The sequence below is a fragment of the Ascidiella aspersa genome, chromosome 3, assembly GCF_963924565.1.
Source record: "Ascidiella aspersa chromosome 3, kaAscAspe10.2, whole genome shotgun sequence".
Taxonomy (NCBI): domain Eukaryota; kingdom Metazoa; phylum Chordata; class Ascidiacea; order Phlebobranchia; family Ascidiidae; genus Ascidiella; species Ascidiella aspersa.
This window is the reverse complement of record NC_139449.1, coordinates 33,516,759-33,588,665: the sequence shown is the minus strand read 5'-3', so window position 1 is coordinate 33,588,665 and position 71,907 is coordinate 33,516,759. Positions and strand designations below refer to the sequence as shown.

Below are 71,907 nucleotides of genomic sequence, written 5' to 3'. Positions count from 1 at the left end.
CTCGCTATTAAATCGGCTTGCTGACGTTAAATATTTTCGGTCGGTTGGCACAAGCCTCCTAGGCCTACACCAGGTCTGCGGAGTCTGTTAAAAATAACCCGAGTCCGACTTCGACTATACAGCTTGTATTTTACCCATTTACCCAACTAACTTAGGGTAGATAATCTACAATCCACTCATATGGGTGTCATAATTGATTCACAAACAATACAAGGTTTACAAATATTTCTCGATTTTGTTTTACACTTTTACAATTAACATTTTGCCGCCTTTGGACTCGGGTAGTTTTAAGTTGTCTTACTCGAGTCCCGAATTCGACTACAGCAAAACAAACTAACTTCGTCTAGTTCGACTCCGCAGCCCTGGCTTACTCACACTTATAACGTTGTAAGCGCGCCCCTCGAATTTTGTTATCGTCATATGGAATGACAGAATTTAAAAATCAAAAAAATTCATAATGGCGCAGCATCTAGCTGAAAAGCGACATTAAGCGACTCTGCTTGTTAATAGGTTCTTATCATCAAGAACTTTAAATTGTTATCGAGCATAACGCAGGCTTAACATCAAAAATGCATCAGATCTAATTTTGCCTTCGCAAAAATACCACATCAGGGTTTGTATTATGCAGGCCAATGATACCATGTAAAATTGCGATTTTGGTTTTCAAAATATGTTCTTCACTGTTTGAATACAAAATTTTTGTCAGCTCGGGGTCTATGCTGCATTAATTGTCTTCCGTTAAATTAGCGCTAAATTTTGGCAAAAATAATATATCACGATCAGAGACTGTATTCAATAGAGCGATTTAAAGAGAGCAGCAGTTTACCAAATGAAGTTTTTAAACTACGACGAACCAAGCAGAAGAACAATAGTTGCTAGGTCCTCCGAGCCAAGACGAGCCAGGCGAAGGAATAAAAGTTGCTCGGAGCTGCTTCGCAGCTATATCTCTATAGCGGAAGCGATCCTGTCCTCCGAATCTCTTCCTTCGCTTGACGGGCTCCTCCCTGGCACATCCTCGTCTTCCTCCAGGAAGAGCACGACCCTCATGCATCCTCTGGTCGCCCACCTCTGCAAGATGAATCGGGAGAACAGGAGCAGACAAGTAGAGGAGGTGGTGTTGTGCGATTTAAATTGCGGAATGTTAGTGTATTTTGGTGCAAGTTGAATTTTAAAGTTTGTAAATCAAATTGATGTTTTATGTTTTTTTTACCTTTTTCTGTAGAAACAAATTTCCCCCAATACCAACTTGCCTTTCTCAGGAATATATTTTGCATTTAATTATAGGATGCAACAGTTTGTGGAAGCCAGAAGCAAGATCCGTTAAAATGAACGCCAGGGCATTGCATCAGTTCTAAACAATCATAAAAATGATTAAAACGATTTAACATTATATACAATACATTTAACCTCTAAATTACTCTATTAGTCTGAATATTTTATTGTAAATTTAATTCCAAAAAGCATAACAAGAGTGTTTAAGCCTACGTTTACACCTTTCCGTTTAAACAATTTTCACATAAGAATCTAACCTTTAATTTCCAAGTCGATTTTTTCATCGACTTGAAAAAAAAATGTTTAAAACTAAGCAAGTTTATAGACAATACATTTAACAAATTATTATTTAATAATTAATATTTTATTACAAATTTAAATCATTTTACATTCCAAAGCACTACATGGGTTTTTGAGTTTAGATCTGGCCGTTTAAGCAATTTTTACACAAGAATTTAACCTTTAATTTTGGAGTCAATTTTGTGCTCAATTTTTTCCAATCCATGGGACTGATCGGCCCCGAAATTCCTGGAAAGCCCCTCGGGCTTCTCCGCCCTGGACGTCCTTGAGCACCCCTCATGGGTTGTTGAGTTTCCCCCGCACCGCCTCCGGTGCTGGATCGGCCCAGAAATTCCGAAATTCCATATTCGGGTTCATGTTCTTTCGTTAAAATTATTCGGTTCAGTTCCAGTTGGGCTCCTTAAAATCTTACAAAAAACGGTTCAGGTTTGGTTACGGTTCGGTTACGGTTCTGTTTCGGTTCGACTCCCTGAAAAAAAGCCAAAATAATGGGAAAAGGCCTCGTTCCTATAGATATGCTTACAATTATTTAAAAAAATATATAGTGGCTCACTCATGGGCCATGGACCAAGCTTGTGAACCACGGTACTAAACCATCCCGAGAATGATGTGGTGCTAAGAAGACGTACTTGTTAGGGCCGACTGTCGCCTTCACTAAATTGCAATGGTGTTGCAACTATACAGCACTGATCCTTAAAACGTTTTATTTTAAATGTGTATTCCGACGACCTAGTTAAACGGAAACATTACCTTTCGATGATATGCTAAATTGATATACGTAATTATTAAATCATTAGTTATAAAGCGAGTTATGAGCACACTGACACGTTATGGGTCAACATAATATGTAATTAACAGGAAACAACTTGATGACCACCCAAGAACGATTTGGCATTGGGATTACATATTTGTATTAAATATGACGCTAATCGCCATTTAATCAAGGTCATTTTAAAGGTCAGGCTACGTATGGGTATTTTACAAATGCGACTTATAAATTTCTGGGTAGACTAATTATATCCATTGTAAAGTTAATTTTAATTTAATTTAAAGCGATTGTTTAATTTTCACTTTTTTGTCCTGACTTGCTGACTCAAAATATGTGTTTATTTTTTAATTACTTCGAAATGCGTGTATCAACAACTGAATACAGTTGAAATAGTAATTAGTATTTCTTCTTGTTTGTGCTCCATGAATGTGTGTTTTTGCAGTTTTGTTCGATTATTTTTCTATGCTTGATACAAAAACCTTCCTACATTGAAAAAGGCTTTGGCGATTAGGAGATGTGTAGTTGTTACTGATAAGTAAATCGCTTCAAGAGCTGCATTTCATCGCAAACCGTGGGTAACATACACAAGTTAATTTAGCATTACTACCGCCTTAGTATGAAAAGAATAGTGAACATATCATTTTACATCAGATATCAACTTCGATCCGATAACATCGTACATCACTTGCTTTGGGTATGGGTATAACTAGATTTTAATCTGTACGAATAGCAATCAGTAAACTCCTTGTTGTGCACGGGGCAACAGTGGCGGGCCTCTAATGTGCTGGCAACTAACAGTCGACAGAGGCAACTGGCAATTGTCACAAGTTGGGATTCTTCTTGCAAACCTCACAGCGCCCCTGGCGTATTCACGGTCAAAGGAAAACAGGGATTTCGAATAAAAACGACTTTCCTCGCTCTAGCATTTCACAAAAAGGTCACGAAGAGCTGCGTTGACCTTTAATTAGTGGTATTTTGAGATAGCTCTGTTTAAAAAGCTCAAATATTCGAACAAATTTGTTGAACTACCGTACTGTTGTTAATTCAGTATCAATTGCTTAAGCCTACTTCAATTTGTCGTTCAGTGTTGCCTATTGGGTGTAACATTAATAAATTGCTGCATTTGTCTGAAAAAATCTCTTTGATTTGTGATTTGTCTTATAATTATAACTAACGTAACTAGATCTTGCCAAGTTAACGATAAATAAATTAGCCTACGCAGCAAAGTTTATGGGAAATCCCCATAAAATTGACAATTGCTGCTGAACCAAAATGCTGAGTCACCGATGTACAGCTTGTGGAATTTCTGTTTTGAAAATGTTTTCGTGAACCTTTTATAATTTGTGGAAAGGAAAACTAAGTAAAAGATGAACAAAAACGCAACTTAGAAAAGTGATAGTGATTGCATGACAAACCACTTTATTAAAATTAAAATTGAAAAGAGAATAAATACAATGCTTGGCCCTCCTGTACCCAAACAAACGTGCACACAAATTCCTTTAAGAAAATCATATGCACCTTCCACAGAATATAATTGGCATCCTGAGATGTAGAATGCACCATATTGAAAAGCACTGTTCTACACCAGCACCGTATGTCATTTGTGTAATAACATCAAGACGGTAAGTACAGGTATTACACAAATTTAGAAACACTGTTTTAGGATCAGCGTCATGAATAATATTTAAAAAATAAGATTGTTTTACACTTAAATATGACCAGGATGTTTTTTTCAATCAAATAAGAAAAACATTAAATTGGTAAGAAACAGAAAAAATGTTGCCATGCCTCTACTATAACACGTATATACAATTAACTATATTACATATCGGGGTATTATTGTACTTTTAATACTTTACTATTTTATTATTTTCCAAATTAAAGGTAAAGATATTTTTCATTTAGAAAGATTGCCAATCCTGATCAGGATAACTGATTTCATTGAGCATTTCCGAGGGCAACTTGTGTGCGACATATATGGGTGCTGTTTTCGATGGCCAATACTACTCTAGATGGACTTCACATAGCACACATTGTGTATATGTACGTTTCAGTTTTAAATAGAAGAATGTTAGCTATGTTTGTTTAAAATATTTTTAATGAATTAATAAGTACGCAAATAATTTACACCTTGTCTAAATGTTATCATCTTAAGTACAAACAAATATTCTCAATATTTTCTATAGCCAGTTAAATAGTTTACTTAAATCTATTGGCGCTGGTCTAGAATCCTATCACTTTTTCACAGTAATAAAATGAGATAAATCAATAAATACGAAAGAATAAATATGATAATAAGACTTGACCCACCCAAACGCTAACTTACAACCAATACAAATATTGTTAGCAATATAAACCCCGGAACAAAAGAGTGGTAGGATTCTAGACCAGCACCAATCCATGTTTTACACCAACAATGAAATTTGGCAGATCTTTCATTTAGGTAAAAATTTAAACATTTCATAGTTGCTTGTTTTGATTAAATAGCTTTATTTTCTGGTACACCATTTTTTTTCATACTTACCTGAAGGTGGTCTTTAACCGGATCACTGTGGGGTTTGTGTCCTTGCATTTTTTTTCCTGGGTAATTGGCCAGTAAAATATTAAAATTATTACCAATACTGACACTACAATTTATTACCCTATTACCTACACTAGAAAAGGGGAAAAGTTGACCTTCTGCCAGTGCGCAGTTATAACCTGGGCCCTACCTCCCTGTGGCGGCACCATCTCCCTTTGGGAATGGTTGTCCGTAGGAGGGCCTGAACCATTACTGACATTTCAGACATTTTGGCCAATGGGAAGAAGAAGCCACTACCCCTTTACCTCTTACTTTGCGTTTACTTTCTTTGCTTTCTTTTAGTTAAAAAAAAAAAATTAAAAAAAACAAAAAAAAACAACATTTTTTTTCATTATTTCAAGATGTTTTCTGTTTTGCAGTTTATACAAATTTTCACTACCTAATTCTGGTGGATATTGAAGATCACAATCTTATCTAATTACTTTCTTCCCTTGAGCTTCACCCCTTTTAACAAATGCTAATTTTTAAGCGACATCAAAATGCTTGGTAATGTTATTTACAAAAGCAGCAAAAATAACCATGTTTACCACTGGCAATAACAAATCAACTTTTTATGAAATATTTGCATTTAATAATATTCTTGTTACACTAGTATAATTTTAAACAAAATAAAATATTAAAATTGCAAACTGAATTATTTAAAAGTCATTTTTAACTATAAGTAACACATTCCATGTTAAAGTTCGAATTTTTTTAATATTTGTGCTTTATAAACATTATCAAGGTTATTTTACAGCTGATTGTGTGATTTATTAAAAACATTCTGTAGGAGGTTATTACTCAAATAAATTTTCTTTTAATTTGTTTATAAATTTCACTTCAGTTGTAAACCTGTCTAGGTAGGGTTTTCACATTGGCCCCTAATTTCACGATTGAAAAATATTCCTTATTTGTCTCAGTTCTGATCGATTTATTGTTGATTTTTAAATGCCCGTAGTAACTGGGTACTACTCAAACATGTAACAAGTATAACTCTGTTTTTAAGCTTTTTTCTTAATCTATATTGATTTTATATGTTTTTGATTTTTTTAATAATTATACTACTAATTTTCTTTGTTTATGTATTTTACTTACAGGAACTGACGATGCCAGAAAAGGTTGAAATATACATTCCTTTAACAAATGTCTGATGCTGATTTTACTCTGGTTTTTTAAATTTGAATTTTATTGTTGAAGTATAACTCATTGTTATTAATGTGCAAGTAGTTTTTCTGCACAATTGCCTAATATTTTTTAATGTGTTTTTGTGTTGTAACATTTACCGAAGTACGTAAACGAATTCGCCATATATTTGTAAAGGTCATTAGCCTACGACGTTGGCATGTTTGATTGTACAAATTTTCTCCTATTAAAATTCGTGTACGATTAAACTTGCGCAAAGGTCCGTGAGGCGAAGTTCCGCAAGGGTACGGAACGTATACGCACGTCGCAGACCGTCGACTTCAGCTGCACGTGGAGAGGTGCCGCCTCTCGCTCATCCAGCAAACCTTCAAGAGCTGTAATCAGCACTTTAAGAGGAGATGCGGCTCCACGCAACCAATGGATGTGTTCAGGGTAAGATTCTAACTGCTCTAAGCATGTTTAGGCGGTTGGAACTTTGGTATTACTATAACCTCACTCGGAAGCCATTAATCATTTATTTACGTTGTATAATCGACATAAAAACGCAAAGCACTTTACTGTCCAACATGCGATGAACTAGTGGCTAAAAATGCCACATTTTTTGTGATGTCATATATTACAAGGCATTTTGATCGTCGGTGTTAGTTTGATGTTTTCATACGACAAAGTGGGACGGGCAATTTGTTGTTGAGATTTCCATGATTATACATGCCAATACTAGATCCTCTTGATGGATTTGTTGCAATGATCCAATAGACCGCTTGACCCGATCCTGATGGACGACCCGGATACCAACGCGCGTAAACACTTCCACCAGTTGAACTTCGTAGCTCTCCATTCTGTGCAGATAAAATGTAGAATTCCGATTTTGATAGCTTGTGTCTTTTACATTCAGTGTATTGTAGGGCAGTGGTCTCCAACCTGTTGGGGTCGCCTAAAATTTTTTGTGGGGTCGCCATAACTCACCATATTCGTGCTCTTTTACTATTTACGTATTTCTTTACAATGACGTCACACTGATAAACGTGACTGAGTGCATCTTCTACATAAAAATGATTTTAGGCTCTTAAGAGCTGCTCAATCAGCTAACTTGACATTTAAGAAAAATTAGTTTCTAAGATTTAGCGCAGCGAGTGTCGCACTTTCGCAAATTGTTTTATTGCGACATTCTTTTATTGAGTTTTAAAAGGACTGGATTTTTAAAAAGTCAAATTTTGTTGTTAACCTTAGGCAACGTGGTTTGCATGTATAATAATTAGGTTTATACTCCTAATTATCAAAGTGGATGCAGCAAAACGCATTTCGGTTAACTCGTTTAAAGTAAAATATTCAACGGTTTCAGCGAATATTTACTTTTGGACTTCGATGCAATCAATGCTCCGACTTCAGACTTTATCTAATTAGATTATTAAATGATACTGATCCGTCTGTTTTCAACCACATGGTTTACGAAGTGGGGTTCATTGCAATAAGTATATTAAAAAACGAAACATCGTAATCGCTTGTAAGTAGAGCATGACATGCGGTTATGCTTATACAAAATGAAGCCGCGTTTGCAAAACATCAGTGGATACTGTGCAGGCGCTACCATCACACTGGATTCGATATATTTTTGAACCAAATTTTTCATGTTTTAAAAATAAATTCATTTGTTAAATATAACTTCCTCAAAGCAATCTTTTTTTGCACATGTGTAGCCACAGTTCTCTGGAATTGTGAATAATTGAAGCATATTCGCTCGTGCTACTTTGTTGGAACTATTTAAAATATTTTTATATTAATATCTGAAACAATATGGGGTCGCAATGCAAATTCCGATTTTATTTTTGCTGAGCTTGGATCGCTTTTTAAAAGGTTGGAGACCACTGCTGTAGGGTATTTTAAACTGCTGTTTGCTTTAAAACAAAATGAAAAGCAAATGCATTAAGGATATGTATTTTTGTGCTAGTTAAAATGTAAATTTATGTAATGCCAATAATAAAGTAAAAGCCACCCACCTCGTATCTTGACGCCAACCAAACGTCCACGAAGTTTTGATTTGGTTGGTCCACATACAAGTTCCATGCACGCTGGATGTACGAATACAGCGCCTCGTACATTTGCTCGCTTTTAATATTAACCAGAGTTCCGTTGTGAAACTGACAAAGATTTTCTGCAGCAACTTTGCCTTTGCCGTCCTTGTAAGATGCAACAGTTTGTGGGAGCCAGAAGCAAGATCCGTTGAATACAACGCCAGGACACTGCGACAATTCTAAAACATAAAAGGTATACTTAATAAGGCAAAATTATATGAATATATATTTCAGATTATCCAATTAACTTTGACAAAAAAATCTAACCTTTAATTTTCTTATCAATTTTTTGTTCGATTCTGTTCCAATCAACAGTTGGTTGTGGTCCTGTGGGGCCAATCGGGCCAGCTAATCCTCTCGGGCCTCTCCGGCCTGGAGGTCCTTGAGTTCCCCTGATGGGTGTTGAGTTACTTCCGGTGCTTGATTGTTGCATCTCGAACAAGCTTCCAATTGGTTTGCACACCAAGAAGTCGTTGGACTGAACTTGTCCGTAGGCGACTGAACTGCAGGCTTGCAGCAAAACTAGAAATGCAGCGCAAAATTGAAGCATTCTTTTGTTGTTGTAGTTTCTCCTTGAGATTGCCTTCGAGGTTGTGTGTCGGTGCTCTGATTCGCCGAACTTTTATAGACTTTGGAAAGACGGGTTTCGTTGATATACCCAACCTTATACGGCGAACTCTCTATTTATGGTGCATGCCAGCTGAAGTTGTTTTGCTCGCGTTGTGAAACGGTTTGCACTCATAAGGTTACGGAATGTGCATTTGCATACGTCAGATCGTCGTTTTACACGTGGGGCCTTATTTGTCGAATTCCCAAGTTTGGGTCAAGTTCACCTGAGGCATGTTCTGCAGTTTAATAAAAAGCTGACAAACATTTGATCACATAGCCTATATTGATCACATTCACAGTAAAGACGTTTGCGCATTGTTTGCTTTTAACACGCAGAACCATTTAACAACCAATTGGTCTCGCAAGTAGCGTATATTGTTGGCTTTGTTGTACCGTACAAATGCCATTAAAACTAACCGAACTTTCTATTGTCAGCATTAGGGTTTATCTTTATAGATTTCCATACCATCGGCGGCAGGTTTTAGCCAGTCGATCACTGCTCCAGTGACGCCTATATTAACAAGTAAAACTCCTAGTTAAAAACATGAGAAACAGAATAGAATCTATTCAAATAAGGAACTGACGATGCCACTTGGCGAAATATTTTTTCCTTCTAAACAAAAGTCTAATCCTGTTTTTACTCATGTTTCTAACTATGAGTTTTACTTTTATTGTCAGTGCATTGGCAATTCTTCAACAGAAATTCCATTAATTCAATCGAGTCACGAAGTCCTACTTTGGTCGCCACTGTAAATAAAATGGCATGGATATGTAAATTTGCGATAAATAACACGATATCCCTTTCGCCATTCAAATCCAATATATCATTTTTTATTGTCTCTTGCTAGTCACGATGTATTCGTTAAACCAGCATAATCAATCTTAAGCCATAAGGTACTCACATAATACATTTGGCAGTCAATTGAACGTTACTAATTACTTTTATAGTTTTTAAGCAAGCTGCATGGCCAAGTTTTGTACCGAATGTGTAAATATAATATCAATGCTTTGCATGTTGTGGCCTAAATCACTACTACATACTGTATGTAGGCCTATATTTTTGGTTCTATTGACCTTAAAATTGGCTATTTTTAAGAGGTTTAGTGCTGTTACGTCAAAAGTTTTAGGTTTTTTTTGTGAGCCAATTGAATTGTAAGATTTTCTTGGTACGTTTTTCTCAGCCTCGCTATTAAATCGGCTTGCTGACGTTAAATATTTTCGGTCGGTTGGCACAAGCCTCCTAGGCCTACACCAGGGCTGCGGAGTCTGTTAAAAATAACCCGAGTCCGACTTCGACCATACAGCTTGTATTTTACCCATTTACCCAACTAACTTAGGGTGGATAATCTACAATCCACTCATATGCGTGTCATAATTGATTTACAGACAATACAAGGTTTACAAATATTTCTCGATTTTGTTTTACTCTTTTACAACTAACATTTTGCCGCCTTTGGACTCGGGTAGTTTTAAGTTGTCTTACTCGAGTCCCGAATTCGACTACAGCAAAACAAACTAACTCCGTCTAGTTCGACTCCGCAGCCCTGGCTTACTCACACTTATAACGTTGTAAGCGCGCCCCTCGAATTTTGTTATCGTCATATGGAATGACAGAATTTAAAAATCAAAAAAAGTCATAATGGCGCGGCATCTAGCTGAAAAGCGACATTAAGCGACTCTGCTTGTTAATAGGTTCTTATCATCAAGAACTTTAAATTGTTATCGAGCATAACGCAGGCTTAACATCAAAAATGCATCAGATCTAATTTTGCCTTCGTAAAAATACCACATCAGGGTTTGTATTATGCAGGGCAATGATACCATGTAAGATTGCGATTTTGGTTTTCAAAATATGTTCTTCACTGTTTGAATACATAATTTTTGTCAGCTCGGGGTCTATGCTGCATTAATTGTCTTCCGTTAAATTAGCTCTAAATTTTGGCAAAAATAATATATCACGATCAGAGACTGTATTTAATAGAGCGATTTAAAGAGAGCAGCAGTTTACCACATGAAGTTTTTAAACTACGACGAACCAGGCAGAAGAACAATAGTTGCTAGGTCCTCCGAGCCAAGACGAGCCAGGCGAAGGAATAAAAGTTGTTCGGAGCTGCTTCGCAGCTATATCTCTATAGCGGAAGCGATCCTGTCCTCCGAATCTCTTCCTTCGCTTGACGGGCTCCTCCCTGGCACATCCTCGTCTTCCTCCAGGAAGAGCATGACCCCTATGCATCCTCTGGTCGCCCACCTCTGCAAGAGGAATCGGGAGAACAGGAGCAGACAAGTAGAGGAGGTGGTGTGGTGCGATTTAAATTGCGGAATGTTAGTGTATTTTGGTGCAAGTTGAATTTTAAAGTTTGTAAATCAAATTGATGTTTTATGTTTTTTTTTACCTTTTTCTATAGAAACAAATTTCCCCCAATACCAACTTGCCTTTCTCAGGAATATATTTTGCATTTAATTATAGGATGCAACAGTTTGTGGAAGCCAGAAGCAAGATCCGTTAAAATGAACGCCAGGGCATTGCATCAGTTCTAAACAATCATTAAAATGATTAAAACGATTTAACATTATATACAATACATTTAACCTCTAAATTACTCTATTAGTCTGAATATTTTATTGTAAATTTAATTCCAAAAAGCATAACAAGAGTGTTTAAGCCTACGTTTACACCTTTCCGTTTAAACAATTTTCACATAAGAGTCTAACCTTTAATTTCCAAGTCGATTTTTTCATCGACTTGAAAATAAAATGTTCAAAACTATGCAACTTTATTGACAATACATTAAACAAATTATTATTTAATAACTAATATTTTATTACAAATTGAAAACATTTTACATTCCAAAGCACTACATGGGTTTTTGCGTTTAGATCTTGCCGTATAAGCAATTTTTACACAAGAATTTAATCTTTAATTTTGGAGTCGATTTTTTGCTCAATTCTGTTCCAATCCATGGCACTAATCGGCCCCGAAATTCCATATTCGGGTTCATGTTCTTTCAAGTTATTCCGTTCAGTTCCGGTTCGGCTCATTAAAATCTTACAAAAAAAGGTTCAGGTTCGGTTACGGTTCGGAAAATATTGACCCAAAACCGGTTCATAAAGTTCCGGTTCGGTTTCGGTTCGACTCCCTGAAAAAAAGCCAAAATAATGGGAAAAGGCCTCGTTCCTATAGATATGCTTACAATTATTTAAAAAAATATATAGTGGATCACTCATGGGCCATGGACCAAGCTTGGGAACCACGGTACTAAACCATCCCGAGAATGATGTGGTCCTAAGAAGACGTACTTGTTAGGGCCGACTGTCGCCTTCACTAAATTGCAATGGTGTTGCAACTATACATCACTGATTCTTAAAACGTTTTATTTTAAATGTGTATTCCGACGACCTAGTTAAACGGAAACATTTCCTTTCGATGATATGCTAAATTGATATGGTAATTATTAAATCATTAGTTATAACGCGAGCTATGAGCACACTGGCACGTTATGGGTCAACATAATATGTAATTAACAGGAAACAACTTGATGACCACCCGAAAACGATTTGGCATTGGGATTACATATTTGTATTAAACATGACGCCAATCGCCATTTAATCAAGGTCATTTTAAAGGTCAGGCTACGTATGGGTATTTTACAATTGCGACTTATAAATTTCTGGGTAGACTAATTATATCCATTGTAAAGTTAATTTTAATTTAATTTAAAGCGATTGTTTAATTTTCACTTTTTTATCCTGACTTGCTGACTCAAAATATGTGTTTATTTTTTAAATACTTCGAAATGCGCGTATCAACAACTGAATGTAGTTGAAATAGTAATTAGTATTTCTTCTTGTTTGTGCTCCATGAATGTGTGTTTTTGCAGTTTTGTTCGATTATTTTTCTATGCTTGATACAAAAACTTTCCTACATTGAAAAAGGCTTTGGCGATTAGGAGATGTGTAGTTGTTACTGATAAGTAAATCGCTTCAAGAGCTGCATTTCATCGCAAACCGTGGGTAACATACACAAGTTAATTTGGCATTACTACCGCCTTAGTATGAAAAGAATAGTGAACATATAATTTTACATCAGATATCAACGTCGATCCGATAACATCGTACATCACTTGCTTTGGGTATGGATACAACTAGATTTTAATTTGTACGAATAGCAATCAGTAAACTCCTTGTTGTGCACGGGGCAACAGTGGCGGGCCTCTAATGTGCTGGCAACTAACAGTCGACAGAGGCAACTGGCAATTGTCACAAGTTGGGATTCTTCTTGCAAACCTCACAGCGCCCCTGGCGTATTCACGGACAAAGGAAAACAGGGATTTCGAATAAAAACGACTTTCCTCGCTCTAGCATTTCACAAAAAGGTCACGAAGAGCTGCGTTGACCTTTAATTAGTGGTATTTTGAGGTAGCTCTGTTTAAAAAGCTCAAATATTCGAACGAATTTGTTGAACTACCGTACTGTTGTTAATTCAGTATCAATTGCTTAAGCCTACTTCAATTTGTCGTTCAGTGTTGCCTATTGGGTGTAACATTAATAAAATTGTTGCATTTGTCTGAGAAAATCTCTTTGATTTGTGATTTGTCTCATAATTATAACTAACGTAACTAGATCTTGCCAAGTTAACGATAAATAAATTAGCCTACACAACAAAGTTTATGGGAAATCCCCATAAAATTGACAATTCATGCCGCACCAAAATGCTGAGTCACCGATGTACAGCTTGTGGAGTTTCTGTTTTGAAGATGTTTTCGTGAATCTTTTATAATTTCTGTTAAGGAAAACTAAGTAAAAGATGAACAAAAACACAACTCAGAAAAGTGATAGTGATTGCATGACAAACCACTTTATTAAAATTAAAATTGTAAAGAGAATAAATACAATGCTTGGCCCTCCTGTACCCAAACAAACGTGCACACAAATTCATTTAAGAAAAACATATGCACCTTCCACAGAATGTAATTGGCATCCTGAGATGTAGAATGCACCATATTGAAAAGCACTGTTCTACACCAGCACCGTATGTCATTTGTGTAATAAAATCAAGACGGTAAGTATTACACAAATTTAGAAACACTGTTTTAGGATCAGCGTCATGAATAATATTTAAAAAATAAGGTTGTTTTACACTTAAATATGACCATGATGTTTTTTCAATCAAATAAGAAAAACAATAAATTGGTAAGAAACAGAAATGTTGCCATGCCTCTACTATAACACGTATATATAATTAACTATATTACATATCGGGGTATTATTGTACTTTTAATACTTTACTATTTTATTATTTTCTAAATTAAAGGTAAACATATTTTTAATTTAGAACCATTGCCAATCCTGATCAGGATAACTGAATTCATTGAGCATTTCCGAAGGCATCTTGTGTACTACATATATGGGTGCTGTTTTTGTTGGCCAATACTAATCCAGATGGACTTCACATAATACACATTGTGTATATGTACGTTTTAGTTTCAAACAGATTAAGAATGTTAGCTATGTTTGTTTGAAATATTTTTAATGAATTAATAAGTACGCAAATAATTTACACCTTGTCTAAATGTTATCATCTTAAGTACAAACAAATATTCTCAATATTTTCTATAGCAAGTTAAATAGTTTACTTAAATCTATTAGCTTGGTCTAGAATCCTATCACTTTTTTACAGTAATAAAATAAGTTGTTAAAAGTGGAATTCCAAGAAAGAAAGAAATACGGAAGAATAAATATAAAGCTAATACTTGACCCACCCAAACCCAAACGTTAACTCACACCCTAACCAATACAAATATTGTTAGCAATATAAACCCGCGGACGAAAAAAATGGTAGAATTTTAGACCAGCACCAATCTATGGTTTACACCACAAATGAAGTTTTATTTGGGTTAAAAAACATTTTATAGATGCTTTGTTTCAATTAAGAAACTTTTTCTTAAGCTTTTTGTTATTTTTTTGTTGTTTTAAGATGTTTTTTTCTGTTTTACAGTTTATACAAATTTTCACTACCTGATTCTGATGGATGTCGAAGATCACAATCTTATCTAATTACTTTACTCAGTTGAACTTCATTCATCCGTTTTAACAAATGCGACTTTGTAAGGGAAGTCAAAATGCTTGGTAATGTTATTTGTAAAAGCAGCAAAAATAACCATGTTTACCACTGGCAATAACAAATCAACTATCTATCAAATATTTGCATTTAATAATATTCTTTCTACACTGAGATAATTTAGTGAAAATAAAATATTAAAATTGCAAACTGAATTATTTAAAAGTCATGTTTAACTATAAGTAACATATTCAATGTTAAAGTTCGATTTTTTTAATATTTGTATTTTATAAACATTTATACATGCATAATTAGTATTTAATCAAAACATGTCTAGATGTGGTTTTCACATTGCCCGGAAAAGGGCTTGTAATTTCACGACAATAAAATATTCCTTATTTATCTCAGTTCTAAACGATTTATTGTAGATTTTTAAATGTGCAGATCAGTTGCTGGGTAATAATCGAACATGTAACAAGTATAACTCTGTTTTTAAGCTTTTTACTATATTACTTTTTTTCTTAGTATATCTATTTTGTTAAAGGAACTGACGATTTTATAAAATGTTGAAATATACATTCCTTTATCAAATTCTGATCCTGGTTTTACTCAGGTTTTTAAACTTTGAGTTTTATTGCTGAAGTATAACTCATTGTTATTAATGTGCAAGTATTTTTTCTGCACAATTGCCTCACATTTTTGGTTGTGTTGCAAAATTTACCTAAATGCGAAAAATAATCAGCCATATATTGTGTAAAGGTCATAGCGATTTCGTCAAGTTTAATCATACATTTTTTCTCTTAGTAACATTCTTGTACGATAAAACTTGCGCAAATGTCCGTGAGGCGAAGTTCCGCAAGGGTAAAGAGCGTATATGCACGTCGCAGACCGTCGACCTTCAGCTGCACGTGGAGAGGTGCCGCCTCTCGCTCATCCAGCAAACCTTCAAGAGCTCGAATCAGCACTTTAAGAGAATGTGCGGTTCCACGAAACCGTTGGCTGTGCTTAGGGTAAGATTCCAAACTGCTCTGAGCATGTTTAGGCGGATGGAACTTTGGTATGTAGCAGCTTGCGCTGCTCCATATTATTACCGGCTTAAAACCCCGGCCATCCAGATGAAGCAGGCTGGCCGGTTGTGACGTCGTCACACCAGCCTCTGTGAATTCATCAAATTGACAGCTTATTTGCCTGATCGTGTTTTAGTCGATTGTCCGAGTTTCCTCTTTTTCAAGGCGTCGCCGAATCGAACTGTTATGAATAGTAATTAACGCCATCTGGTATTAAGCATAAAAGGGATTTTGTTTTATGTCAAAAACAGCAGTCTTGCATACTGTTCATTGTGGAGTCCAGATCGCGTACGTTACGGAGGTAATTATTGTACGTATATATCGCAAGTACCTGTAAGTAGGCTACTGTTTGTCGTTTGTTTATTTGCGATAAATATTCTTTCATGGTACTTAAACCCACAGGTATCACTATACAACTTAATCGGAATCCATTAATTGTTTATTTACATTGTATTATCAACATAACAACGCAAACGCTTAAAACGTTCAAAGCACTTCATGCAATAATAAATGCCATATTTTTCTGTGATGTCAGATATTACAAAGCTAAATGTTCTTTGATCGTCGGTGTTAGTTAGCTTTATCAAGGCGACAAAATGGGACGGGCCATTTGTAGTTGAGATCTCCATAATTATACATCCCAATGCGAGATCCTTGTGATGGATTTGTTACAACGTACCAAAAGACCAATTGACCCGAACCTGATGGACGACCCGGATTCCAACGCGCGTAAACACTTCCACCAGTTGAACTTCGTAGCTCTCCATTCTGTGCAGATAAAATGTAGAATTCCGATTTTGATAGCTTGTGTCTTTTACATTCAGTGTATTGTAGGGCAGTGGTCTCCAACCTGTTGGGTTGCTTAAAATTTTTGTGGGGTCGCCATAACTCACCATATTCCTGCTCTTTCTATTTACGTATTTATTTACAATGACGTCACACTAATAAACGTGACTGAGTGCATCTTCTACATAAAAATGATTTTAACAGCTGCTCAATCAGCTAACTTGACATTTAAGAAAAATTAGTTTCTAAGATTTAGCGCAGCAAGTGTCGCACTTTCGCAAATTGTTTTATTGCGACATTATTTTATTGAGTTTTAAAAGTACTGGATTTTCAAAAAGTCAAATCTTGTTATTAACATTAGGCATGGTGGTTTGCATATATAAGAATTAGCCTTTAGATTCCTAAATATGAAAATGGATGCAGCAAAACGCATTTCGTATAACTCGTTTAAGGTAAAATATTCAACGGTTTCAGCGAATATTTACTTTTGGACTTCGATGCAATCAACGCCCCGACTTGAGACTTTGTCGAATTAGATTATTAAAGATACTGATCCGTCTGTTTTCAACCAGATGGTTTGCCAAGTGAGATTCAATGCAATAAGCATGTTAAAAAACGAAACATCGTAATCGCTTGGAAGTAGAGCATGACAAGTGTTTATGCTTATACAAAGTGAAGCCGCGTTTGCAAGACAATAGTGGATAGTGTGCAGGCGCTACCATCACACTGGATGTGATATATTGTTGAACCAAATTTTTTCGTGTGTTAAATACAAATTCATTTGTTAAATATAACTTCCCCAAAGCAATCTTTTTTTGCACATGTGTAGCCACAGTTTTCTGGAATTGTGAATAATTCACGCATATTCGCCCGAGTTACTTTGTTGGAACAATTTAAAATATTTTTATATTAACATCTGAAAACAATATGGGGTCGCAATGTAAACTCTGATTTTATTTTTGGTAAACTTGGATCGCTTGTTTAAAAAAGGTTGGATACCCCTGTTGTAGGGTATTTAAAACTGCTGTTTGCTTTAAAACAAAATGAAAAGCAAAAACATTACGGATATGTATTTTTGTGCTAGTTAAAATGTAAATTTATGTATTGCCGAACAAAGTAAAAAGCCACCCACCTCGTATCTTGAAGCCAACCAAACTTCCACTACGTTTTGATTTGGGTAGTCCACATACAAGTTCCATGCACGCTGTATGTACGAATACAGCGCCTCGTACATTTGCTCACTTTCAATATCAACCAGAGTTCCGTTGTGAAACTGACAAAGATTTTCTGCTGCAGCTTTGCCTTTGCCGTCCTTATAGAATGCAACAGTTTGTGGGAGTCAGAAGCAAGATCCGTTGAATACCACGCCAGGACACAGCGACAATTCTAAAACATAAAAGTTATACTTAACATTATTATATTAATAATTATATTAATATATATTTCAAATTATCCAAATAACTTTGACAAAAAAATCTAACCTTTAATTTTCTTGGCAATTTTTTGTTCGATTCTGTTCCAATGAACAGTTGGTTGTGGTCCTGTGGGGCCCCTCGGGCCTCTCCGGCCTGGAGGTCCTGGACTTCCCCTCAGGGTTGTTGAGTTTCCTCCCGTGCTGGATTGTTGCATCTCGAACAAGCTGCCAATTGGTTTGCACACCAAGAAGTCGTTGGACTGAACTTGTCCGTAGGCGAGTGAACTACAGGCTTGCAGCAAAACTAGAAATGCAGCGCAAAATTGAAGCATTCTTCTGTTGTAGCTTCTCATCTTCCTTGAGATTGCCTTCGAGGTTGTGTGTCGGTGCTGTGATTCGCCGAACTTTTATAGACTTTGGAAAGACAGGTTTCGTTGATATACGCAGCCTTATTAGGCGAACACTCTATTTATGGTTAATGCTAGCTGAAGTTGTTTTGTTCGCATTTTGTTGTGAAGCGGTTTGCTCTTATAAGGTTTCGGAATGTTGTCTGCATACGTCAGAACGTCGTTTGACACATGGAGCCTTATTTGTCGATTTCACAAGGTTCTGTTGAGTCAATTTCCACTGAGGCAAGTTTCTACAGTTTCATGAAATGCTGACAAACATATAAGCACATGCATTGGCATTCACAGCAGGCAAAATTACTGAACTTTATAGTATCAGAGCATTCGTAATTGTTCAAAAGAATTCCATTTATTCAATCACGTCTCGTTCTTTGGTCGCCACTCTTAGTAAAATGGCATGGATATTCTCTTTGCGATAAATAATGCCATACCTCTTCCGCTATATAAATCCAATAGATTAATTGTTGTCTCTTGCTCGTCGCGATGTGTTCGTCAAACCAGCATAATCAATCTTAATCCACGATAGTATTTAGATAATTCGGTGAAATCACATTTCGTAGACAAGTGAAGCCTAAGTTATTGTAACGCTATTTAGTTTACAATTAAGCTGCATGGCAGAGCTTTGTACTTATTGAGTAAATATAATATCAATAGTTTGGCGGTTGACGTTTTTTCACTTCTGTAGTTGATGCAGTCTCTTAACCCAAGTTACGCCTGGATGAGCAATCACGCCAAGTTACGCTTGGATGAGCAATCACTAATCACAATTTTAATTGAATTAAAATAATATACCGTACTTAATTATACGGAAAACAGTTAAAATTTAAGTAGAACAATGTATTTAAAGAATAAGCGTTTTGGTTATACAAACTACACGTATTCCTCACTTAGTCACTGTCAAACATGAATGATTTACAACTATAGATTATTTTTCTTGATTTCACTGTCTCAAACTGATTAATTACGTCATCGAAATCTGTTGTTTCCAATGTTTCTCGTTCAACGCTAAGAATAGCAAGATTACTGATCCTTCCCTTTGATACACGCAGATAAGACAAAAATAAGTTTCAATTTGCTGAACGACCGCTCGCAACTTGCAATTGAAACTGCTATTGTTAACAGAATTTGTAGCGGAATTCGCGGATTCGGAAATACGTCATCTCCATAAAACACAATAAAACCAAGAAACTCCAAAGGAGTGTTTGATAGCGCCTTTGTTCAGTTACTGAGCAGCATTCGGCAATCACCAATTTCAATGAAAACATCGTTGCCAATGTTGTCCGTGTCGTATAAATTTGCAAAATCTGCACAATTACGCATTGCACCCTCATCTGTGTCAGATAAAAGAGTCTTATACGTCCAGCAAATATCCAAATTTATTGTTCAGGTCTTTTAGTCGTGAAAACACGTGTTGACATCTCATGCTGAGGCCGATCAAATACATTCTTCATAACGCGCACAATTTCTTCTTTTGATAAAGCCCACCGCATCTCTTGCCAGTTCTTCAGGCATTCCCTTACGTCGTCTGATTCATTTGTCCAGCTCAATCCCCAGATCAAATGTTTTGTTTTGGCCTGTTATACAGCAGCTTGGCTGATAGCATCACGAAATGAGTCTTGGCTTTTATAGTGATTTTAATGGTTTAGTTTAGTGTTCATTCTGTTTTTTATGATGTCCTATACCAGTGGTTCTAAACCTTTTGTGCTTTGTGGCCCCCTTTGAAAGGCTCTCAACCCTCGTGGCCCCCTGCTTATAAAAATACTAAGTATTTTGTTTAACGTATTTTACTAGTTTTACTTCTTCACGTTAATAACAAATAAAGCCACTAATCAACGAATAAATGCACTTACTAAATATTGTACAAATAAGTCATTTCATTTTGAATTAACTTAGTTAGTTATTACAAATATTGTTCTTCGACGCCGCCAAGGTATTTTTATATTCGACTCTGCTTTTTACTGAACCAACCGATGTCACTACATTCGTCGAGATGATTTCTCAATTTTCGTTTCATTAATGCGTTACTATTAGCGTACTTGACAAATAAGCTGTGCATAAACCGCTGAATGTTGCCCTAAAAATGACCTTGAATATTTTAATAACCCTGTAGCGTACTTTATGCGTTTTACGATGGAATATTTTTTTTGCAACTTAACCCCCCTAAAGAAAATTGCAAAACCGTTGCACCTGGCACTGCGCACTAGTTGCTCGCCTCACAGCATTTCGGACACTTAATGATTAGGCAAGGGTAGAATCAAGTAATAATTGGCCGCCCGAAAAAACGCTGACGCCGCACTGCGTGGCTATTGGCTACGTATGAAGCAGAACAGTAATTGTTTCGCCACAGCGAAAGGCGTTGAATCAAACTTGCCACTGCCGAACGACCAACTAGGCGTAACTTTATAGGAATAAAAACAAAAACGAAAAAAAAAAAAAATAAAAAAAAAAAAAAAAATTAAGAACTAATAAATTTTGAAAATAGTGACGCTTTGGTTTTCGTAATATCTAGCTAGAGAGTTATGTCCGTGGCCCCCCAATGACCGCTCCGTGGCCCCCCAGGGTTCGAGGGCCACGGTTAAGAAACCCTGTGTTATACTTTACATAAAACTACACGTGTATAGGTGACTGAAGACATAGTTCATGGATTTCCGATTTGCGATCTTTGATACTAATTTTTAATACTTTTTCAGTTGCTGGATTATAATTGCTACTTTTACGACCGATATGTTTAGTCGGAACAATTATACGGTATAGTTGTGCATGTGGGTTGGGCACCAATATTACGCCTGTGTAAACTCTGTTTTTTTGCCCAACTTAACGATTGAAACTTCCAAAAAGTTCTCGCTAAATTTCTTGTTGTTTTTCGTGTTTTGTTGACAGTTGTATTTAGCACAAAGTCTCTGTGAGTACCATTGCATGTTTTAACAGAACTTTTTGCGCTACGTGCGACCAACGATACACATTTACTCTTTTTTATGTTGTCCAACTAATATGTAATTCCAAAATACCGAATTGCTTTACGTAGGGGACGCAAAGCGTAGGACAATTACCGAAGGGGGCATGTTCTTAAAAATTAAATATTTTGCTACTTTTATTGTTTTCTAAATTAAAGGTAAACCTTTTTTTTTTCATTTAGAAAGATTGCCAATATTCTAATCAGGCTGACTAATTTCATTAAAGCTATTCCGAATGCGTCTTGTGTATTCCATATATAGGGGTGTCAATATCATTGTCCAGTAATAATCCAGATGGACTTGATCGCAGAATACACATTGTGTATATGTATGTTCCAGTTACTTCTGAACAGATTAAGACTGTTAGCTGTGTTTATTACAGAAGTGCAACACATTTTTAATATATTGATTAGAACGACACATATATTACACATTGTCAAACTTTAATCAAATTGTAAACAAATATTCCCAATACTTTGTATGGCAAGCTTAATAATTTACTTTAATTTATGTTTTACACCACAAAAGCAGTGGTAGGTTTTACATTCATTTTTTCTATTTGGGTTAAAAAACATTTCATAGATGATTATTTATTTTAATTAAAAAACTCTATTTTTTGTTAAAGACATAGCTTTTCTTAGTTTTGTTGTTAGTTTAGCTTTGAAGATCACAATCCTATCTAATTGGTAATTACTTTCTTCAGTTGATCTTCGCCCCTTTCTACAAATGGTACAAATTGTAAAATCAAAATGCTTGGTAATGTTAGTTATAAAAGCAAGTAGCTATATGTACAAGCTTTTATCAAAACTTATTTTTCAAGATGATATCAATCTACTTGACCTTTTGTGGCTTGGCAATTTATTATCAAGCTACATTACAGATCCGTGCAGATGGTACTCAACTTCCTATAAATGTTGGCATTTAATAATTACTGGTACCTGTTTACAACACTAGTATAATTTACAGAAAACAAATTTATGTTTAAATTGCACTAAATTATTTAAGTCATTTTTAACTAAAGTTTTATTTTTCTCAGGAAAGAAACACATGGTTAACACATGCCACACAGTTATATCTGAAGCAACCCTGTCCTCGGAACCTCTTCTTCGATTGCCTACCTGGCATGTCCAGTTCAAGAGGAGATGTGGCTCCACGCAACCAATGTACTAAGAGTGAGATTCTAAACTGCTCTGTATATGTTTTGGCAGACGGAACTTTATTATTAATATTACATTAATCTAAAGTCATGATTATTTATTTACATTGTATAATCCACATAATAACGCAAGCACTTAAAACGATTAAAGAAAGCACTTTGCTGCTTAACATGCGATAAGCAAGTGGTTAATAAATGGCACATTTTTTGTCACGCTACAGTGTAGGCGGTGAAACATCATGCCTCCTGCCAATCATCTGTAAATTTCAATAATGCACAAAAAGAATTTGTTTCTTTGCAAATTGGGCAACAATGCAAAAATCAAGTTTGTTTAGTGTAAAAAAGAAAATTTAGTCTAGATGAAAAGACAGTATACATTGAGGGTTTAATATAATTCAAAATAAAAATTCTTTAGGTGCAGGCCGGTTTATTGCGAAGAAAATCTGCTTGAATTTATTAGTCGTTGAACATTGATATTAGTTTGTTGTTTTAAAACGACAAAACGGAACAGGCCATTGGTAGTTAAAGTTTGCTGTATTAAAAACGCCTTTAGTTTTTCTTGATGGATTTGTTTCAACAGTCCAAATCATTGCTTGGCCTGAACCTTTTGGATATGTTGGTTGCCAACGAACGTAAACACTTCCACCGGTTGGACTTCGCATCTCTCCATTCTGTGCAAATAAGCGGGAATTTATTGTGCCAACCACAATGTAATGATTAGCGCAATTATTCTTTAACTTCTCAAACGAAGTCAAACTTTTGTTAAAATTTACATGTTAGATCAAAAGTCAAAATCGTTAACAAGTGCCCAAAAATCGTTACAAAATGCCGAAAAAACGTCATAAAATTAACAAATACTGCAATATTGATTTGAAATTTGTCGTTTTGTTTTCTCAAAGGTGTTTCACATTTCTCTTTTACAAACCCAAACACTGTCCATTCCTCCTTAGCAAAAATCATTTTTTACTAATAACTTTGATATAAACAAAAAATCTTAACCACAATGACTTTTTAAATTAAGTACGGTACAATGAATGTAGAGTTATTACGGGGAAAACAACTACATAATAACACTGGAATAATAAAAAAGAGCTCCCAGCCCCCCAAAAATTACTTAACATTTGAACAATGGCAACCAGTTTGCCGGCCACTGGCTAGGTATTACTTTTATATCTTTTAGCGTGCAATAGTATGTTTTCTTCTTTCTTTACTGAATATTAGAGGAAGGTTACCAATTTTTGGGGGCGCTTCTAAACATTAGCAAATCAAAACCAGCATTTTTTGTGGTCATGGGAGCATGACGTCACAAAAAATAGGCAGCGTTTTTTTTTTCGGCAAATTGTTTATACATCTTGAATAAATTTACACTGCGCAAAAGGGATACATACCTATAGGCCTACTCTTTTTAGGAAACTGCTCTATCGAAACGCCTTAATAGGACGTAAACAACAATATCTACATCGAAATCATTTTTTATTTTACAAGTAGTATAATATTAAAACTTTGATTTCCTATCGCGAGAGAAATACCACCTACCAGAGACGTAGCTAAGGTATTTGGCGCCCGGGGGCAAACTATAACATTGGCGCCCCCTCATTCATGTTCAGTCAAATTTTCCATGACATTAACATAATATAACTAAGTTTATACGAAAAAACAGTTTAAACTTTAATATGATGTTGTATTTAAAGAAGAGGCAGCCTACTTTTGGCATTTGTAAGCCTCATTATGGCGCCGGGGACATAATACCTTACATATTTTATGCAATAAATTACGCTTGTAAGTGGTTCTAACATCGATCCCTGATTCCCTGTGCTTACTAGCTTGGTAAAATTTGGATATTTACAGCTCTATTTAAAAAAGAATCACACTTTATATATTTTAGTTCATCTTATAACCCGACCCTTCGTGGCATTTTGTGTTTCTCATTCGGTATCCTGAGAAAAATAATCGCCATAGGTGACTCCTTCAACAGACGATAATGGGCCTAACAGAATTTTTACCATATTAGTCGTTTTTAATAATATTTTTTTTATTTGCGTCTAAGGAATTAAATAATTGCTTTTTTGTCCATTTTTTCTCCCCAACTACTTCGGAAAATTGCGGCTACTTGGTTTAAAAGTAAACTTTAGTTTAGATTTACAGGGGGGCGTGACGCTTTGAGCACAGATAAAGTTGTACAACGAAAAACAATTAAAACTTAAGCTTGTTTTTACTAACGTATTTCAAGAAAAATAGGCCGCGAGCCGGATTAAATTGATTGGCAAGCCTAAATTTATCATTTGTTTGGTCAAAATGTAACTCATGATATATTACAATGTTTTCTTGATTGATAAAAGGCATTCCAGAATATTTTAACTACTCCCGAAGATGTTAATATTGTCGTTATTGTCTTTTAAAATTCAGTGCATTTTTTAAAGCTTTTGTGGACAAAGATGTATAACCGTTTGAAGTCGTATTGTTATAACTAAAAAATGAATTTATACGTTAGCATGAACCGCAACATTTCTTAAGTTTTGAGTTATAATCACCCACCTCGTAAGTTGACGCCAACCAAACGTCAACGAAGTTTAGATTTGGGCGGTCCACGTACAAGTTCCACGCACGCTGGATGTACGTTTGCAGCGCCTCGAACATTTGCTCACTTTCAATATCAACCAGAGTTCCGTTGTGAAACTGACAAAGATTTTCTGCTGCAGCTTTGCCCTTTCCGTCCTTTCCGGATGCAACAGTTTGTGGAAGCCAGAAGCAAGATCCGTTAAAAAGAACTCCAGGGCATCGCGTCAATTCTAAACAATCATAAAAAATGATTAAAACGATTTAACATTATCTAAAAATTACTGTATAATACTGGATATTTTATTGTAAATTTAATTTTCAAAAAGCCTACGTTTACGCCTTTCCGTTTAAAAAATTTTCACATAAGAATCTAACCTTTAATTTCCAAGTCGATTTTTTGTCGAATTGAAAAAAAAATGTTAAAACTATGTAACCACAGACAATACATTTAATAAATTATTATTTAATACTTACTGTTTTATTAGAAATTTAAAACATTTTACATTTCAAAGCAATACATGGGTTTTTGCGTTTACATCTGGCAGTTTAAGCAATTTTTACACAAGAATTTAACCTTTAATTTGGGAGTCGATTTTTTGCTCAATTCTGTTCCAATCCATGGGACTGATCGGCCCAGAAATTCCTGGAAAGCCCCTCGGGCCTCTCCGCCCTGGGGGTCCTTGAGGTCCCCTCATGGGTGTTGAGTTTCTTCCGGTGCTGGATTGTTGCATCTCGAACAAGCTGCCAATTGGTTTGCACACCAAGAAGTCGTTGGACTGAACTTGTCCGTAGGCGAGTGAATTGCAAGCTTGCAGCAAAACTAAAATCAAAACGCCAAGTTGAAACATTCTTCTGTTGTTGTAGTTTCTTATCTTCCTTGAGATATCTTGGTTGTGTGTCGGTGCTGTGATTGGTCCTTCTTAAATAGACTTTCAAAACGACTCGTTCCGTTGGTATGCGTAGCCATATATGGCTAAATCTCCATGTATGGTTCTTTAATCTGATATGACTTTGCAAGAATGTTCATCCCATCAGCTGAGTGTTTTTCTTCTGTTAAAATGTGACTCGATATTGTCTTATAAGGTTACGGAATGTTCAATTGCGTAAATCCGAAAGTATTTTTGCATCTAAGAGGCCTTATTTGTCGAATTCTCTAGGTGTTGTGGCTTTAATATAACCTGAGGCATTACCGCATTTTTTAAAGCCGCGCTGTCAGTTTTGATAGCCAGAGGTTGCAAACATTTTTCGCCTTACGACAACCCTTGAAAAAAAGAAAAACAGGATGCGGTACCCTTACTAGTATTCCCGCTTAGTACTTTACAATTATGTCTCAATAAACTGAAGTAAAAATACTTGGTCAGTGTGAAATTTGCACATGGTCGTTTATTACAGGGGAGTCAAACTCAAATCTCAGTAGGCCTACTAAGGGCCACACCAACATGACTTGAAAACTAAAGTATTTTTATAATCAATCAGATATATTTATTGTATTTATGTTGTGCTTTTTGTTAGTGCAGAAATGCATAGCCTACAGAAGTTCAGCCACAATTTAGGAAAACATTTCAAATTTAACAAGTTTAATTTGTGCAAAAAATGCGCCAAAAACTTTTTGTGCAAAAAAATGCACCCCAAAACAAAACAAAATGAAGCCGAGTTGCAGAGCAGCAAATCAATCTATTAGACCGTTTACAAACGCGGCATGCGCTGCAGGCGAAAACAAATCCCTTATAATAATTAATGGCAAAGTTTGCCCGCCGGTCGACGGCATATGTTAGCTAGTCGGTCGCTAGCATGTGATCTTAAAGAGGCAGACAGATCAACGTCATCGTCGCCGAACGAAAGGAGCAGTCAGCGAGAAATAATGAAGAGACGACCAACACATATTCTGTATAACAATTTGGGCTACGTGTTTGCCATGATCGGCGAAATGCAAAACCACACTACATGTTTTAAATGTTGATTTACCGAACGTGTAGCGCCACGTATAGTGCTAAGTTTAGGAATAAGTAAAAAAAAATTTTGTTAGTGATTCCCGATCGATATACATATCACGAAATTTCGTTACGTTGTAGCCGGTTGGGTTAGCGACCATCTACCAAACCAGCGTGGTCCAACTTATTTTCATCGCGGGCCAAAAACAATTTTTTTTTATCTTGCGAGCCAATGTTTTTAAATAGCGATCCTTAGGCTTATTGCTGGCAAAATATATCCTATAGCATATATACTGATTTTATGAAATGTACACCTTTGTTCAGCTACGTTAGTTGTGAAATAATTTCAACACCAAAATTTTGCAAATTCATTATCTTGACCCTTGCGAAACTGGCTATAAGTTTCAGACTAGGCGAGAAAAAGTGGTATTGTTATGCATCACAAGGATCATTCACCAAGTTTTTTTTGTCAATCACAATACCAAAGAAACAAAAATTGAAATGATATTGCTAGATTGAAGAAAAGCTGACTATCATGTTGGGGTACAAAAAAGCGGAACTCGCGGGCCAACTTTGCCCCGGGGGCCTGCAGTTGGACCACACTGTACTAAACCATTTCGAGAATGATGTGGCCCTGGAAAGACGTACTTGTTAGGGCCGACCATCGCCTTGGCTAAACTGCAGTGGTGCCGTAACTACAGCACTGACTGTATCTTTTTTTCAATTGTGTTTTCCGACGACCAAGTTCAACGGAAACATTACCTTTCGATTACATGCTAAATTGCCTCAAGTAGTTTTGAAATCATCGGTTTTAAAGCGAGCTATGAGTGCACTGACATGTCATGGGTTACATAATATGTAATTAACAGGAAACAACTTGATGACAACCCGAGAACGATTTGGCACTGGGATTACATATTTGTATTAATTACGACCCCAATCGATTAATCGCTTTTATACAGGCCGTTTTCATATAAGGTTTTACTGCTGGTAGTGTGGGAAAATAGGTTTTATTTCACACACAATCACCGGCTAAAAGCAAAGGGACGACCAGTCGGCAGTCCTATTACTGATTTTCTTTACAAGCTATCAGATCATTGTGAAATACCAAAAAAAAAAACATAATTAAAACTTCGTTTATCGAACGTGTAGCTCCACGTAGTGCAAAGATTAGGTAAAAGTTTTACCACTTCACATTACTTTTAGTAACATGGTAAATTGGCGGGCCTCTGATGTGCTGGCAACTGACAGTCGACAGTGGCAACTGGCAAACAGGAGCGCATCTAAGAATTTTGTTTGGGGGCTGATAATTTTTTCAGATGACGTCACAAATTTACGCCATGCCCCTACAAAGTGAAATTAAATCGTTAAGTCTTTCTGTGACATTACAAAGTTACATCTCGACGTGACGTCATAAAAAGTATAACCTTATGAACACAACACGGTTCGTTGAATTACGCTAAAACAATTTTCTAAAAGTTGGACATGACATTGTGGAAACATGAATAGAATCGAGCGCACCGTGAAAAAGTTTTAAATTTGTTTAATTGAAATAGGCAAAAAATACAGGTTGGGTTGGGTCGGACCCTACTGGCATATGTCATGAGTTCGTTCTTGTTTTTGCAAACCGCAAAGCACCCCTGGCGTAGAAACGAGTTATATAATCACACGATTTATATATTAAGTGTAAGAATTCAAGTGGGAAGCCATCACAGAAACTAAGTGAAGCTAACACTTTTTTACACTGACTATGGCATAATGTGTTGCTAAAACATTTGTAAACAACGAAATGTTGATTTTTCCCAAGTTTTACTTTTAAAAGACAAATCTATTGCAACAATAACGAGTTTATACCACGCTTGTGAGAATTCTTGTTTCTAATTGATTCCTATAATACGTATGATGGGCGAAAAGCAATTAGGTTGAAGTTGACCTTCAAGTTACGACAACCTCTTGCATTTTACAAAAAGTTCTCGAATATCTACCCTGACTTTAATTTGTGGCGTCTGGAGTTCACTACGGTTGATGCACTTCAATTTGCCTTGGTTTGTAGAGCACTAAAATTTCGAACAAATTTGTTTAATTATATTTTTTATGCATTGTCTACTCTAGGTTGTCGCTCAGTGTTGCCTATTGTGAATAATATTACTAAAATTGCTGTTTTTACCTTATAAATATAATAACTGTTACTAGATCTTGCAATGTTTGGTTTATACGGAAAATTGCATTACTAAACCAGATTAAAATAAAACGACAAATAAATTACACAGCATTGTATATGGGAAATCCTCATAAAATTGACAAGTGTCATAAAAACATGCTGAGTCACCAGATCTAGGTTTAAAAGATCTAAGTCGTTTCAAAGTAAGAAGCAAAGTTTTGGATTAAGTAGCCTTTTTTACACTTGACGGGCTCCTCTCTGGTACATCCTAGTGTTTCTCCAGGAAGAGCACGACCTCCATGCGGTTTCTGGTCGCCCACCTCTGCAAGAGGGAACAATAAGACAGGAGAAAAAATGGATGTATGATTCAAATTGCCAAACTATGTGGTGTGCGATGAAATTGTTTTGATGATTGTAATGACAATGATGCAGAGTTGTAAACAAGTCAGTTTAAAATGACTTAAGTCCCATAGTCTAGTCATATATAAGTTAACTTAAGCCCAAGTCTATTTAAACAAGTCAAGTCCCAGTCCAAGTCATCAGTTGCGCAAGTCGAGTCCCAGTCAAGTCATAATTAGAGAAAGTCAACTTCAAGTCATGTCCTTGCCATAAAAATAAATGTTAAACTATTAGAAGTTTTAAACTAAAACGATTATGGCCAATAGCTCAACTAGAAAATAAGAAAAACGCAACATATAGCAAGCAATTGTTTTTATGTGCAAAACTTTGAATAAATAGTTCAATTTTATAAAAAATACTAAGAAAACACTTTATTTCAACCCAAGTCATTTGTCCAAAGATTTAAGTCAAGTCAAGTCATTTGTCCGAAAGACTTGAGTCAAGTCATTTTGCTAAAATGACTTAAGTCAAGTCAAGTCATTGACTTAAGTCATTACAACACCGCAATGACGTATATAATAAGAGACTTAAAATTCGTTCGAACTTCAAATAAATAGCACTTTAATGGTAAACCTGTCTATGTAACAAGTACAACTGTTGTCATTAATATGCAAGTACTTTTCTGCACAATTGCCTAACATTTTAAATGTGTTGTAACATTTACCGAAGTACGTAAAGTAATTCAAGATATTTTTGTAAATTACGATTTTGTCGAGTTTGATAGTATAAATTTTGACTTTAGGAACATTCATGTACGATAACGTGCGTGAATGTCCGTGGTGCGAAGTTACGCAATGGTACGGAGCGTATGCGCACGTCGCAGACCGTCGACCTTCAGCTGCACGTGGAGAGGTGCCGCCTCTCGCTCATCCAGCAGACTTTCAAGAGCTTGAATCAACACTTTAAGAGGAGATGCGGCTCCTCGCAACCAATGGCTGTACCCGGGGTGAGATTCTAAACAGTGAATAGAGCCGCTTAACTATTTCTGTACAGGTTCGTTTCGGGCCAATTTTTTTTAGAATCCCGTTCAGTTTCGGTTTAAAGATCAAAAGTTGCGGTTTAGCTGCAGTTCGACTAAATTTATTTTTATAAACGGTTTATAAGGTTCCGGTTCGAATAAAAAATGACATACCTCAGACCTAAAACTGTAAGTCAATCAATTTGGAGACGATTATTTAATTGTAAGTCATATTTAATTAAAGTTTCGCGGCATGCTAAGAATCAAGCAGATCCATATAAAAATATCGAAAAAAGAAAAGAAAACTCAACGTTTTATGTAATAAATATTCATTTGTTTTAATAAAATTTCGAACATGGCATAGCTTGACTTTGTAAAATACAAGTTGTGACACAATGCCGGAGTGAACCGCTTTCTTAACAGATTCGGTTAAGGTTCAGGTTCTTGCAAATAATTTGGTTCAATTCCGGTTCGACTTCTTAAAATTAATGCATGGGTTCAGGTTCGGTTACGGTTCGCATAAAGTTGGCCAAAAACCGGTTCAACGAGTTCTGGTTTGGTTCGACTCCCTGATACAAACTGCTATGAGCGTTGTTAGGCGGATGAAACTTTGTACTACTACAATAATCGGAAGCCACTAATCGTTTATTTACATTGTATAATTGACATAACAACGCAAGCACTTGAAGCGATCAAAGCACTGTACTGCTCAACATGCGATAAGCAAGTGGTTAATAAACGCCATATTATTGTCGCGCGACATAATTCCTCCTGTCAATCATCAGTAAAGTACAATAATGCACAAAAGCAATTAGCAATTGCGAAAAAAACGGGGTATTGCAGTAGGGAGATCGAATAAGGACGATTTATCGATTCAATTTTGGAACTGATTTGTTCCTTAAAAATTAAGCAAGGCAAAAATTAACTGCCACAATTTGTTACTGAATGTGTAAAAAAGAAAAATTTAAACTATACGAAAGACGGCATCCTCTGGGGTTTAATATATGTCGAAATTGCATTGGTACAGGCCTATATATTGCCAAGCAAGTCTGCTTGCGTTTATTAGTCGTAGGTCAAAGCTATTAGTTTGATGTTTTGATAAGACAAAGCGGAACAGGCCATTGGTAGTAGAGATCTGCAGTATTCCAAATGCCAATGTGAATTCCTCTTGATGGTTTTGTTGCAATACTCCAAATCAGTTGTTGACCCAAACTTTTTGGATATTGCGCTGGGTGCCAACGCACGTAAACACTTCCACCAGTTGAACTTCGTATCTTGCCATTCTGTGCAAATAAGGGAGAATTTATTGTGCCTACCACAATGTAATGATTAGGGCGATTATTTTTTACTTGTTTTTTTTACAACGAAGTCAAATATTTGTTAAAATTTACATGTTGGGTCAAAATTTGTCAAAATTATTTTAAGTCAATCCTTTACAAAATGCCAAAAAAATCGCTACAAAATTAACAAATACTTCAGGAATTGTTTTGAGATGGTCGTTTGGCGTACAATTTTATCGAAATTTATTTCTAAATTACATCCAACAACATTCTAACTATATTAAATTTGTATTAGGGCATTATCCAATATACGTTTAACGCGTTAGGTTCATCCAACTTGGATTTTGCTTTAGATAGTTGTAAATCTCCGATTTGGACAAATGTATTAGTATTTGACCTGTGTGTTTTTGGTGGTGGTTTGCAAATATCGCGTTGGCAGTTTTTGTAATATGACAGCTCTTTGCTAATTTTGTGAAATTATACAACTAAACTTTACTCAAGAATTTTAAAGATAACCCGCGTCTTGTTTTTTTGGCATTTTTAATTTTTTGTGATATGCCAAATAACGCAACTGAGCATTTTAAAGAGTTTTGCATAAACACGAAAAATAACTGATATTTGTTTTACTAGCCGTCAGTAAAACGCCGAAAACGCCGAAAACGAGTGACTAACGAGGTTTGAAACAAAGTATATCTGACAGGTTAAAATTTTGTCAAAAAAAAAAAGTTTAGGTCAAAATTTGTCGAAATTTCAATTTTATAGGTCAGAATTTCTCATTTTCAGGTTAAAATGTAAGCGCCCTAATGATGATTTATTGATCGGCCAATGTTTTGCTAATTGATGAAAAGCAATGCAGAAAATTTCAACTACTTTCCGATATTGTTAATAATGTCATTATTGTATTTCAATGTTTAGTGGATTTTAAGGTTTTAGTGGATTTTAATTTTACACAAATGATGCATTACCGTTTGAAGTCGTATTGGTAGAACTATAAAACCAATTTATGTATCAGCATGAACAGCAATATTCAATAAGTTTTAAGTTAGAATCACCCACCTCATAAGTTGAAGCCAACCAGACGTCGACGGCGTCTGATAGAGGCTCGTCAACGTACATATTCCAGGCACGCTGAATGTATAAATACAGCGCCTCGTACATTTGCTCGCTTTCAATATCAACCAGATTTCCGTTGTGAAACCTGCACAGTCTTTCTGCTGCAGCTTTGCCTGGTCCGAACTCCTTAGATGCAACAGTGTGTGGAAGCCAGAAGCAAGATCCGTTGAAAACAACGCCAGGGCATTGCGTCAATTCTAAACAATCATAAAAGTAATTGAAACGATTTAACATTATAGACCATACATTTAACAAATTGCTATATCATACTCAATATTTTTTTGTAACTTTAAAACATTTTTCATTTTTGCGCACCACTAGAATTTTTACGTTAACATCTTTTTAAGATCTTGTCGTTTAAACAATTTTTACACAAGAAATTAACCTTTAATTTTTAAGTTCAGGGGTGTTGAGTACCCTCCGGAGCTGGATTGTTGCATCTCGAACAAGCTGCCAATTGGTTTGCACACCAAGAAGTCGTTGGACTGAACTTGTCCGTAGGCGAGCGAATTGCAAGCTTGCAGCAAAACTAAGATTGAAAGGCTAACTTGAAACATTCTTCTGTTGTGGCAGTTTCTCAGCTTCCTTGAAATACCTTGAAGGTTGTGTGTCGCTGCTGTGATATGTCATTCTTTTATAACCTCTGAAAAGATTCCTCTCATTGGTAAATGCAGCCATGTTTGGCCATATCTCCATGTATGGCTCTTCAATTTTAAAGATTGTTCATCTTAGCTGTGTTTGCTTTTCTTATATTTAAATGTGACGCGATTTACGCTGATAAGGTTACGGAATGTTTCATTGCGTAAGTCAGAACCTGTTCTTGAATCATAAAGCGCATCATTTGTCCAACTCTCCAGGTTTTGTGGCTTTAACATAACCTGAGGCATTACACAACAGTTTGAAAGCTGGCAGTTATGTTATCCAGAGGTTGCAAACATTTTTCTCTTTACGACAACCCCTAAATACAAGAAATAAGAACGCCGTACCCTTACTAGTATTATTGCTTAGTAGGCTACTTTACAATTATGTCGCCATAAACTAAATTAAAAAACACGCATCAAAACCACAGTTTTTTGGTCAGTGTAAAATTTGCACATGGTCGGTTCAATTACGCTGGCCGCGTGTGTGTTCGCAAGGGCGTTATGCGGTGCAGAGACAGTAGGCTTGACACACTTGGTTTAGTTTAATATTCTCAATTTTAATCAGACGAATTTGACACTTTATATTAATTGTTTAGGTTTTTGTTGGCAGCTACTGGACAATAGCACATGACAATGGTGTTAAAAAAATGCGGTTATTAGTCGTAGCCACATGTATGACACCCCTGATGTTATATATATCGTACCACCCACGTTTCTTCAATATATAAAAGTAATCTTTCCCTCTTATGAGTTTTACTATTTGTCATACAGCAAATCCCGTTTTTATTGAACCCAAATCGCACGCAAGCAATGTAATCAAGCGGCTTATAAAACGAGCAAAAATAGAACCTCGAAGAATCCAAAATAATCAACGACACCGGCTGAGAAGTTTGAGAACCACTGTTGTCAGCAAATAAATAGTCCTAGACAGTAAGCAAGAAAAGAGAAATACAGCGTTATCCATTTAGCCATTAAAGACCAATATGGCCTATACCTATTTTATCTATACAGGGCACTTTTAAACGGGCAAAATGTATGCTCCATGAAGTGGAAATAAAAAGGAGGGCTAAAAAGAGAAAAATTAAACAAAATAAAACATCAAGTTTTTATGTGTGCTATCACTTGTTAGGCTACGTCATTTTTTCATAGTCATTTAGTTGCAGCAGTTGCGGCTTGCGAAGTGCACCACTTGCCTAGAACAGTTGGTGTGAGTTTTTAATAGCGTACATCTTTATTTATATTGTGTTATTGTTACGTGCTTAATTAGCACTACAAAATTATCACCGGTTGCTAATTACGCCGACTGTAAATTCTAACATTCATTATTAATTTTGCGCCTTTGTTCTTAAATGTAGGGCTAGGAATTAGGTTTTCGCATTTCGAGACATGTATAATTGTATATTAACGTAATATTCTTGTGCGCTGTGGTGTTCGCCGTTAATTGGACTTTGGACATGTTTTTTTCCTGTCTCCAAACATTTCTGCAAATCTCACAATCATTTATCGCTTGTTTTTCGGCGCGGTTTAACTTCTCACTAAAAGGTCCGCCCAATGTTATCTTTCCACGAAACGGCCGCCCTGTAAGGCAGGCCTGGGGTTTCCGGGAGGGCGTCGGTTCTCGTGAAAAGGAGTTTTGTTTTAGCGTATATTACGAGCGGCTTACCGCCTACAGCGGAGAGAGACGTCTGGGTGTAGCCTTGTGAAATTAGCGAGTAAAACTTTAAGTTTCATTATGCTCGGTCTGTCGCTTTTGTAAGTAATTGTGTGTGTCTAAGTGTCATTATTGTTTGTGGTGTGGAAATATTCTACTCTTGCAGCCAATACATCTGTACATTGGGTTTTCTTGTTGTGGTCTTTAATATAAGTTCTCCTTGGTAGGTTATTTATTGCCCGGAAATAAGAACTCACAGCGACTTTATAGGAGGTCCAGGTAATTTTCTAGAATTACTAGTAAAGTCGTAACAGTTATGTTTTTAAACACTGATGATATTTTTAGTCGCGCGTATTGATCATGTATTGATCATGTAGAGAAACGACGCATGTCTGTTTGTGCTTGTAATTATAGCGTGTTCGCCCGGTACATCTAAAGTATACAGGATCGCAAGGATCGCAAGGATCGCAAGGATCGCAAGGATCGCTCGCTAGGATCGCTAGGATCGCTCGCAAGGATCGCTAGGATCGCTCGCAAGGATCGCAAGGATCGCTAGGATCGCTCGCGAGGATCGCAAGGATCGCAAGGATCGCTCGCAAGGATCGCTAGGATCGCTCGCGAGGATCGCAAGGATCGCTAGGATCGCTCGCGAGGATCGCTAGAATCGCTCGCAAGGATCGCAAGGATCGCTCGCAAGGATCACAAGGATCGCTCGCTAGGATTGCTAGGATCGCTCGCAAGGATCGCAAGGATCGCTCGCAAGGATCACAAGGATCGCTCGCTAGGATTGCTAGGATCGCTCGCAAGGATCGCAAGGATCGCTAGAATCACAAGGATCGCAAGGATTGCAAGGATCGCAAGGATCGCTCGCAAGAATCGCAAGGATCGCAAGGATCGCAAGGATCGCAAGGATCGCAAGGATCGCAAGGATCGCCAGGATCGCAAGGATCGCAAGGATTGCAAGGATCGCTAGGATCGCAAGGATCGCTGGTAGGAAGAGGTGTCCACTTTTCTGCCAAGCATCGTTAAAATAGCAGTAACAAACGGGTCTTCTGGCTGGTAACCAACTGTCGAATGCGTATAAAAAGGTTGTTCGGATGGCAAGCCTTCATCGGCAGCAATATTCCTATGACCGTAATTTCCGTTGTGCACCGTCTAAAAACAGACAAAATTATAAATATGTGTAGAAAAGTAAGATGGACACTTCCGGCGCAATTTTTTTTGGTGTTTAAAAGTGGATTGAGTACGTCCCATAACGCAGCAGTTTTCAATACAATCCTATAATTACGTTTTAAAAAACAGAACTTTACTGTAAAGAAAAAAATTGTTCGTTTTTGTATCAATAAATCTCTGGGGATAGTTGTTCTATATTGGCTACATGCTTATAATCGCTCTAACAGCAAGGGGCAATATAATGCTATTCAAAAGTAGGCATAAAATTACAAATTGTGCTTCGTGATGTTTTTTAAGTTTGAACTTTTAGCCGGCAAATTTTACAGAAAACCTTGGCAAGTTGGCAATAATCCAGATGTAAATTTATGAACTTTCCTTCATAGTTAAAACTTTTTTAAAACCTATGTTACGTCCAATCGCCGGAGAGCGAACTTCAAAACATTTTTTTAACTAACATCCCGACGGGTTTAGGACTTATTCTGATTTAGACGTTATTACGATAGGTATTATAGTTCCGAAATTTGTTTTATTCTGACGTTGGTGTTGTTCTAATTTCAGTTCTATGGCTGGTGTTCCTGGCCGTATTAGGATATTTTAGAAAGAGCGTAAAACCACAAAACTTGCAAATAATAGAACGTAAAAAGCCAAATTATAGGCGCCTTCGGTGCGTTTATGTTGTCTATTGTCGTTTGTCTTGTATTTCGTAGGTGTGACCAATGATACTATAATGCCATTTATAGTATCATTAGTGTGACGCCGAATATTTTTAGCTCATTTGGTGTGCCGCAAGTGAAAAAAGGTTGCGGAGCACTGCTTTAAATGATAACTAAATAAACGGCCCTGCTCAATTTATTATTTTTTCCAACCATATAATATAGGCTATGTAAAAAGATCCTAGCGATCCTTGCGTTCTTTGCGAGCGATCCTAGCGATCCTTGCGAGCGATCCTAGCGATCCTTGCGATCCCTGCGATCCTTGCGAGCGATCCTAGCGATCCTTGCGATCCTTGCGATCCTTGCGAGCGATCCTAGCGATCCTTGCGATCCTTGCGATCCTTGCGATCCTGTATATTTTAGATGCACCTTGTTCGCCTGGTAAAGTGTTAAATATTTCACCTAGATACTCATTTCCTTTCGTGGCCGTTCTGGCAAATCTAGCCGACATTCGACTCAGCTAATCTCCATCGCAGTCGCTCTTGTGCTATATAGTGTCACGCTGCTGTTGGATTAAACACGACAGTCAACTGATGTATGCCTTACTTGCGAGACCCGTTTTTACTGCGCTGTAAGCTCTTTTATTGAAAGCGAAATATGCTAAATTATGTGAATGTACAATAAATCTATAAGCGACCTGACAGTATGCACTTTGAAATGCTATGACAGTTTGTTTAGTTTCAATTTAGTGGAGTTCAGATAGCACGGTGGTCATGCCCCCCCTGTTGAAATATACACACCTAACAAAACATCAAAACAAACTGGTTTTCGATTTACTTAGTTCTGTAGTGTAATCTTTTTCATTGAATTCAGTAAGGTCAAATATTTTTTGCGCCTCTATTTCAATTACAATTCCAACCTTTTTTCTATTACAAATACAACATTTCTAAAATATTTATTATATTTTTAATTGTTTTTTTTTGTAAACAAAAATAATATATATTCGCTCTCCTTGCTTTTAATTAAGGTTCATTGAACGTAGGGTTAAGTATAATTTTTATAGAATTTAGACTTTTTGCTTTCTCCTAAACTCAAAGTGTTGGCAGTTTGACAGTTTGCAGTGGCAGCTGGCAGGTGTCACAAGGTGTAGTTCTTCTTGCAAGCCGCACAGCGCCCCTGGGGTATACACGGACATGAGTTACTTCGCAAAGTGGGCAAAACGAATGATGGGCGGAAAGGAATTCGGGGATGTTGACCTTTAAGTCACGTCAAACGACCTTGACTTTTTTTTTGCTTCATTAAAGTTGCTGCCCTGACTTTAATTTGTGACGTCGCTACGGTTGATTGCACTCGATTTCGTTCTGTTATGAGGAGCCCGAAGAATACGAACGATTTTGTTTAACTACTGTTAAGTCAAAATTTGCGTTTACTGCCCACGTTTTGTATTGCATAGATTTCACGCAACGTTATACAAAATTGAATGAGCTAAGCCTACTATTTATTGTTCCGTGTTGCCTGTTTAGTATGGTATTAATAAAATTGCTGATCTGCATTAAAAATACAATTCCGTAACTGGATCTTGCAATATCTTGTTTTTTGTGCAAAGTTGCATTAATGAACTAACCCAGATTACTACAAAACGACAAATATATTAGTCAGCAAAGTTGATGGGGAATCCCCATAAACTTTACTGTGGCCGTGAAACCAAAAAGCTGAGTCACCAGATCTAGAACTGTTTTGGAGTTGCAGTTTTAAATATGTTTACATGAGTCTTTTCTATACTGTGCAATGAGAAACTAAGTGAAAGTAATGGTATACACAACTCAGCAGAGTGATAGTATTTACATGACTTGATTTTCATTTTTATTTCACAACAAACATATTTTCATATTTAAAAATGAAGGACAATTTGTATTTTTCGGAGATTACCTTTTAGGAGAGTATACATTGGTTGTGTGATATTTTAAAAACCTTATAACTCATAAACTGTTTGATCAAATTTTGTTTAAAAGAAATATTTTGTGACCCTTATAGAGAATCCTGCAATTTTTTCAGGTACCCAAAGTGAATAACAAGAACTTAATAAAAATTGAAATTGCAAACTGGACCCTTCAAAACCGAAACCCAAACATATGTGATTATTAAATCAATGCACATTATTACTATTTATTCTCCCATTTTTCATTTTTTTATATTTATTGTCCAATTTGCAATTTAAATTTTGATTACTGGTTTCATTATTGTACCTAAAAATAGTAGTATAATTCTTGGCAAGTGCTTCAACCGTATTTTGGAACAGTGCACAGTTTTATGTTTACTTTTATGTTAAGAACTTGTATGTATACCAATCTTCGCAATGCACTAAACTTAGAAACATACAAACACAATACTTTATCAGCCACCTAATAATCCTCTCAAATCACAAGCTAACCAAGTGCTAACTACACCCTGTTGTACTGCAAAAAGAACTTTTAAACGTATGACGAATACTAGTTAGTACCTCACAAAAACGATTATCAAGATAAATATTTGGTTATGGTGTCACAAATAGAGTATAGTATCTTACAAGCTACATACACTTAAATACATGTTGTGCGATCTATTGTACACTTCAATCAGTCTGGCAATCAACCTGAATATTGTATTGTGGTATCTTGTAAACCCCAGTATCAAAGTGGTACACCCTTTAAGAATTATAGTACACCCTGACGTGTACAATACACACAGTTGAAAAGCACTGAGCACTGTTCTAAACCAGCGCCATATGTCATTTGTGTAATCAAAACACATCTAAACAACAAAATATTACACCGATTTATAAATCTGTTTTACAATCCAATTCATAAATAATATTAAAATGTAAAGAAATAGCCAAAATTATTCCTATTTTATTATTTTCTAAAATTAAAGCTAAACCTTTTTTCATTTAGAAAGATTAACAATCCTATTTAGGCTGACTAATTTCATTAAGCTTTTTCAAAGGCATCTTGTTTACTATACATAGGTGTGCTTTACCATTGACCAGTATGATTCCAGATGGACTTGATCACAGAATACACATTATGTCTATGTACGTATCACGTACTTCTAAACAGATTAAGAATGTTAGCCGTGTTTGTTACACTAGATGTTTTCTGTTTTGCAGTTTATTCAAATTTTCACTATCTAATTCTGGTGGATATTGAATATCGTAGTCTTATCTAATTACTTCGGATGAAGTATATTTACACCTGACAATAACAAAGCAACTTTCTGTAAAACATTTGTATTTATTAATATTTTTCTACACTAGTAGAGTTGATAAAAAATAACATATTAAAATTGTAAATTGGATTAAAGATGCACACACATGTGTATTAAACAACTTTGATCTAGCCTTTATAAAGCTGCTTTTTGACCAACGATTACAGCTTTTGTGTCATTAGTACACCGAAAGCCATCGCAAACTAAACCAATCTGTCAATAACTGATTCAAGGCAGGCTTGAAACACAACTATCCTACAGTGAGGTTTGAACTCATGACCTCCAGCCAAATCTGGACTTTAGCTCTACCAACTGAGCTACAATGGCAAAGAGGGGAGCAAGTAGAGAAACAACCACATGAATTATTTAGTTTATTTAAACTATAAGTCTCATATTCCATGTTAAGATTTTTTCCCAGGAAATTAAAGACACTGCTAACACATGGCACACAGATATAGAAGAAGTGATGCCGTCCTCCGAGCCTCTTCCTTCGCTTGACGGGCTCCTCCCTGGCACGTCCTCGTCTTCCTCCAGGAAGAGCACGACCTCGATGCATCCTCTGGTCGCCCACCACTGCAAGAGGAATCGGGAAGATAGGAAAGACGGATGTATGATTTAAATTGGCAAATTTTAGTGTGTTCTGCAGTGAATAGCTTTGATGATTGTAATGCCAATGATGTATGGAGTAAGAGACTTAAAATGTTTAAAATGTCATGTAACAAATATTAGCCTAATAGTCCATCAAAATATGCTTTTTTCGTTTTTGCTATTATTTGTATCATATAAAACATTTAGTCTTTCATACTTAGTGTTTAACCAAGGTTTTTTGACAACTGATTATAAAAGTGATTTCTTAAAAAAAGTTATGTATAAGGTTATTAAGGCCCGTTTACACTACAGCTGCACTGAGCTGCGCTGGGCGTAATTTGCATTTAAATTCTATTGTGGCGAGCGTTTCACGCTTTGCTAAACTCAAGCCCCGTGCAGCAGCTGCAGCTAGCTTAAAGTTACGCTTTGCTAAACTCAAGCCCCGTGCAGCTGAAAAAAAATACGCTTTGGAACGATTTCCACGCTTTGCTAAACTCAAGCCCAGTGCAGCTATAGAAAAACGTTACGTTTTGTCGCGATTTTTACGCCCAGCGCAGCTCACTGCAGCTGTAGTGAAAACAATTCCACGCCCAGTGCAGCTCAGCTCCGCTCAGTGCAGCTGTAGTGTAAACGGGCCTTTACTCAAAAAAAATATTTTTTGATTTATAATTAAATTTCACTTCAGTTGTAAACCTGTCTAGGTACGGTTTTCACATTGCACTGTAAACGGCTGCTAATTTCACGACAGAAAAATATTTCTTATTTATCTCAGTTCTGATCGATTAATTTTTTATTTTTTAAATGTTCGTATCAGTAACTGAGTAATACATACTCGGACATGTAGCCTAGCAAGTATAACGAACAATTGCATGTTATTTTTAATGTATTGTAACAGTCATTACGATTTCGTCAAGTTTGACTGTATAAATTTTTCCTTGAATAATATTTCTGCACCATAACGTGCACTAGTCAAATATAAACTCGTCGTCACTACTCTGCATAGTAGTACTTATTCAGTGTTTTTCCTTTAATATTCCTAAATGTTTGTTATTGAGAATTATACAATTTACAATCGAAATTCGAGTGCGTTACTAAGACAAAGTTACGCTAGGGTACAGAGCGCATACGCACGCCGCAGACCGTCGACCTTCAGCTGCACGTGGATAGGTGCCGCCTCTCGCTCATCCAGCAAACCTTCAAGAACTTAAATCAGCACTTTAAGAGGAGGTACGGCTCCACGAAACCAATGACTGTGCTTAGGGTAAGATTCTAAACTACTCTGAGCATGTTTAGGCGGATGGAACTTTAATTTTAATCGTTGATCAATATTGTATTATCCACATAATAACGCAGACTTCAAACGTTTAAATCACTTTACAACATGCGATGAGCAAGTGGCTAATAAATGACATATTTTATGTGATGTCATATATTACAAAGAAAAATGTTCGTAGTTTGATGTTTCAAATACGACAAAGTGGGACACCATATTGGCGGTTGACATTTCGAAGACTATACATGCCAACGTAAGCTCCTCTTGATGGATTGGTAGCAATAGTCCAAATCACTGCTCTACCCGGACCACTTGGACTTCCCGGAAACCAACGCACGTAAACACTTCCACCAGTTGAACTTCGTAGCTCTCCATTCTGTGCAGATAAAATGTAGATTTCCGAATTTGCTTGTGTCTTGTACATTCAATGCATTTTAGGGTATTTAAAACTTCACTTTGCTTAAAAATGAATAGAAAAGCAAATGCGTCAATGATTTGTCTTTTATTCTATTTAAATTGTAAATTTATGTAATGCCGATAACAAAGTAAATGCCACCCACCTCGTATGATGACGCCAACCAAACGTCCACGGAGTTTTCATTTGGTTTGTCCACATACAAGTTCCATGCATGCTGGATGTACAAATACAGCGCCTCGTACAATTCTTCACTTTCAATATCAACCAGAGTTCCGTTGTGAAATCGACAAAGACTTTCTGCTGCAGCTTTCCCTCTTCCGTGTTTAAAAAATGCAACAGTTTGTGGAAGCCAGAAGCAAGATCCGTTGAAAACAACGCCAGGGCATTGCGACATTACTATACCATAAAAGAATACTTACTAAACCAAAACTATATAAATATATATTTCAGATTATCCAAATAACTTTGACTAAAAATTCTAACCTTTAATTTTCTGGTAGATTTTTCGTTCAATTCTGTTCCAATCAACAGATGGTTGTGGTCCTGTTGGGCCAATCGGACCAGCTAAGCCCCTCGGGCCTCTCCGGCCTGGAGGTCCTTGAGCTCCCCTCATGGGTGCTGGGTTCCCCCGGGTGCTGGATTGTTGCATCTCGAACAAGCTTCCAATTGGTTTGCACACCAAGAAGTCGTTGGACTGAACTTGTCCGTAGGCGAGTGAACTGCAGGCTTGCAGCAAAACTAGAAATGCAGCGCAAAATTGAAGCATTCTTTTGTTGTTGTAGTTTCTCATCTTCCTTGAGATTTCCTTCGTTGTTTGTCGGTGCTGTGATTCGCCGTACTTTTATAGACTTTGGAAAGCAAGGTTTCGTTGGTATACGCGGCCTTATTAGGAGAAGTTTCTATTTATGGTTCATACCAGCTGAAGTTGTTTTGCTCGCATTTCGTTGTGAAACGGTTTGCTCTTATAGAGTTACGGAATGTTCATTTGCTTACGTCAGATCGTGGTTTTACATGTGGGGCCTTATTTGTCGAATTCCCAAGGTTCTGTTGGGTCAATTTTACCTGAGGCAAGTTTCTGCAGTTTCATGAAAACATATGAGCACATACATTCGCATTCACAGCAAAGACGTTAAAAAAACATAGAAAAATTAGCAACCAATCGGTTCCGCAATAATGTATAGTTAGGCGTTTTGTACAGGTGCCATTAAAATAACGTGGTTTGACACAAGGAGCCTTATTTGTCGACATCCCAAGGTTCTGTTGAGTCAATTTCACCTGAGGCATGTCCTGCAGTTTCATGAAAAGCTGACAAACATATGATCACATGCTGGCACTCACATCAGGCCTTGTTGTACAAATTCCTTTAAAATTACCGAACTTTATAGTGTCAGAGCATTGGTAATTCTTTAACAGAAATTCCATTTATTCAATCGCGTCTCCTAGGCCTACTTTGGTCGCCACTCTTAATAAAATGGCATGGATATACATTTTGCGATAAATATCGCCATACCCCTTCCGCCATATAAATCCAATAGATCAATTGTTGTCTCTTGATTGTCACAATGTATTCGTCAAACCAACATAATCAATATCATTGTCATTCCACGATGGTATTGCGGTAATATCTCCAATAACATTTTGTAGACAAAAAAAAGCATTGCAACTGTAATTATACTTAATAGTTTGCAATCAAGCTTTGCAACGATTGCTGAGTACGCCTAAATATAATATCGATAGCCTACTTTGCAAGCTGTGGCCAAAATCACTATTACATATTTTCATTTGTTGTTCTATTGACTTTGAAGTTGGATAATTTTTAATAAAGGTTTTGTGTTTACGTCAAAAGTTTTAGGTTTTTGTAGTTTGGCGCTAAAGGTTTTTTCACATCTGTGTTTGATCGCAGTTCCTTAACCGCAGTTACGCCTGGATGGGCATGGCGCGGTTCTGCAAAACCACACTTGTGCTACTACCAAGGAAGAACAATTAATACAGTATAAAATTTTGTGATCCAATTCAGTCGTAAACTTTTCTTGGTACGTTTTTCTCAGCGGTGCTATTAAATACAACTTGTTGACGTTAAATATTTCCGGTCGGTTGGCACAAACCTCCTATAGGCCTACAACAGGGCTTCGGAGTCTGTTAAAAATAACCCGAGTCCGACTCCGGTCCGCAAAATTAACCCGAGTCCGACTCTACAGCTTGTATTTTACCCATTTACGCAACTAAATTAGGGAGGATATTCTGCAACTCACTCATATGGGTGTCATAATTGATCCACAGACAATACAAGGTTTACAAATATTTCACCATTTTCTATTACACTTTTACAACTTACATTTTTCGCAGCCGTCGCCTACTCACACCTATAACGTTGTAAGCGCGCCCCTCGAATTTTGGTATCGTTATAGAATGACAGAATCTAAAAATTACCAAAGTCGCAATGGCGCGGTATCTAGCTAAAAAGCGACATTTTCTCTACTTGTTAATAGACTCTTTCTTATCAAGAGCTGTCAATTGTTATCAACACATATCGCAGGCCTAACATTAAAAATGCATAAGATCTGATTTTGCATTCGTAAAAAAAGCCACATCAGGGTTTGTATTATGCAGGGCAATGATACCAGGTAAAAATGCGATTTGGTTTTCAAAAATCGGAAAATTCGCTAAACGTATCGATCTAGCAAAGTAACCTCGAAAAGTAGGTTCTTCACTGTTTGAATACATAATTTTTGTTAGCCCGGGGTCTATGCTGCATTAATTGTCTTCCGTTAAAATTAGCCCTAAATTTTGGGTCGTGTTCAGATCCTACTCAAAATGAATCTTTTCATTGATTTTGCTTCCATCAGTCTTAGATGTTGACAGTGTTACCTCTAACGTGCGCAACTGCGCAATTGCGCAGCTACACCAGACAAATTGCGCAGTAAAATTTGCTTTTGCGCACTTACATCATTCTCAAATTAAAACTAAAACATCTTTACTTTTTTGTAACAAAGGTTTAAGGATTTCCCATTGGCCATATTTCGTTGATGTTTGCAGCTAAAAGCAAGTAAACAAATCCAATCCATATTGACAATTGTGACGTAATAAATTACTTTGTCTAATCGGTTTTCATCTTCCGTGCTGTGAATATTTTTTTAGCGCACGTAAAATTAAATGTCTATTCAGGAAAGTCAAGCTTAAAGAAAAACATGAGTTTTAAAAACACGTAAATTTTTAACCTAATTCAACAAATGCAATTTTTACATGATTTCTGTGCAGATACAGTTGTGGGGTCAACATAATGACCCTCCCAAATTGACAAAATCATCTTGATAAATGCAAATGAGCGAACAGTTCGTGATTCTTGATTGTGCTTAAACAAAGGCATCACGCATCCTATTTTTCAAAATTAGAGATTTTGTCAATTTAACCCAAATATTCGGATATTTTATCGCGCGACCGCTTTGTTGCCATACACTTAACATATTTAACTCGATTGCAGTTGCACATACAAGTTTATTGAGAATATTTTTTTTCACGACAAATAAAAATATTCAAAATTTCGGCATATGTGAGGACATTAAATAATTAGGTTGGCACTAAAACAGCTGTCTCTTATTTGTAAATTATTTGAATTTTTATAAGACTGACAAGGAACGGTTTTAATTTCATTATTGATTTTCTTTATATGAACATTTTACCGAAGTAAAACATATTTTATATTAGTTGCTCTTATGTTTTAGCCAGCAAATAATAGCGAGCTGTACAAACGTTTTGCAGAATTTCATTCCAGCAGTTCTAATTAGCAAAAATAATATATCACGATCAGAGACTGTATTCAATAAAGCGTTTTGAAGAGAGCAGCAATTTACCACATGAAGTTTTTGATCTAACACGAGCCAGGCAGAAGAACGGAGTTGCTAGGACACAGCTATAGCTGAAGCCCGCTTGTCCTTTAAGCGTCTTCCTTCGCTTGAAGGGCTCCTCCCTGGCACGTCCTCGTCTTCCTCAAGGAAGAGCACGATCTCCATGCCGCCCACCTCTGCAAGAGGGAACGGGGAGACAGGAGCAGACAAGGAGAGGAGGTGGCGTGGTGCGTTTTTATTTCCTAATGTTGGTGTATTTTGGGGAAAGTTGAATTTCATAGATTGTAAATCAAGTTGATGTTTTATGTTTTTCGTCGCCATTAATGATACAACAAATTTATTCTGTAGAACCAATTTCCCCCATACGAATTCGCCTTTCAAAGGGCTTTCATTTTTTGCGTTTAATAAAACAATATGTTTTTTCTAATCGCTGTTTTATAAAGGTCATTTTAAAAGTCAGTCTAGGTATGGCTATTTTACAATTGCGACTTTTAAATTACTAGGTAGCCTAATTATCTAACGTAAAACTAATTTAATTCAATTTAAGAGATTTTAATTTTCACTTTTTTGTCCAAAATTGCTGACTCAAAATATGTGTCTATTGATTAATTACTTCGATATGCGCGTATCACAACGATATTCGAAATTGCAACTAGTAAATTTTATTGTTTGTGCTCAATGAATGTGTTTTTTTTAACTTTTATTCGATTTTTTTGATATTTTTATTACAAAAACGATTCTTTTTAGATTGAAAATGCTGCGATGGATTGCAAACCGTAGGAAAAATACACAAATTAATTTGGTATTGGTACAGCGCTGGTATGAAAACATATCATATTATATCGGATGTCAACTTCGATACGATAATATCATACATCACTTGCTTTGTGTATATCCAGACTTGAATTTGTACGGATAGCAATCAGTAAACTTCTTGGTTGTTCACAAGGTGACGGTGGTGGCCCTTAATAAGTCGGCACCTCGCAGTCGGCAGTGGCAACTTACAGGTGTCACAAGTGTGGGCTCTTCTTGCAAGCCGCACAGCTCCCCTGGCGGCCTGGCCTATATACGAACATATAAGGAAAACAGGGATTTTGAATAAAAATGACTTTGCTTGTTCTAGGATTTCACAAAAAGGTTACGAAAAGCTGCCCTGACTTTAAGTTGTGGCATCATGAGATCGTTATATTTTCAGAAGCTTAAATATCCGAACGAATTTGTTTACCTGGTGTTATTTGTTCAGTGTCAAAAGCTTTAAAAGTCTACTTCAATGTGCCGTTCAGTGTGGCCTATTGGGTGCTATACAATAAAACTGCAGCTTTGTTTTATAATTATAACTCCCGTAGCCAGATCTTGTAAAGCTAACGAAAAATAAATTACACAGCATAGTTCATGGGAAATCCCCATAAAATTGACAATCGCTGGGTAGATACTTAAACGTCTACAGTAGGATTCCAAATCCAAGCGTTTTCAGAACGCTTCCTATTGGCTGAAATTTTATGACGTCACCGTTGAAATTATTAGATGTAATAGACGATCAGCTGAGCAGCCTAGTACCGTAGTAGGCGGGAAATTTAGTTTCTTTTAGAAAAATGATCAGACGGGAACAGTTTTTCATAATATTATTTTTAAATAGGACACACTATATCTTGCCTAACGTGCATGTTTGTTTATCATTGGTTACCGCAAAGCACATTATTTTGGTTAGGGCGGGTCAAAAGTATAATAATACTTCAACCACCCACACCTTAACCCAAATAATGTGCATTGCGGTATTTGTAGACTGTTCACTTTCTACGTACCAAATTGAAAGAGCCCCCGAATTTTTAATTGACAACCTATTAACTCGTAAATCAGGTTCACTCCAAAATTTTCAAACAGCCAATCTACTAGCCAAAATATTACTATTGTTGATAAACATATTTAATATTTATTTCCATATTCTGTTAATTTGCCTACTTGAAACAACATTCTTAAAAAACGACTGTATGTAATTATAAAAAAAAATGCTACATTGGGTTGCCACTTCTATTTTATATCAATATACGAAAGTAAAACATTATATTTAGTGAATAATGAAAGTAAAACACAAAAATAAAATATTTTTACAGTGCGGTATTTTATAGATTGAAAAAATTTAAATTAATATTTTATTAGAATTGAGATATCATATCAATAAATTGATATTGAAGACCTGAACACATTATTATTGGTTTTATAACAAATAACTGGTGACTTAACATAAAAAGTTGGTTTAAAACATTTACCTATCACATTTAACTAATAAAGTGCACAAAGCCGTGTTTACTACAGAAACATAGGTAACATTTCTTGAGTTCCTCTTGAAAACCTTGCTTGCAAAATGTCTTATAATCTTCACGAATATTCCTGCTCAAACCAGAAGAAAGATCTGGTTGAGAATAATGTTGAGACTGTGTTTCACAAGGTAAGTTTGTTGAAATTTGTGCTATGTGTTAAGCAAAACTAATATTCCTTTTATATTCAGTGGTTTTCTTCTGTTGAAGAAGGCTTGGTGGCAGTAAAAACCTTTGAAAAAGAAAATGATATGCAATTTTGCATCAGTTATAGCAAAACATTTGGTAATTTCTACATTTTTGATTTTATGCCTACCTAGTGATAATAATTCCCTAACTTTTTGTGCAGCCAAATATGTTAAAATGTCTTCAGAGACTTTAAATATAAGTTAAAAAATACATTTTTAACAAGAGTGTTTTTAAAAACCTATTTTAGTTTTATGTTTTTATAATAAATAAATTGTCCAATTTCATACCTTTTTTAGATCTCACTAAGAGTAACATTCATTGGGATCCCACTGGAACACCATTCAAAATTCTACATACAAAACAAATGTTACAAAAGGTTCCTAATTAATTTTATGATATGTATTTGTTGTCTTAACATCACATTAAAGTTATCATTATCAATAGTTTTATATGGTTGCTTAAGCAGCAACATTCTGATGTAATTTATGCCTCGTCAACAGTTGCACAATTAATGGAGTCACAGTGCTCTTTGGGTCGATTGTGGTGCAACACTTCTTTAATAGATAAAAGATTCATCTTCATTCCCTGGAATCCTTCCAACATTCACTGGGTTCTTCTGGTCATTGATGTTAAAAAAAAATCCCTTATATATTTGGATCCTATGCAAGATATTAATGTTGATACTTGCCCCAACGTAAATAGGGCAAGAGTCTTTCTTGATAAATTGCTGTTTTCCAAATTTAACCTCCACATTTATGAAGTCGAGTCCTACAAAAGATGTTTCCAATCTGATAACAGCAGCTGTGGTGTATTTATATGCATGTATGCAAAATGGCTTGCAGCTGGTCAAGACCTTACACAATCAAGGTCAAGTTATTGTTACCGGAAGAAAATCTTTGAAACCATTGCTGGAACCTGTTTAACCGGAAATCTGGTTAAAGGCAACTGCAAGGTTTGTAAAGATGATAAAGATGCGGAGACAAAATGGCTTCAATGTTCCCGATGTCATCAGTGGGTGCATAGTGGTTGTGTTAGTTGTGTAGGTCAGCCACCTATAGATGAAGCATATGTTTGTTTCTAACTGGAGGATGTTTCAAGCAGGTAAAATATGGTCAATTTGACGAGAGGTCCTGTTGCTAAAAAAACCTAGCTTTGTGGCATGATTATAGCATGTATACTTCTGATCCTGGTTGGTTGTTTATTTGCTTATTTTTGCCAATTCATGGTTATATCTTTTAAGCAGGTAAAATATGGTCAATTTGACGAGAGGTCCTGTTGCTAAAAAAACCTAGCTTTGTGGCATGATTATAGCATGTATACTTCTGATCCTGGTTGGTTGTTTATTTGCTTATTTTTGCCAATTCATGGTTATATCTTTCAAGCAGGTAAAATATGGTCATTTTGACGAGAGGTCCTGTTGCTAAAAAAACCTAACACTTTTTCCTGATTAGGGCGATTCCGGGAACCTTGGCCAAGCAGGTATAATACAGCTACTGGCAAAAGGTCCTGCTTGTAAAATACAAAAAACCTAATGACCGCAAAAGATTACCTCAAGGGTGCGGTTGGAAAATCTTAATCTACATGAAAAATAGATTTGTAATGCTAACCTGGAAAAAGACATAAAGTTGCTACCTTAAATAACAAATAGCTGTAGTAAAACTTATAGCGCAACTATGTCACTCATTAAACCAGTGGTTTCTAAACTATGGTATGTGGTACGTTAAGAGCTTAATAAAAAACCCGCTGGTGTCAGCTGACTTGGTGGCCACTCCACTGGATTGGTTACTCGGTTTAAAAAAATAGTCAGTTAACAACTTAACATACCTCGAAACAGTAAACATCTTATAATGCTAAAGCACATTTCGGATTGCGATATTTTTGTCTAAAATAAGTATCGGACATCTCTAATAGTAACTTCATTCGGCGCTGGTCTAGAATCCTACCTCAACAAACAATATTTGGGTTTGGGTGTGACTTAGCGTTTCGCTTTAAGGTGGGTCAAGTACTGTTAAATAATAAATATAATAATACTGGGCCAACCCACTAACTCGCACCCTAACCTAAATATTGTAGGTCTATTTAATAATAGTTGTAGGATTCTTGACCAGCGCCCTTCATTTATTTATTATAATAAGTACAAAAACTGTAAACAAATAAAAATGTAAATGCATACTTTTGCACAAAAATCAGCGCTGGTCTACAAAATATCACAGCGTTGAAACAATTATAAAAGCAACGCACAAAGTTCTCGACAAATAAATTATACAGCAAAGTTTATGGGAAATCCCCATAAAGTTGACAATTGCTGCAAAACCAAAATGCTGAGTCACCGATCTATAGCTTCGTGGAGTTTCTATTTTGAAAATGTTTTTCGTGAAATCCAAATTCAAATTGTAAACTGGGAGAATAAATACAACACTTGACCTCTGTACCCAACAAACGTGCACACAATCTCCTTCAGAAAAATATCGGGTGTGCACCTTCCACAGAGTGTAGATTGGCACCCTGAGGTGTACAATGCACCATATTGAAAAGCACTGTTCTACACCAGCGCCGTATGTCATTTGTGCAATACAAATACATCCAAGTAAGTATTACACAAATTTAGAAACACTGTTACTGTTATAGAATCAGCGTCATGAATAATGTTGTTTTAAAAATAAGGCTGTTTTACACTTAAATATGATCATGCTGTTTTTCCATTAAATAAGAAAAACAATAAATTGGTAAGAAACAGAAATGTTGCCATGCCTCTACTATAACACGTATATATAATTAACTATATTACATATCGGGGTATTATTGTAAAATATTTTACTATTTTATTAACTTTTAAATTAAAGGTAAACATATTTTTAATTTAGAAAGATTGCCAATCCTGATCAGGATAACTGATTTCATTGAGCATTTCCGAAGGCAACTTGTGTACTACATATATGGGTGCTGTTTTTGTTGGCCAATACTACTCTAGATGGACTTCACATAGTACACATTGTGTATATGTACGTTTCAGTTTTAAACAGATTAAGAATGTTAGCTATGTTTGTTTAAAATATTTTTAATGAATTAATAAGTACGCAAATAATTTACACCTTGTCTAAATGTTATCATCTTAAGTACAAACAAATAGTGTCAATATTTTCTATAGCAAGTTAAATAGTTTACTTTAATCTATTAGCTTGGTCTAGAATCCTATCACTTTTTTACAGTAATAAAATAAGTTGTTAAAAGTGGAATTCCAAGAAAGAAAGAAATACGGAGAATAAATATAAAGCTAATACTTGACCCACCCAAACCCAAACGTTAACTCACACCCTAACCAATACAAATATTGTTAGCAATATAAACCCGCGGACGAAAAAAATGGTATAATTTTAGACCAGCACCAATCTATGGTTTACACCACAAATGAAGTTTTATTTAGGTTAAAAAACATTTTATAGATGCTTTGTTTCAATTAAGAAACTTTTTCTTAAGCTTTTTGTTATTTTTTTGTTGTTTTAAGATGTTTTCTGTTTTACAGTTTATACAAATTTTCACTACCTGATTCTGATGGATGTCGAAGATCACAATCTTATCTAATTACTTTACTCAGTTGAACTTCATTCATCCGTTTTAACAAATGCGACTTTGTAAGGGAAGTCAAAATGATTGGTAATGTTATTTCCAAAAGCAGCAAAAATAACCATGTTTACCACTGGCAATAACAAATCAACTATCTATCAAATATTTTCATTTAATAATATTCTTTCTACACTGAGATAATTTAGTGAAAATAAAATATTAAAATTGCAACTGAATTATTTAAAAGTCATTTTTAACTATAAGTAACATATTCAATGTTAACGTTCGATTTTTTTAATATTTGTATTTTATAAACATTTATAAATGCATAATTAGTATTTAATCAAAACATGTCTAGATGTGGTTTTCACATTGCCCGGAAAAGGGCTTGTAATTTCACAACAAAAAATATTCCTTATTTATCTCAGTTCTAAACGATTTATTGTAGATTTTTAAATGTCCGTATCAGTAACTGGGTAATACTCGAACATGTAACAAGTATAACTCTGTTTTTAAGCTTTTTACTTACTCTTTACTAATTTTATATGTTTTTGGGTTTTTATTAGTTATATTACTTTTTTTCTTAGTATATCTATTTTGTTAAAGGAACTGACGATTTTAGAAAATGTTGAAATATACATTCCTTTTATCAAATTCTGATCCTGGTTTTACTCCAGTTTTTAAACTTTGAGTTTTATTGCTGAAAGTACGCACGTCGCAGACCGTCGACCTTCAGCTGCACATGGAGAGTTGACGCCTCTCGCTCATCCAGCAAACCTTCAAGAGCTCGAATCAGCACTTTAAGAGAATATGCGGTTCCACGCAACCATTGGCTGTGCTTAGGGTAAGATTCCAAACTGCTCTGAGCATGTTTAGGCGGATGGAACTTTGGTATGTAGCAGCTTGCGCTGCTTCATATTATTACCGGTTTAAAACCCCGGCCATCCAGATGAAGCAGGCTGGCCGGTTGTGACGTCGTCACACCAGCCTCTGTGAATTTATCAAATTGACAGCTTATTTGCCTGATCGTGTTTTAGTCGATTGTCCGAGTTTCCTCTTTTTCAAGGCGTCGCCGAATCGAACTGTTATGAATTATAATTAACGCCATCTGGTATTAAGCATAAAAGGGATTTTGTTTTGTGCCAAAAACAGCAGTCTTGCATACTGTTGATTGTAGAGTCCAGATCGCGTACGTTACGGAGGTAATTATTGTACTGTAGTGGCAAGCTTGTATTCGGTCAGCGTGTTCTGATGAATGTAAGTAGTTGCCACGTGCGCGACACGCAAACACAAAACACACGAAAAAGGCAAATGCGAACACGTACATAAAAAGGCATAAGACACGCTTCGCTTAACATGCTGCAGGGGCTACATTACTCCCCCCCAGAAGCGGGTTAAAATTTTTACGTGGCCGACCTCGTCTTCTGGGAACGTGCAGTTGCACTGGTTGCGTTGGGTCTACATAAGCAGGTTTAAGGCGATCAACAGAGATAGTTTGTCGCTGTCCCGCAATGTCTACAACAAAATACTTAGCGTGGCGTTCGAAAACTTTATAAGGGCCCTCATAAGGAGGATTTAAAGGGGGGCGGTAACCATCTTTGCGAACAAAAACATATGCACAACTTAACAAGACACGCGGAACATCAATGATAACATTACGATGCTTTGACATTGGCGTGGGGAGAAAGTTACCAATTGAGTTTCGAAGCGTTTGAAGAAACTCTGTCGGCTCACCCAAGTTAGTTGCGTGAGGGATAAAATCCCCAGGCAGGGAAATAGTTGTTCCATAGACCAACTCCGCGCTTGATGCTTTTAAATCTTCTTTTGGCGTAGCCCGAATTCCTAATAGAACCCAGGGCAATTCGTCTATCCAGTTTGCTGCCTGCATTCGTGCCATTAAAACGCTTTTCAAATGCCGATGAAAGCGTTCGACGAGACCGTTGGCTTGGGGATGGTAAGCTGTAGTGCATCTATGCTTAATTCCAATAAGCTGAGTGACTTTAGCCCACAGCTGCGACGTAAATTGTGGCCCTCTATCGGAGGACATTTCCGAAGGAACGCCAAAGCGGGCAATCCAATGAAATGCAAATGCACGTGCACACGTTTCTGTTGTAGCGTCAGGCATTGGGACTGCTTCCGGCCACCTGGAAAATCGATCTACAATTGTTAGCAAATACCTGTTGCCTTTCGATGTGGTTAGAGGTCCAACGATATCCACGTTGATATGTTGAAATCGAGCTGTTGGAATGGGATAGGTCTCCAATGGTGAATGAACATGGCGTTGCACTTTTGCTGTTTGACACTTGATGCATTGTCGGCTCCATTCCTGTATTTCTTTGTTTAAGCCATGCCAAACAAACTTAGATGCTATGAGCTTTTGAGTTGCACGAATAGACGGATGGGCTAGACCGTGAACTGCGTCAAAAACTTTTTTTCGCCAAGTTTTTGGTATAATAGGCCGTGGACTACCTGTTGAAATGTCACACAAAATAGTTACACTGGACGATCCAATACAAATATCTTCGAGTTTTAATTTTGAAATAGCGGTACGGTAGGCTTGCACTTCCGGATCCTGCTGTGCTGCTGCTAACTGAAAGTAATCAATGTCAATTAGGTCCTGCTGAACCGAATTAAGAAATACACGAGAAAGTGCATCTGCGACCACATTTTGCTTACCTTCTACATGTCTGACGTCTGTAGTATATTCGGAGATCGCAGTAAGGTGGCGTTGTTGTCTCGCAGACCAAGGATCAGCAACTTTTTTGAAAGCAAAGGTGAGAGGCTTATGATCGGTGTACGCTGTAAATGCTCTTCCTTCGAGAAAGTAGCGAAAATGTCTGACGGACAGGTGCAACGCAAGGAGTTCGCGATCGAACGCACTGAATCGAGTTTCGGCTGGTCGTAAATGCCTGCTAAAAAATGCAAGTGGCATCCACGTATTGTGAATGTATTGTTCGAGAACTGCCCCGACAGCTGTTTCGGATGCGTCGACTGTCAAGGCGGTTGGAGCCTGGTGCTGCGGATGAACCAGCGTAGTGGCATGCTCCAGTGCTGCTTTTGCTTTGTTGAAAGCACTCTGTAGTTCATCAGTCCAAACTAGTGTCTTGCTTTTTGTAGACAATGATTTGTATATCGGGGACATTATTCGTGCGGCAGCTGGAATAAATCTGTGGTAAAAATTGACCATACCTGCAAATTCTTGTAGTGCTCTAAGTGTTGTTGGTTTTGGAAAGCGACGGATTGTTAAAACTTTGTCTGGAAGTGGTCTTGCTCCATTGCAGTCGACGCGATGACCAAGGAAATCAATTGTAGACTTTCCAAACGAGCACTTGTTTAGGTTAATAACAAGTCCGTTATCTGCAAGTCTTTGAAAAATTTGTTTGAGGTGTACGAGGTGCTGCTTTATTGACTTACTGGCAACTAGAATGTCGTCTAGATAAACGAATGCAAAATCAAGCGTTTGACAAACTGTATCCATAAGGCGTTGGAACGCTTGTGCGGCGTTTTTTAACCCAAACGGCATACGTAGAAATTCAAACAAACCAAAAGGTGTGATCACCGCAGTTTTTGCTATATCTGCTTTGGCAACCGGTACTTGATGATAACCTCTTACCAAATCAATTTTAGAAAATACTTTTGCTCCCGCTAAACGTGCGGAGAAATCCTGAATATGCGGTATAGCATACCTGTCAGGTTGAGTAGCTGCATTCAATCGCCTGTAATCGCCGCAAGGTCTCCAGTCGCCAGATGACTTTGGAACCATATGAAGTGGTGACGACCATGGACTAGATGATCTCCTGATTATTCCTAATTCCATCATTTTCCGAAATTCGTCCTTTGCTATTTGCAACTTTTCCGGAGATAACCGTCTTGCTCTTGCGTGCACTGGCGGGCCTGTTGTTGGAATGAAGTGTTCCACTTGGTGCTTTGGAGCTACGCTGAATAGTGTTGGCGTTGTGATGTTTGGAAACTTTTCCAAAAGCTTTCTGTACACGTTGTTGCCCGAAACCAGCGTGTTTAACTGCGGCGCGCTTTGCTTTGCGTTGCTGATTGGAATGCTGGCAAATGATTTAGCATTCAGCAGGCAATTGTGCCGGAGGTCTACTAAGAGAGAATGCGCTCTCAAGAAATCTGCGCCTAAAAGAGGCTTTGCTACAGCGGCTACAGTAAAGCGCCAGCAAAATTTACCAGATGCCAGATCTAAACATATGTTTCTCGTTCCATATGTATTTATGTTACTTCCGTTGGCTGCGATAAGTTTGGGGCCGCTGGATTGCTTCCGTTTTTGAAGAGATGAGGCAGGGTAAACGCTGATTTCCGCTCCTGTGTCGATCAAAAAGTTTCTTGCGGATATTTTGTCCCATACGTAAAACAAATTCCCTCTTTTGCCGACCGCTGAAGCATTTAGTAGCGGCCGGCTGTGTCGTTTCCCTGAAACGAACAAGGTTGCTGACATTTCCTCGCTTTGTCTTTAAACCTTTCGTGGAAGAAACACAAACCACCGGATTCGTTCCTTTGTATTTTTGTCGTTGAAAACGTTGGCTTCTTCTTGATTTTTGCGATAGTAAACTGCTGATCATCATTTCGCGCTTGCCACAACATGTCAGCACGTTGAGCCAGAAAGCGAGGATCTTCGAAACTTTCTTTTACCAAAACAACACGAATGTCTTCTGGCATAGTTTGCAGAAAGAGGTATCGGAAAAGAAAGCATGGCACATGGCCAGCCATAAGCGAGAGCATTTCGTCCATAAGCTGCGACGGCTTGCGATCTCCAAGCTCAGTTATGTGCAAAAGCTTTGCTGCTCGTTCATACTCGGAGAGGCTGAATGTGCTCAGTAATCGCTCCTTTATTGCGTTGTACTTGTTCCTTTCTGGTGGATCTTCCAATAAATCGATCAGTCTACTTGCGGTATGCTGGTCCAAGGCAGATATGACGTGGAAGTACTTCGTTTCATCGCACGTAATTTTTCTTAAGTGAAATTGCGCTTCAGACTGTTGAAACCATACTCGAGGTTGCTCGACCCAAAACGTCGGAAGCTTCAGAGAAACGGCGCTTTGCATGCTTGAATCTTGATTTTCAACCATTAAACTCGTCTATAGCCAAGAAATTTCGTTTCTTGGACCGGGGTCACCAAATGTAGTGGCAAGCTTGTATTCGGTCAGCGTGTTCTGATGAATGTAAGTAGTTGCCACGTGCGCGACACGCAAACACAAAACACACGAAAAAGGCAAATGCGAACACGTACATAAAAAGGCATAAGACACGCTTCGCTTAACATGCTGCAGGGGCTACAGTACGTATATATCGCAAGTACCTGTAAGTACTGTTTGTCGTTTGTTTATTTGCAATAAATATTCTTTCATTGTGCTTAAACCCACAGGTATGACTGAACAACTTAATCGGAAGCCATTAATTGTTTATTTACATTGTATTATCAACATAACAACGCAAACACTTAAAACGTTCAAAGCACTTCATGCAATAATAAATGCCATATTTTTCTGTGATGTCAGATATTACAAAGCTAAATTTTCTTTGATCGTCGGTGTTAGTTAGCTTTATCAAGGCGACAAAATGGGACGGGCCACTTGTAGTTGAGACTTCCATAATTATACATGCCAATGCGAGATCCTTGTGATGGATTTGTTGCAACGTACCAGTGGACCAATTGACCCGAACCTGATGGACGACTCGGATACCAACGCGCGTAAACACTTCCACCAGTTAAATTTGTCCGATCATTTAACGCATTTGCGCAATTGTTTTTGGTTCGATTCCTGATTCCTCGAGAAAATTTTCGTTTGTGCCTGAACTGGCAACGAGGATTTTGATGTCAGCGTTCGCTGGTTGCTTGAAATGTGTTTCATCGACACGCCAGAGCAGTTTGCTGTGGCTTTTTTGCTTTTCAGGAAATCTGTGCGGCTTGCAGGTGAAAATCCCTGCGCGGTGCGTTGCAATTCTGACGTCACCAGGAAGCCGTTGTTTTGCGCGTTGCATCTCGGTCTATCGCTTTGTCCAACGCTTGTTGTGTTTGTTTTCTGAAATTTCAAAATATTTTTCCGGCAGATGTGTGTTCGAAATTATCTGTAGCAACACTCAGTATTCAAGTTATTTATATTTTGGTTATAGACACACATATTTTCTATACTTATATATATATATAGGCGCGACAGGTTACACTTAAAGTTTGAGACAATTAATTACTGCAATTTGTAATTACTCACGTTACATCTTTTGCGATTCAATACAAAATTAAATTCTATTGAATTTTAACATTGAGCAACATTTCCTTAAAAATTTGCATTTTTTTTTAGTTTGCACAATTCGTTCAATGTAAGTTTTAAAATAACGACGCATCACAAGAAAATACGCTTTGAAGTTGCTGCTTATTCACTATTGCTTTCAACAAAAGGCAGGAAATGGGGTGTTCCTAAAGTTGTGACTTGAAAGCTAATGTTTCGCGTGTGGATAAATCATTATGCTTGATACGAGATGTTTAAACTCGTGTGTAAACGCGGCTGCGTGATGAGAGAAAAACAGACAAAAACCCAAAACGTACCAAATGTTTTAAAGAATTCGGAAATTTAACACGAAATTATTTCGTGCACAACAAAATTAAGTCGTGATTCACAAGTTTAACGCGTTGATTTCAAACTATTGAGCTCCAAGCACAAAAATTAAGCTCTTTTAACATTTATCAAAAGATCGTGCGATCGACGTTTAAGCTTAGACTTCATAGATATAGACTATACATAATTTGCGAAATGCGATACATAATGGTTTAATAGAAAGTCGCATTAAAACAATTTACAGACCTTTCAGTCGATATTTTTACTTATTATATATATAATTTTGTTTTTATTTTAAAAGATAATAGATTTTTCACCTGATAAACTAGGCAGAATCAGTTATTGTGAAATCCATAATTCCGTTTCGTTTTCCATGATTCCAAACGGTGGTGATGTCTTTATCGGCAACGCTTGTTTATATTTCGTGTTTCGAATTCCAAGCAAATGCTTTGCTGACGCTATGGAGCGTCTCTTCACGTATCTTTCGATGAGATTAATTTCTTCTAAAGCTGGCTTCTTGCAAGTTCCAAACATGACAGTTTTTATGCGGCTGTTTGTAGGTGGTCCATACAGATTAAGGCACATATTTTTTCTTTGAGCTTCGTTTCTTCAGTCTTCTTGGGAAAGTAGTTTGCAGGTGGTTCGTTCCTCACACGCGGGCATCAATTTTGTGGGGGGTATGGGTCCGGATTAATGGTCTTCATTTATATAATTGCCAAGATGAATCGACCACACTCCTACAAGATTTGAGATGGCCTGTCTTCGTGAGGCCATTCAGGTCCAATTCTTTCCTTTAGTTCAGATACATGAACAGTCAATTTTTGCTGTCTTCAGTCAAAGCTGTAAAAGCCTCTCTCTGGTTCAGTCACAAAAGCACTCAAGTTTGCTGTCTGAGTAGAAGCTATAAAAGCCTCTATCTCTCTCTCTTTTTCTGATTCATATTGATTGAACACGCCATTTATAGACGAGAATCAGTTAAGAAAATTTCTGCGATAAAGAAAGATTTACGTCATTAATTCTTATAATACTTAACAAAATATCACGTGATAACAAGGCGTGGTCTAAACCTTTTTCTCTCGACTCTTATAGACGGAAATAATATTTTTGTCCAAATATGGCTTGAACAAAAGCGCTTCGCTCTACATTGCGACGTAACTGGCGTTCGATTCTAAAATAATGGATTGTTGACAATAAGGCGAATTTCAAAACAAAGCGCTCACATTAAACGGATATACGTAACATCACATACAGCTCTGACGCATAAAAATTGGTGTAACAAGGCATTCGTTGCAAACTCTAGCAAGAGATATCGGCAATCGAATTTAAAGAAAAACTTTCATGACGCAACATTAAGGCGATAAAACAAAGAATTAATTTGATGTGCTGACGTGTTGCGACAGATATTCTCTTTGCGATAAATAACGCCATACCTCTTCCGCTATATAAATCCAATAGATTAATTGTTGTCTCTTGCTCGTCGCGATGTATTCGTCAAACCAGCATAATCAATCTTAATCCACGATAGTATTTAGATAATTCGGTGAAATCACATTATGTAGACAAGTGAAGCCTAAATTATTGTAACGCTATTTAGTTTACAATTAAGCTGCATGGCAGAGCTTTGTACTTCTTGAGTAAATATATTAGCGATACTTTACCAGCAGTGGCCTAAATCACTATTACATATCTACATTTGTCGTGTATTTACTTTAAAGTTGGCTAGTTTTTAAGAGGTTTAGTATTGTTATGTCAAAAGTTTAAGGTTTTTGTAGTTTGGCGGTTCACGTTTTTTCACTTCTGTAGTTGATCGCAGTCTCTTAACCAAGTTACGCCTGGATGAGCAATCACGCCAAGTTACGCCTGGATGAGCAATCACGCCAAGTTACGCCTGGATGAGCAATCACGCCAAGTTACGCCTGGATGAGCAATCACGTCAAGTTACGCCTGGATGAGCAATCACGCCAAGTTACGCCTGGATGAGCAATCACGCCAAGTTACGCCTGGATGAGCAATCACGCCAAGTTACGCCTGGATGAGCAATCACGTCAAGTTACGCCTGGATGAGCAATCACGTCAAGTTACGCCTGGATGAGCAATCACGTCAAGTTACGCCTGGATGAGCAATCACGTCAAGTTACGCCTGGATGAGCAATCACGTCAAGTTACGCCTGGATGAGCAATCACGCCAAGTTACGCTTGGATGAGCAATCACGCCAAGTTACGCTTGGATGAGCAATCACGCCAAGTTACGCTTGGATGAGCAATCACGCCAAGTTACGCTTGGATGAGCAATCACGCCAAGTTACGCTTGGATGAGCAATCACGCCAAGTTACGCTTGGATGAGCAATCACGCCAAGTTACGCTTGGATGAGCAATCACGCCAAGTTACGCTTGGATGAGCAATCACGCCAAGTTACGCTTGGATGAGCAATCACGCCAAGTTACGCTTGGATGAGCAATCACGCCAAGTTACGCTTGGATGAGCAATCACGCCAAGTTACGCTTGGATGAGCAATCACGCCAAGTTACGCCTGGATGAGCAATCACGTCAAGTTACGCCTGGATGAGCAATCACGTCAAGTTACGCCTGGATGAGCAATCACGCCAAGTTACGCTTGGATGAGCAATCACGCCAAGTTACGCTTGGATGAGCAATCACGTCAAGTTACGCCTGGATGAGCAATCACGCCAAGTTACGCTTGGATGAGCAATCACGCCAAGTTACGCTTGGATGAGCAATCACGTCAAGTTACGCTTGGATGAGCAATCACGTCAAGTTACGCCTGGATGAGCAATCACGCCAAGTTACGCTTGGATGAGCAATCACGCCAAGTTACGCTTGGATGAGCAATCACGTCAAGTTACGCCTGGATGAGCAATCACGCCAAGTTACGCTTGGATGAGCAATCACGCCAAGTTACGCCTGGATGAGCAATCACGCCAAGTTACGCTTGGATGAGCAATCACGCCAAGTTACGCCTGGATGAGCAATCACGCCAAGTTACGCTTGGATGAGCGATCACTAATCACAATTTTAATTGAATTAACATAATATACCGTACTTAATTATACGGAAAATAGTTCAAATTTTAGTAGAACAATGTATTTAAAGAATAAGCGTTTTGGTTATACAAACTACACGTATGACTCACTTAGTCGCTGTCAAACATGAATGATTTACAACTATAGATTATTTTTCTTGATTTCACTGTCTCAAACTGGTTAATTACGTTATTGAAATCTGTTGTTTCCAATGTTTCTCGTTCAACGCTAAGAATAGCAGAATAACTGAGACGATCCTGTCCCATTGATACACGCAGATAAGACAAAATAAGTTTCAATTTGCTGAACGACCGCTCACAGCTTGCAATTGAAACTGCATCTCTTGCCAGTTCTTCTTTTTTCCACCTCAATCCCCAGATCGAGTGTTTCGTTTTGGCCTGTTATACAGCAGCTTGGCTGATCACGAAATGAGTCTTGACTTTCATAGTGATTTTAGTGGTTTAGTTTAGTGTTCATTTTGTTTTTTATGATGTCCTACACCAGTGGTTCTCAACCTTTTGTGCTTTGTGGCCCCCTTTGAAAGGCTCTCAACCCTCGTGGCCCCCTGCTTATAAAAATACCAAGTATTTTGTTTAACGACGCTGAGAAAAACGTATGAAAAGTTTACGACTGAACAGAGGCGTAACTAGGGGGGTGCGGGGTACATAAGTCCCCGGGCGCCAAAGGTAGAGGGGTGCCAAAATGAGGCTTACAAATTTTTCACAACAGGGCAAAAAAAACGACCACAAGCAAGATAGCACCAGCAGCTGTGACAGACGTCATCTGATACGCCACCCATGCCCAGACTGGTGCTGCCAATATACTGATTCTGCGTGCAGCTGGTTTCATGTAGCTTAGTGCTTCTTAACCTTTATTTTAACGTATTTTACTAGTTTTACTTCTTCACGTTAATAACAAATACAGCAACTAACCAACGAATAAATGCACTTACTAAATATTGTACAAATAAGTCATTTCATTTTGAATTAACTTAGTTAGTCATTACAAATATTGTTCTTCGACGCCGCCAAGGTATTTTTTTATTCGACTCTGTTTTGTACTGAGCCAACCGATGTCATTACATTCGTCGAGATGATTTCTCAATTTTCGTTTTATTAATGCGTTACTATTAGCGTACTTGACAAATAAGCTGTTCATGAACCGCTGAATGTTGCCCTAAAAATGACCTTGAATATTTTAATAACCCTGTAGCGTGCTTTATGCGTTTTACGATGGAATATTTTTTTTGCAACTTAACCCCCCTAAAGAAAATTGCAAAACCGTTGCACCTGGCACTGCGCACTAGTTGCTCGCCTAACAGCATTTCGGACACTTAATGATGAGGCAAGGGTAGAATCAAGTAATAATTGGCCGCCCGAAAAAACGCTGACGCCGCACTGCGTGGCTATTGGCTACGTATGAAGCAGAACAGTAATTGTTTCGCCACAGCGAAAGGCGTTTAACCAAACTTGCCACTGCCGAACGACCAATTAGGCGTAACTTTATACGAATAAAAAAAAAAAAAAAAAAAAAAAAAATTAAGTTAACTGATAAATTTTGAAAATAGTAACGCTTTGGTTTTCGTAATATCTAGCTAGAGAGTTATGCCCGTGCCCCCCCCCCCCAATGACCGCTTCGTGGCCGCCCAGGGGTCGAGGGCCACGGTTAAGAAACCCTGTGTTATACTTTACATAAAACTACACGTGTATAGGTGACTGAAGACATAGTTCATGGATTTCCGATTTGCGATCTTTGCTACTAATTTTTAATACTTTTTTAGTTGCTGGATTATAATTGCTACTTTTACGACCGATTAGGGCTATGTTTAGTCGGAACAATTATACGGTATAGTTGTGCAATTGGGTTGGGCACCACTATTACGCCTGTATAAACTTTGTTTTTTTGCCCAACTTAACGATTAAAACTTCAAAAAAGTTCTCGCTAATTTTTTTTTTCGTGTTTTGTTGACAGTTGTATTTAGCACAAAGTCTCTGTGAGTACCATTGCATGTTTTAACAGAACTTTTTGCGCTACGTGCGACCAACGATACACATTTACTCTTTTTTATGTTGTCCAACTAATATGTAAATCCAAAATACCGAATTGCTTTACGTAGGGGACGCAAAGCGCAGGACAATTACCGAAGGGGGCGCGGTTTAATAAAGGTTAAGAAGTACTAAGCTACATGAAACCAGCTGCACGCAGAATCAGTATCTTGGCAGCACTAGTCTGGGCGTGGGGGGCGTATCAGATGACGTCTGCCACAGCCGCTGGTGCTATCTTGCTTGTGGTCGTTTTTTTTGCCCTGTTGTGAAAAATTTGTAAGCCTCATTTTGGCGCCCGGGGACATATGTACCCCGCAGCTGCGCCTCTGTTCAGTCGTAAACTTTTCAAACGTTTTTCTCAGCGTCGTTATTAAATACGGCTTGTTGACGTAAAATATTTCCGGTCGGTTGGCACAAACTTCCTATAGGCCTATACAACAGGGCTGCGGAGTCTGTTAAAATAACCCGAGTCCGACTCCGGTCAGCACAATTAACCCAAGTCCGACCCTACAGCTTGTATTTTATCCATTTACGCAACTAAATTAGGGTGGATATTCAGCAATCCACTCATATGGGTGTCATAATTGATCCACAGACAATACAAGGTTTACAAATATTTCACCATTTTGTATTACACTTTTACAACTTACATTTTGTCGCCTTCGGACTTTGGACTCGGGTAGTTTTAAGTTGTCTTACTCGAGTCGTTCGAACCGCAGCCTTGGTTAACTCACACTTATAACGTTGTAAGCGCGCCCGTCGGATTTTGTTATCGTTATATAGAATGACAGAGTCTAAAACTCAACAAAGTCATAAAGGCGCGGCATCCAGCTAAAAAGCGACATTGATTCTGCTTGTTAATAGGCTCTTCTTATCAAGAACTGTAAATTGTTATCAACACATAACGCAGGCCTAACAATCAAAAATGCATAAGATCTGATTTCACATTCGTAAAAAAGCCACATCAGGGCTTGTATTATGCAGGGCAATGATACAAGGTAAAAATGCGATTTGTTTTTCAAAAATACGTATTGATTTAGCAAAGTAACCTCTAAAGGTAGGTTCTTCACTGTTTGAATAGATAATTTTTGTTAGCCCGGGGTCTATGCTGCATTAATTGTTTTTCGTTAAAATTAGCGCTAAATTTTGGGTCGTGTTCAGATCCGACTCAAAGTGAATCTTCTTTTTTTTCATTTTGCTTCCATCAGTCTTAACTGTTAGGGTATTTAAAAGGTATGTGAGGACATTAAAGAATTAGGTTGCTACTGAAAAAACTGTCACTTATTTGTAAATTATTTGAATATTTACAAGACTGACTAAGTTACGGTTTTATTTCATTATTGAAAACTCTTGCTAAATTCATGTCAAAGTCATTTCCTATCTACAATTTCGGTTCTGCTGGATTTAAACGCTGCATTTGAAGTAATTATATAATGCATACTAGGCAAAAGTAACAAGTATAACTCGTCGTCATGACTCTGTATATTAATTACTCTGTGTTTGTCCCGCATTATTTCCCGATGGATATCTCGGAAACCAACGCACGTAAACACTTCCACCAGTTGAACTTCGTATTTCTCCATTCTGTGCAAATAAGCGGGAATTTATTTTGCCCACCACAATGTAATAATTAGGGCGATTAACTTGAACGAAGTCAAAATTTTTGTTAAAATTAAGTCAAAATTTTGTTAAAATTTACACGGTTAAAATTTGTCAAACTTATTTAAAATCAAATTCGTTTACAAAATGCAAAAATGCCGAAAAATTGTAACAAAATAATAAATACTGCAATAATCTTTATGAAACATGTTTAACGTCTTAGGTTGATCTAACTTCGAAAAAAAGTTTAGGTTGCTGTAAATCTCTGATTTGAATGTGTTATTAATCATTGATTAATCAGTATTTGATGCGTGTAATTGGTGGTTATTTGCAATTACCGCGTTGGTTATTTTGGTGAAATGATAGCTTATTGTTATTTTTATGAACTAATTTAAGGTGTGTTTGTATTGTGCAGGGCAATGATACCATGTAATATTGCGATTTTGGTTTTCAAAATAGGTTCTTCACTGTTTGAATGCACAATTTTTGTTAGCTCGGGGTTTATGCTGCATTAATTGTCTTCCGTTAAATTAGGCGCTAAATTTTGGCAAAAATAATATATCACGATCAGAGACTGTATTCAATAAAGCGATTTAAAAAGAGCAGCAATTTACCACATGAAGTTTTTAAACTACGACGAACCAGGCACGGTAGTTGCTAGGACTAAGCTGTAGCTGAAGCACTCCTGTCCTCCGAGCCTCTTCCTTCGCTTGACGGGCTCCTCCCTGGCACGTCCTCGTCTTCTTCCAGAATGAACACGACCTCCATGCATCCTCTGGTCGCCCACCTCTGCAAGAGGGAACGGGAGAACAGGAGCAGACAAGTAGAGAAGGAAGTGTGGTGCGATTTAAATTGCGGAATGTTAGTGTATTTTGGTTAAAGATTGTAAACCAAATTGATGTTTTATGTTTTTTATCGTCATGCTCATAACTGATGCAACAACTTTTTTCTGTAGAAACAAATTTCCCCCAATACCAACATGCCTTTCTCAGGAATATTATTTGCATTTAATAAAATAATATGTTTTCTCTCATCGATTTTTAAACAAGGCCAGTTTAAAGGTCAGGCTGCGTATGGGTATTGTGCAATTGAGACTTTAATTTTTCAGGGTAATTGTCTAATTTAAAATTATTTTTAATTCAATTTAACGCACTTGTCTATTTTTTACTTTTTTGTCCTGACTTGCTGACTCGTTCAAAGCACTTCATGCGATGAGTACGTGGCTAATAAATGCCACATTTTTCATCAACCTGTTCCTAGCATACTTAGGCGATTTGAACTTATAATGAATATAACCTCAATCGCAAGTTATTAGGGTTTATTTACATTGTATAATCATTAATCAACAACGCAAACATTTAAAACGACCAAAGCACTTTACTGTTCAACATGCGATGAGCAAGTCGTTAATAAATGCCATATTTTAATAGATGCAATATAACACAAAGCAAACTGTTCTTTGATCGTCGGTGTTAGTTAGATGTTTTAATACGACAAAGTGGGACGGGCCATTTCTTGTTAGGATCTTCAGAATTTTGCATGCCAATGTAAGATCTTGATGGATTTGTTGAAATAGTCCAAATTACTGCTTGACCCGAACCTGATGGATATGTCGGCAACCAACGAACAAAAGCACTTCCACCACTTGAGCTTCGCATTGCTCCATTCTGGGCGAAAAAAATGTAGAATTCTTTTTTTGATAGTAAGTGTTATTCAGTGTATTTTAGGGTCTTTAAAACTGCTGTTTGTTTTAAAATAAAATGAATATCCAATGTATTACACAGCTGTTATATTCTTCTAGTTAAAATGTAAGTAAAACCACCCACCTCGTATGTTGACGCCAACCAAACGTCCACGAAGTTCACGTTTGGGTAGTCCACATACAAGTTCCATGCACGCTGGATGTACAAATACAGCGCCTCGTACATTTGTTCACTTGCAATGTCAACCAGAGTTCCGTTGTAAAACTGACAAAGTCTTTTTGCTGCAGCTTTGCCTTTTTGTTCGTTATAGGATGCAACAGTTTGTGGAAGCCAGAAGCAAGATCCGTTAAAATAAACGCCAGGGCATTGCATCAGTTCTAAACAATCATTAAAATGATTAAAACGATTTAACATTATATACATACATTTAACCTCCTCATAACTAGAGTGTTTAAGCCTACGTTTACACCTTTCCGTTTAAACAATTTTTACATAAGAATCTAACCTTTAATTTCCAAGTCAATTTTTTAATCGATTTGAAAAAAAAAATGTTTAAAACTATGCAACTTTATAGACAATACATTTAACAAATTATTGATTAACAATTAATATTTTATTAGAAATTTAAAACATTTTACATTCGAAAGCACTACATGGGTTTTGGCGTTTAGATCTTTCCGTTTAAGCAATTTTTGCACAAGAATTTAACCTTTAATTTTGGAGTCGATTTTTTGCTCAATTCTTTTCCAATCCATGGGACTGATCGGCGCCGAAATTCCGGGAAAGCCCCTCGGGCCTCTCCGCCCTGGAGGTCCTTGAGCACCCCTCAGGGTTGTTGAGTTTACCCCGCTTTTGGATTGTTGCATCTCGAACAAGCTGCCAATTGGTTTGCACACCAAGAAGTCGTTAGACTGAACTTGTCCGTAGGCGAGCGAATTGCAAGCTTGCAGCAAAACTAGAATTGAAACGCCGAGTCGAAACATTATTTTCTTTAGTAGCTTTTATCTTTCTTAAAATACTTTGAAGGTTGTGTGTCGGTGCTGTGATCGAAAGTTCTTATATAGAGTTTAAAACGACTCGCTTCCTTGGTATGTGCAGCTATATTTGGCCAAATCTCCATGTATGGTTCTTCAATCTGTTTTTGACTTGCAAGAATTTTCATCCTAGCTGAGTTTGTTGTTGTTTTCTATGCAGTTCGACGCGGCCTTCTCTTATAAGGTTATGGAATGTTCAATTCCGCAAGTCGGAACGTATACTTGCATAAATAAGTGCCTTATTTGTCGAATTATCTATAGGTTTGGTGGCTTTAATATGACCTGAGGCATTATCGCACTTTTTTTTAAGGTGCGCTGTCAGATATGTTAACCAGTGTTGACGAACATTTTTCGCCTGATGCTAACCCCCGAAGAAAAGAAAAACAGGACGCGGTACCCTTGCTAGTATTTTCGCTTAGTACTTTACAATTATGTCTCGATAAACTAAATTAAAAAACACGCATCAAAAGTACAATTTTTAAAGGTTGGTGTGAAATTTTTACATGGTCGTTTATTACAAGGGTGACAAACTCAAGTCTCAGTACTGAGGTTCGCACCAACATCACCAAGAAACGAAAACCGTTTATATAATCAGATATATTTTTTGTATTTAATTTATTCTTGATTGTAGTGCAGATATGCATACAGACGTTTTAGCAGCATTCAGAAATACAATTTGCTATGGTGACATGGGCCTTAAGTTTCAAATTTTAATATTCTCAAGCGTGCAACTACTTGGAAAAACATCGCAAATTTATCAAGTTTAATTTGTGCGAAAGGCGCCAAAAAGCATGGATTTGTTTGGACAGCAAGTTCACCTATTTAATCGTATAAATGCGGCATGCGCCGTAGGCGAAAATAAATCTCTTATAATAAATCGCCAAGTTTGCCCGCCGGTCGATTGTTGATGGTCGACGGCATATCTTAAAGAGGCAGACAGATCAACGTCATCGTCGCCGAACGAAAGAAGCAGTAAGCGAGAAATAATCAAGGGACGACCAACACATATTCTGCATAACAATTTAGGCTTCGTGTTTCCAATGACGGCCAAAATGCAAAAACACATCACGTGATTTCAAATGTATGCTTACCGAACGTGTAGCTCCACCTATAATGCAACGGTTAGGGATAATTAAAAAAAGTTTGGTTTGCTAGTGATTCCCGATCGAAATACATATCACAAAATTTCGTTACGTTGTAGCCGGTTGGGTTAGCAGTTGGGTTATCACCCATCTACTAAACCAGCGGTTCCCAAACTTTTATATTCCGTGGCCTATTGTATATTTTTTTTATAAAAATAGTTTGTGGCCCACCATGTGCCGTAACCTTTTTGTATGCCCTTTAGCCCATCATCAAAATAAGATGTATCAACTTGACTGATACAAATATGGTAAACTTGCCTGCCTGCACTTTACGCCTACATGGTCGGGCAATTCCTCAATGAATGCATTGATTCTAACAACATCCAAATAATTATTTTTACTTCCGATGCATTTTTTGGATTTTTAGAACTAATTACTCTAATACAACAAACTGGATTTAAAGCAAACTGCCGTGCTAACTGCGTAGTGAAAAAACACATGACGAAGTCGAACCGTTTGGTTTTTTCGGTTCGGGTTCAAGGATGTTTTGGGATTCCGATTCAGTTCCGGTTTCGTTTTGAGCAATTTAAAAGTTCGGTTCAGCTCCGTTTCGACCATCGTTATTTCAAAACTGGTTCATAAAATTCCGGTTCGGATACAAATAAGTTGCGTTTAATCTAAAAATTAGGATGGTAATTTATTTAACTTAAGTTGCGTGACGTATTAAAAAAACAGTATCTAAAAAAAAAATAAAATCCAACAATCAATATTCAAATTTTTTCATAAAATTTTGAACATGGCATAACTTGACTCTGTAAAATACAAGTTGTGACGTCATGCTGGAATGAACCACTTTTGTTAACATGTTCGGGTTCATGTTCTTTCAAGTTATTCGGTTCAGTCCGGTTCGGCTCCTTAAAATCTTACAAAAAACGGTTCAGGTTCGGTTCAGGTTCGACTCCCTGAAAAAAAGCCTAAATAATGGGAAAAGGCCTCGTTCTTATAGATATGCTTACAATTATTTTAAAAATATATAGTTAGTTCCAATATTTTCGAATAGCTCTATGGCCCACTGAAAATAGTGTTGTGGCTCACTCATGGGGCATGGACCACTGTACTAAACCATCCCGAGAATGATGTGGTCCTAAGAAGACGTACTTGTTAGGGCCGACTTGCAACTATACAGCACTGATCCTTAAAACGTTTTATTTTAAATGTGTATTCCGACGACCTAGTTAAACGGAAACATTACCTTTCGATGACATGCTATATTGATATAGGTAATTATTAAATCATTAGTTATAACGCGAGCTATGAGCACACTGACACGTTATGGGTCAACATAATATGTAATTAATAGGAAACAACTTGATGACCACCCGAGGACGATTGGGCATTGGGATTACATATTTGTATTAAATATGACGCCAATCGACATTTAATCAAGGTCATTTTAAGGTCAGGCTACGTATGGGTATTTTACAAATGCGACTTATAAATTTCTGGGTAGACTAATTATCCAAAGTAAAGTTAATTGTAATTTAATTTAAAGCGATTGTTTAATTTTCACTTTTTTGTCCTGACTTGCTGACTCAAAATATGTGTTTATTATTTAATTACTTCGAAATGCGCGTATTAACAACTGAATGTAGTTGAAATAGTAATTAGTATTTCTTCTTGTTTGTGCTCCATGAATGTGTGTTTTTGCAGTTTTGTTCGATTATTTTTCTATGCTTCATACAAAAACCTTCCTACATTGAAAAAGGCTTTGGCGATTAGGAGATGTGTAGTTGTTACTGATAAGTAAATCGCTTCATGAGCTGCATTTCTTCGCAAACCGTGGGTAACATACACAAGTTAATTTGGCATTACTACCGCCTTAGTATGAAAAGAATAGTGAACATATCATTTTACATCAGGTATCAACTTCGATCCGATAACATCGTACATCACTTGCTTTGGGTATGGGTATAACTAGATTTGAATTTGTACAAATAGCAATCAGTAAACTCCTTGTTGTGCACGGGGCAACAGTGGCGGGCCTCTAATGTGCTGGCAACTAACAGTCGACAGAGGCAACTGGCAATTGTCACAAGTTGGTACTCTTCTTGCAAACCTCACAGCGCCCCTGGCGTATTCACGGTCAAAGGAAAACAGGGATTTCGAATAAAAACGACTTTCCTCGCTCTAGCATTTCACAAAAAGGTCACGAAGAGCTGCGTTGACCTTTAATTAGTGGTATTTTGAGGTAGCTCTGTTTAAAAAGCTCAAATATACGAACGAATTTGTTGAACTACCGTATGGTTGTTA

General features: G+C 36.9%; 7 protein-coding genes across 7 annotated transcripts in view; 1 reads left to right on the top strand and 6 right to left on the bottom strand.

Moving 5' to 3' along the window:
• The window catches only part of LOC146162608 (uncharacterized), an 88,748-nt gene extending 55,105 nt beyond the window's left edge, over nt 1-33,643 (bottom strand). Inside the window, exons 1-2 of the mRNA XM_083383505.1 lie at nt 33,354-33,643; nt 32,912-33,165 (exon numbers count right to left, since the gene is read on the bottom strand). Of these exons, the coding sequence (XP_083239631.1) occupies nt 32,912-33,165; nt 33,354-33,525 (426 nt within the window). The 5' untranslated portion in view covers nt 33,526-33,643. The remainder of the gene's footprint in view (nt 1-32,911; nt 33,166-33,353) is intronic.
• LOC146162610 (uncharacterized) lies at nt 940-19,084 on the bottom strand. The gene is made up of 4 exons (XM_083383550.1): nt 18,118-19,084; nt 8,042-8,295; nt 6,348-6,488; nt 940-1,068 (listed from the first exon to the last, which is right to left on the bottom strand). The coding sequence occupies exons 1-4, from the start codon at nt 18,401-18,403 to the stop codon at nt 940-942; spliced, it is 810 nt and encodes a 269-aa protein (XP_083239676.1). The 5' UTR covers nt 18,404-19,084.
• LOC146162612 (E3 ubiquitin-protein ligase UBR5-like) lies at nt 13,424-16,083 on the top strand. Its single transcript, XM_083383506.1, has 4 exons — nt 13,424-13,784; nt 14,058-14,195; nt 14,721-14,851; nt 15,588-16,083. The coding sequence occupies exons 3-4, from the start codon at nt 14,845-14,847 to the stop codon at nt 15,920-15,922; spliced, it is 342 nt and encodes a 113-aa protein (XP_083239632.1). The 5' UTR covers nt 13,424-13,784; nt 14,058-14,195; nt 14,721-14,844; the 3' UTR covers nt 15,923-16,083.
• On the bottom strand, nt 16,200-17,963 carry LOC146162611 (uncharacterized). The gene is made up of 2 exons (XM_083383507.1): nt 17,769-17,963; nt 16,200-16,618 (listed from the first exon to the last, which is right to left on the bottom strand). Exons 1-2 carry the CDS (start codon nt 17,868-17,870, stop codon nt 16,421-16,423), a joined length of 300 nt encoding a protein of 99 aa, XP_083239633.1. The 5' UTR covers nt 17,871-17,963; the 3' UTR covers nt 16,200-16,420.
• Nucleotides 22,691-26,002, bottom strand: LOC146162609 (uncharacterized). The gene is made up of 3 exons (XM_083385747.1): nt 25,701-26,002; nt 25,103-25,356; nt 22,691-23,238 (listed from the first exon to the last, which is right to left on the bottom strand). Exons 1-3 carry the CDS (start codon nt 25,972-25,974, stop codon nt 23,044-23,046), a joined length of 723 nt encoding a protein of 240 aa, XP_083241873.1. The 5' UTR covers nt 25,975-26,002; the 3' UTR covers nt 22,691-23,043.
• A 2,586-nt stretch (nt 33,644-36,229) lies between the features above and the next one.
• Nucleotides 36,230-43,408, bottom strand: LOC146162607 (uncharacterized). Its single transcript, XM_083385247.1, has 4 exons — nt 43,092-43,408; nt 42,751-43,004; nt 40,780-40,902; nt 36,230-36,415 (listed from the first exon to the last, which is right to left on the bottom strand). The coding sequence occupies exons 1-4, from the start codon at nt 43,396-43,398 to the stop codon at nt 36,230-36,232; spliced, it is 870 nt and encodes a 289-aa protein (XP_083241373.1). The 5' UTR covers nt 43,399-43,408.
• Nucleotides 43,409-56,551: 13,143 nt separating this feature from the next.
• On the bottom strand, nt 56,552-57,606 carry LOC146162606 (uncharacterized). Its single transcript, XM_083385246.1, has one exon. It carries the CDS (start codon nt 57,604-57,606, stop codon nt 56,926-56,928), a length of 681 nt encoding a protein of 226 aa, XP_083241372.1. The 3' UTR covers nt 56,552-56,925.
• Between the last annotated feature and the right edge of the window lie 14,301 nt (nt 57,607-71,907).

Coding starts and splice junctions, on each gene's coding strand:
- LOC146162607 (XM_083385247.1), bottom strand. CDS start 43,398: ATGAGAAACTACAACAACAAAAGAATGCTTCAATTTTGCGCTGCATTT. Junction 43,005..43,091: donor AATCTACCAGAAAATTAAAG/GTTAGAATTTTT, acceptor TTTATGGTATAG/TAATGTCGCAATGCCCTGGC. Junction 36,416..40,779: donor GCATCACTTCTTCTATATCT/GTGTGCCATGTG, acceptor GTCTGTTTTTAG/ACGGTGCACAACGGAAATTA.
- LOC146162611 (XM_083383507.1), bottom strand. CDS start 17,870: ATGTACGAGGCGCTGTATTCGTACATACAGCGTGCATGGAACTTGTAT. Junction 16,619..17,768: donor GGTTGGCTTCAAGATACGAG/GTGGGTGGCTTT, acceptor TTATCTGCACAG/AATGGAGAGCTACGAAGTTC.
- LOC146162606 (XM_083385246.1), bottom strand. CDS start 57,606: ATGGTTGAAAATCAAGATTCAAGCATGCAAAGCGCCGTTTCTCTGAAG.
- LOC146162610 (XM_083383550.1), bottom strand. CDS start 18,403: ATGAGAAGCTACAACAGAAGAATGCTTCAATTTTGCGCTGCATTTCTA. Junction 6,489..8,041: donor GGTTGGCGTCAAGATACGAG/GTGGGTGGCTTT, acceptor TGCTTAGAGCAG/TTAGAATCTTACCCTGAACA. Junction 1,069..6,347: donor TGAAGTCGACGGTCTGCGAC/GTGCGTATACGT, acceptor TTCATCTTGCAG/AGGTGGGCGACCAGAGGATG.
- LOC146162609 (XM_083385747.1), bottom strand. CDS start 25,974: ATGTTTCAACTTGGCGTTTTGATTTTAGTTTTGCTGCAAGCTTGCAAT. Junction 25,357..25,700: donor AATCGACTCCCAAATTAAAG/GTTAAATTCTTG, acceptor ATGATTGTTTAG/AATTGACGCGATGCCCTGGA. Junction 23,239..25,102: donor GGTTGGCGTCAACTTACGAG/GTGGGTGATTAT, acceptor TTATTTGCACAG/AATGGAGAGATGCGAAGTCC.